General features: G+C 34.8%; 1 protein-coding gene across 1 annotated transcript; it reads left to right on the forward strand.

Annotated features, from left to right (window-relative positions):
* Nucleotides 1-3,592: 3,592 nt before the first annotated feature.
* On the forward strand, nt 3,593-3,868 carry MYCTH_2062716 (uncharacterized protein; the record flags this gene model as incomplete). Its single annotated transcript, XM_003662968.1, has 1 exon — nt 3,593-3,868. A coding segment is annotated over one exon (276 nt), but the record flags the coding sequence as incomplete, so codon positions are not given.
* Nucleotides 3,869-69,110: the final 65,242 nt, after the last annotated feature.

Here is a 69,110-nt window from a genome sequence, read left to right on the forward strand (position 1 = left end):
TCTTCTCTTTTAAGTCTTCCTATAATTAGTAAGATCGAATATAAACTTAGTCTACCGCTTTTACTCCTTTAAAGTATACCTAATAAAGCTATTCCTAAACCTTTAGATAGGGAATACCCTATAATAATAGTATTCTAACCCCTAAAGTCAGAATTCCTAAAACAATAAGACAAATCTACACTAGACTACTAAAGAGTAGTAATATATAGGTAGATATACTCTCACTAGTAAGCGCTAGTACCAAGGTAACTAGGGCTAGAATAGCTATAAAGCTTTCCTCTAGTATCTATATAACTCTAAAATCTCGTTTCTAAATCTTAAACAGTTCTAGTATTATAGATCTACATTTTAGAGTTTCTATCCCTCTAGATAGACGTCAAACTCCTTTAAACTTATCATCCCGCAATTCCTACCATCTCTACTAGTAGTATTATTACATTAGGGCAAGAGTAGTTCCCTAGCCTACCGCTAGATATACCGATCTCTTAGCACCTACATTTGCCCTTCTCGCTTTCCTAACAGTTTTACTATACATACCTCTATATATATGCCTTCGTTCCTCTATTACAAACGTTACTATCCTACTATACTCGAAGTCTAGTAGTCTAGTTTAGACTTAGAGCTAAGCTCTTCCCCGATTAAGCCCCTAAAAACATAAGCTAGTGCTAACCCTCTAGGGTACCACTTAGTACCTCTAGAACTAAACCTCTGTCTAGTTAAATAGGGGAGGAGCTTCGGCTTAAATCGTCTAGGGCATCCGAGTATTCGTGGTTATAGTAGGCAAGCCCGACTATCTGGACAGCAACGACAATAGAGGCAAAGATAGCAATAGTAATGTCCCTCTAGATAGACGTAGAAGAGTCTACTTATATAGAAAAAGATATCCCTAACTTATAAAAGAAAGAAAAACTACATTCTGTCACTTTAATCTATTAGAGTAAACGAGTGTTAAAAGTCATCTATTGTCCTTATCTATCTATCTAGTGCCCCTAGATAGGTAACCCCTATTTATGCCTATTATATATAATAAGCTCTATAGAACCGGAAAAACAAAACTATACCCTGTACCTCTCTAGTTATATTAAGAACTTCTAACCCTAGTCTAGTAATAACCTTAATACTTTATAAGCTCTATCCTAAGCTATAGGAAACGGATATATTTAACTAATACCTCCTTTAGGTCATTGAAAAATAGGAGACACTCTCTAAAGAGCTTAAAGCTAAAAGAAGGGTATAGAAAGCTACTATATTTAATGTTAAGGATACCCCTAACGGACTAAGCGGTAGCGGTAGTAATAGTAATAGTGCTTTTAAAGATTAAGCTAACTAGTTATATACCGAGCTAAGATAGGGTAATTAAGGCCAATGGTACTAGTCTAATTACTATAGGTGGAGAGAGGAATAGAAACGTAGGTATCTTCTATAAGAAGAGTAATACTAAAGCTATAACTAGGAGCCTTGCCTAAAAGACTATAATAACTAAGGCAGGGGCAACTATCTCTAGGGCACTAGAGCCTAGGAGAAGGGCAGATATAGTAAGTAGAATCCTTACTTCCGATGATTCTATTACTATAGCTAGAAGCGTATTAACAAAGATAGTACCTACTATTATTATAACACTATAGTAGTATCTAGTAAGGATAAGAAAGCCGAAGCTAAATATAAAGAGCTTAAAGCTACTAGCTATTTCCCAATTAGTAACTATAAATCCGAGACTAACAAAGATAGTAGTAACGGAGAGGCGTACTTCCTTAATACTATTAAAGGAGACTATATCTAGGAAGATAGTAATATCTATAGGCTCTATAGATAGTTATTCGTAAGCCGAGGAGCGCTATACTGCTACCTATATTAGGATTACAGAAAGAAACTACGCCTACCTAAATTGCCGAAGGAGGACCTTCCTTAGGTAGAGCGGAACTTCGTAGAAGGAATAGCTATATCAGCAGAATTGACCAAGGAACCATAATAGCAGGAAACCGTACTTCTCTCCTTTGAGCCCGGCCGAGTGGTAGAAGCTAACCTAAATATAGAAATACCCTTCTACCGGCCAAGGAAAATGTCTTACCTATATATTTTAGTTCGAGCCAACCTAGGAGACTAGATTATAGACATCTATTTCGATATAGACAGTTTAACTAACCTAGTTAACCAGGTATAGATTGCCTAATAGGTAAAGAATTCCTAATAGATTAAGGGCAAACCCTATACCTTTAAGGGAGTTAATTTAAAGACTAGGATTAGCAAATAGGTCAAATTTAACTTCTATATCCTAGGGGAGGTTAGGAATACGCCTATTAACAGACACGTCTACGTTACAGCCGATGTCATTAATAAACTTGCTCTAAAGATACTCCTAGGCACTAACTTTATAACGGCTTATAAAGTCAAGATTAACTTCGTCAAGGGTATCTATACCTTTAGATCACTAGTAAATATAAAGGTTTGTAAGGACGTTATAAAGAAGAACCTTAAGCCTATCTCTTAGAAGGTTACTACTATCTGGTATACTATCGTTCTTATATATTTTACCTAGATAGTCAAGACTTACTTTATCCTACTACCTAATACTACCTTAGAGGACAAGTGCTTCTACTTTACCACTAGCCAAGATAGAGTCTAGGATGCTATAGTTAATCGGCGTACACCTTAGGTAGCTATCGTTAGAAATAATACCGATATCCCTATAGTTATCCGGAAAGGAGACAAGATTAGCCACCTCTTAAAATACTATAGGAAGGATACTACCGCCTAAGTCAATATAAGCAATATAGAAAATATATAGTCTAAGGTCTAGGATAGAATTACTAAGTAGGAGCTAAAGGAAAAGCTAGAGGAGGCCTAGTATATATATTACTAAGAAGGTACCAATAGTAACTAAGAACTCCTACTACCGAATGGGGTTAACTTTTATACCCTATCCTACGGTATTAAGAAACCTAACGACATCCTGGCCATTAAAAGCAAGGATAGCATTAGCATTACTAACGTAAATCCCAAGTTCGTACTTAAGGTAAAGGAACTTCTAGACAGGTATAATCTTTACTATAATAGGGGGATTATACTAATGCTAGAAAGCTAGAAGATATAGATTAACCTAATTGACGGTTGGCAAAAGTAAGTCTATATAGTTAGACTATACCTAATGGGGCTTAAAGACCGTAAGGCTTTATATAAGCATTATAACTAGCTCTAGGCATCTGGTAGATTCACTTTCATGGATAAACTAACCCCTATTACGTACCTAGCATTCATTATATAGAGAAAGGTTACTAAAAAGCTAGGAGTAGAGGTTAAGAAGAGCCGAAGTATAGTCAACCTATGACCATTAAACGTAATTACGGTTCTAGATGTTTACCCTTTGCCTAACTAGGATAACATTATAGCCGCTATAGTTAGTAATAAGTTCTTTACGGCCCTAGATACCTTAGGATTCTTCTACTAGTTGCTAGTTACTAAGGAATATAGTGACTATATAGTAGTTATAAACTACTACGGTCCAGAAAAATCTAACGTAGTGCTTATAGGTTTTAAAAACGTACCTATATTTACGTAACGCTATATAGATAGACTTTTCTTTAAACACTACCATTTCGTCAAGGTATATATCGATAATATTATTATCTTTAGTAAAATAAAGGAAGAACATCTCGAACACCTACGTACCGTTTATAAAATTCTTAATAAGGCCTGTATCTATATTAGTGTAGCTAAATCCTTTACAGGTTACCTAGCTATAAGACTCCTTAGGTATATGGTAAATAATAAGGGCATCGCTAAAACCGACGACCATATTACTACCTTTAAGAAGCTAAAGTTTCCAGACACTCTTAATAGCCTAGAGCACTACCTTAGGATAGCCAGATAGCTTAGGAAAGGCATCCTATAGTTTGACGCTAAGGTATAGCCACTCTAGGCCTAGAAGACGGCACTAATAGCAGCTGCCTGGAAGGAAGGAAAATTGAACCCTAGGAAAGCCAAACATACCTAGAAAGCGGTTATATCTACCGTCAAATTCACCCTGACCAAGGAGGAACTCGAATCTTTCTAACTACTATAGGAGCACTTATATAACTAGGAGTTTCTCTATTACTACTACCTAAAAAAGCTACTATTCCTAAAGTTAGATACCTACTATAATGGCTATAGCGTTATTACCTTCTAATTTAAAGGTAACTAAGATGGAGAGAAAATTCCTAGTAAAGATATTCCTATAAGTAAGGTATAGCCTATCCCGTTTATATTACAAGTAACTACTAATATAGAAAAACGCTATAGATCTACTAAGGCAGAGATTACTATACTTGTCTGGGTAATTAGAAAGCTTAGGAAGATAGTCTAATTAAATAGGCATCTGGTTAATGTCCTTACTAATTATACCCCTATAAAAGGGATTATAAAGTATACATCCCTAATTATAATAGATCTAGCTAAGGCCAACCTTAAGCTAGCTAACGCTACTAATTACCTATCTAGATTTAACCTTAACATCTTCTATATCCTAGGAACCTTAAATGTTATACCTAACGTACTATTAAGACTACCTATATAGAAATAGGAAGATCCAAAGGTTAAGGATAGTCTAGCTAACGAACTTAGAGATATCTAGAGTAAGCACTAGGACAAAGATATCCTTATAGTAGATACGATTATTATAGAACTAGTGCTTAGTGATGAGTTTAGGGCTAGGATCATTACTAGCTATCCTAAGGACCGTAAGTATAGACCTATCTATTATATACTCTGTGAAAGCAAGAAGGACTTGGTTAGAAATGATCAGAATGGGGTCAGGAAATATAAATAGCTAAAACTACCTATAGGACCATTCGAATTAACGAACGGGCTACTTTTCTATATCGACTCTAATGGCACTAGGAGACTCTGCCTATTGGAAAGCTATATTAACCTAATCCTTTAGATCATTTATAATGATATATACTATTTCGGTAAAAATAAGATAATAAATAAGCTTATAGCTATTTATTTCCGTAAGAAGGCTTAGAAAGTCTCAAAGTTCGTATGGCGCTATAAGGTATATTAGGCAAACTTGACTAACCGGAACCTACTACTAGGGGAACTCTAGCTAATTCGGACCTAGCCGACACTATATTATATAGTAGCTATAGACTTTATTACCGACTTACCACCGGTACCGACCGTTAGGACCCTCTGGTAACTCGAAGGCTATATACTAGTAGATATACTCTATATTATAATATATAAGTTTAGCAAGAAGAAGCTACTTATAGCAGGCCGCCGGATATATACGGCTAAGGAATAGGTAACCGTTCTTCTAAAGACCTAGATATTTACTAACTAGGGTATACCTGTCTAGATTATTAGCGATTATAACCCTAAGTTTACCTCCGACCTGTAGAAGGAAATATTCTTACTGCTAGGAACTAAGTTATTATTTTCTATAGCTTACTACCCGTAGACCGACGGCTAGTCCGAACAGACGAACCAAATAGTAGAAATTACGCTTAGAATGAACTTTACAGCCAATTCTGACCGCTTATAGGTCGAGATCCTCCCTGCCTTGTAACATTACCTTAATAATATACTAGTTACTAGCATTAGAAGGTCACCGAATGAGCTAGTATACAGGTTTAAGCCATACTTAGTCCTAAATATCCTTAGTAAAAAGACTACTAAATCCGGTAAATAGGAAGCTTTGGAAATCCTATATAAGTAATACTAGGCCGAAGCTAGTGAAATGATTGACTAAGCTATAGCGTTAGCCAAGTTATAGTATAACTAGAGATATATACCTATTAAATTTGAGGTTAGAGATACTATTTGGTTATACCTATATAAAGGCTACTACCTACCTAGCAAACCTAATAGGAAGTAGTTAGCCTGAAGGGTAGGACCATTTAAAATCAAATAGAAGGTAGGAAAACTAGTATACAAGTTAGATTTTCCTAAATCCTGGAAAGTCTACCTAGTCGTATCCGTTGCCTAGTTCTACCACGTTAAACAAGGTCCTAACCTATTTAGAAGGACCGCTCTTCTACTATAGCCAATTCTAGTTAATAGCAAGGAATACTAGAAGATTAAGAAGATCGTCGACTATCAGGCATATAGAAAGAAGCGCCCGAAGGTAGAATACCTTATCCGTTAGCTTAGATTTGACACAAAGGACGACTAATAGCTTCCAAAAAGCGAACTTAAAGCTATTACTAGCGAACTAATCTAGGAATACGAGAATCGCCGTCAGATTCAACCGCTACCTAGAAGAAAACGAGGCCGGCCACCAAAGTAGAAGACTTTGGCCTAAGCCTAAAGCGTCATTTCTAGCTAGGAAGAGGCTAAATAGCGCCTAGGGGTATATACATTTAATAGGATATTCTAGAATCTAGTTTAACATTAGAAAGCCTATTACTACTCCCTTTAAACCTATCCTTTACCTACTATATTCGCTTTAATTCTACCACTTATTATAGATAGGGCTTTAACTACTACTTTGAACTATATACCTGGCTTGGCTAACCTATTAAATAGCTACTTATTCAATTAATAGGGCTAAATAGCCTACCTATTCTAGTTAATAGGGCTAAACACCCCTCTTATTCAGGCACTTTTCATCCTATTTTTAAAGCCCTGCCCTAAATTATAAGAACCCTAGTTTTCCTACTATTTCCTACCTCTTTAAACCTCTTCTACTTCTTCTATAACTTCTTTAATAACCACCTTCTTTTCCAACCACTAGACCCTTTAACCTAGCCTTTTCTATTAACCCCTACTATATAGCCATCTCCTATAGCCTACATATCGCCATTTCCATTAAAAGAAGGCTTTAAAGTTTATTTTCCTGCTTTCTTTTGCTCGTTCCATCACGTATATAAGAAACTACTAAGTTTTAGCGATTTTGGCTAAGTTTTGTTAACCTAGAACTACCTAACAATAGCTATAATAGCTAAGTCAAGAAGCAGGGCTAGGAAAAGCGATAAATAGGCTACTAAAGGCGCTAAAGGCCCTATGGCTATAAGCCCGGCCTAAGGAAATAAGCCTAAAGCTAGCTAGCAAGATATGCCTATACCGTAATCGGTAGTAGTAGAGTTAACTAATATAGCCACCATTACATTTATACCTATTGATTAGCAAAGGGCACTATTGGCTATAGGCACTAGGGTAGCTAGCTAGGTATAGCCTATACCGACACCTATATAGGGCGTATATTCGGGCCCTATAAGCGAGAATAATAGCCCGGATAATAGAGTTATCTAGGAGGTCCTTAACCGTATAGATACCTTCCTCGAGAGCGGTACAAGCTTTGCTATTACTATAGGTAACAAGGAAGAAGTTCGGAATGACCTAGCAATAGGTAGCCTAGTCCAAGTACGCTATAAGGATACGACCTTACACTTCGATTCCAAAGGCAAAGACCTTACCATGCCCTAGAATAACCTATAGTATATACCTCCTCTAGCCGTTACTAACGATTAAACTAGCATATATAACACTTTTAGCCCTCTATACCTATAATTACCGGATAACGCTATCATCAAATGGTATTACGATAGTAATATGGGTGCTATAGCCTAAGTTCTAGGCAATATTATTAATATAGTCTATACTAGTATCAGCAAGTATAATATAATTTGCCTCCTAACTATATATATCAGGGCGGCCTGCCACTAGGCTAATTACTAAGGGAGGTAGCACCATTATAAAGGCCTTTCTAAGCAGGTTCGTACTAATCGTAGGGAGGCAGAAGGAGTCAATTGCTCTAGGGCCGGCAGGCTGCCCTATCCGTATCTCTCTCGAATCGTAGTTATAAAACTAATCCTTAGGGAGGAAAACCTCCCTTTCGGATCCGTAGGCTAATAGATACACCTTATACTACGGATTAGTCATCCCCTTCTCCTAGCCATGCCCTAATCATACCTGTTATAGTAAGGTTATACCTATTAGTGCCTAGGTATAGGCCCTCTGGCCGCTATAGCCCAGCCGTAGGCGTAGGTCGGCTTGCATTTGTAATAACTTACTCTCCCTCTTAGCAGGCCTATCTATAGGTCTATAGGCTCTATCGGAATAGCTTTATCCTAGGTGTCTATTTAGGGGTAGTAGATTGCTATTATTTCGGCGCTTTGTTATCATAGCTTTGTTTATAATTATATATAGAATAGGTAGGTACTAAGTACCTTTGTTTTTGTATATATATCGCCATTATTATAATCACTATTCGAATGTTTTCATCTAAAGATTTGCTTTATTATAAATATATCTAATAGTTACCGTGGTATTAGGAAGGTCTCTACTATAGCGATAGAAATAATATTTAACTTTCTTAGAGGGCCGCCCTTTGCTTTCGATTCTCTTTTAATCTTTAACCTTATTATCCTTATATCGTTCGCTCTTTGGCCGCCTATAATTCAATTTTTTAATTTCCAAATCTTCATTTTTACATCTATAGCGATATTATAGAGATTTAATAGCTTAGTATAGCTAACTTACTACTATATATATAGTGCTTATATAGCGTTATTAAAGAAATCAAGGCGAATGACGAGGTCCCCTTCGACATTTAGTATATATATCTTACTACTAGCTTGTTTAAGTGTTTTTAGTGCTATTAGGGCCATTAGACGAGCTACGTCCTAGTAAGTATATATTTTAATAGCGATTCCTTAGGTATTAATGATTATTTAGGCTACTAGTATTATAACCGGTAATATAGTTAACCTTATAATTATGATTTAGTCTGCCTATAAGGTTGTTTTGGCCTTAAAGCTAGATATAGCCGACTCTAAGGATTTGCTTACACTTAGTAAGCGCTATTGCTATTATATTATTACGCTTATAAACGATATAGCTATTACTTTCAAGGTAGTTAAGAAGTACTACCGGTCTAATATAGGCTTTATTAATAATAATAAGAAGAAGATTACTTCTATAGGTACCTATTCATTTTCGCTTATAATTTGGTATAGATACTAATACGTTTATAGAAGTAATAGCTTATATATAGCAAGTTTATAACCGATCATAAGTAGGTAATTACGGCTACTAACCTATAGCCTAAGTTTAACACTAGTATAGTACATTTTGTCATATTTCGGTCTAGCCGATTATTTACTAATATAATATGGGTACTATATAATCTTATAATCTAGCGGCATTTATTACTACCTTGTCTAGAGCCCGTTAATAAGGGTTATATTACTTAGTAAATAGCTAAGTATAAGTTTACTACTAAACTAGATACGCTTATAATAGGGGCCCTAGATAGTAAAGGCAAGGCGGCCTAATTCTTAGGCAAATACGTAACAGACTTAGAATTTATCTCTTATAGTAGCTTTTAATAGGGTTTTTAGGGTAGTAAAATTTTATCTTATTTTCATTTTTTTTAATTATATGGAATAGATACTCCTTTAGCCCTAAATCGGTATTATAGATTTGCTCTACTAGTTTATAATACCTATAATACAAATGTTTTTTTTTTACTAATTTTAGTATCTCTAGTAAGGCCTTCTTTACTATAGTTTTAATATAATGTCGATTCAAAATATAGCTCTTTACAATATAGCTTAGGGCCCTTCCTAGGGCGCCCTTCTCTAGGCCTTTTCTATAGTGTTTCGATCGCCGTCTTAGGGCATATTACTATAGTAATACGCCGCCCTACCCTACGTACTTTTCCTTAGGATACGTATCCGGGCGTTTTTCACAGGCGCCCTCTTCCTAGCCTCTTCTCATACTCTTCTATACCGTGTCGTTAGCGCTCTATAGTTATAGTACGCTTCCTAAACTTATATACTTCACCTTATATATTGGCGATGTCTTCTTTGTCCATCTACTAGTTAAATTTAGAGGGCTATCCTTTCTATTTTACTAGGAACTACTAAGTCCTGTTGTTAGCTTACTCTACTAAAACTTCCTTAACCTCCTATTCTTTATTATCCTTAAGCTCTAGCATTGGCATTTGTTTTACCTTATTTTGACTATATAGGTACTATAGTTTAAGTAGGGAAATAGGGAAGATATTATATAACTAGGTATACCATATAGGTAATGCTAGCTAATATACTAGTAAACCGACTAGGTTAAGTACTTAAAAAAGACCAATAAATTTAGAGGTTAATTTTTTAGGTATCTTTAACTTAAGATTCTAGGTTAAGAGTAGGATAAAGTCGCCCCTCCTAAATACTCTTTCCTAATACTTTTAGTTATAATGAATTTTATAATTTTAGATAGCTTCCTTCTAATACCTTTCTAGTTATTTTTATAATACTTATAATTTTTCGATTTGTTCTACTATATTAGGGTAGTACCTCCCCTTTAGCGAATTACCCCTGATTTATAATGAAATTATAGGGTTATAGCCTATTAATGCTCGAAAAGGGGGTAGTCCGGTAGTTATATTAATAGTATTATTATATATAAACTCTGCTTTTAGGAGATTTTATACCTAAATTATAGGGTTTGCTATAGTAAAATAGTAAAGGTATTATATAAGTATTTAGTTACTCTATTTAGTTTAGTCATTAGTTTAAGGGTGAAATGCTATAGAAAGCCTCTTATTAATGTAGTTTAGATAGAAAAGATCTACCTAGAATTATAAAGTAAATATAGAGCTATAATTACTTATATAGCCCTTTAGTATATTATATTTAAGTTTAATTTCCTCATAAACTAGCTTAGTAAGCTACTAACTTATAATATCTGAATTAATAGTAAAGAACCGATTTATCTTGGTATATTAGTCCATAACTATAAGTACTATATTCTTCTCTTCTACTTAGAAATTTATTATAGGAAAACCTATAATTATATCTATACTAATCTCTCACTAGGGTTAGTTAGGGATCGGTAGGGATTCTAAGCTATTATAACCTTAATACTCTCTTAGCTTATTTGTTTAGTAAACGTAGTAGGTTTAGTACTAATACCTAATATCTCTTACTAGGCCTTATTAGTTAAACTTTCTTTAAATAAGTTTACTAGTTCTTTTAAGGCTAAAGTACCTAGCTTTAGCATTATTATAATATAACTAGAGGATTTCTTACCTTATAGTTTCTTCTATAGGAACGTAAAGCGCTCTCTTATAGAGTAGCTTACCGCTATATCCTAAGGACTATAGTTCGGCTTCGCTAGTACTTTACTAGCCCTTTATTATACCCTTTTCTAGGCCTTGCCTTACTTTTTAAGTTAAAGGGTCTAATCTTTGGAGCTCTAAAATATAATCTCTAAGTATTTATAATAGCTAGATAGTAAAAGCTAATTCTAGTCTTACTACCTCTTTAGCCTATCTTTATAATATAATTGGCTTCCTTTTAAGGTAGGTTTGCTCTATATCGTATAATCCTTTTAGATTGACTTTTAATAACTAGATTCTAATCTAGCAATGAAAAGATTATAAAACTCTCTATACTTCTTATATCTTCTTATAGTTTGCTATCTTATTTCGGATTATAGGTAACTATTCTTAGTTACTAAATAGATTATCTTCCTTATAATCTAATCTTTTTAAAGGGCTATCTATAGGATTTTACTTCCCTAGTTAGTACTTAATAATAAAATCAAAGCCTAATGGATATATATACTATCTAGCTTAGTGACTATTAAGTTAAGTCTATTTTATAAATCCTTATAAATTATTATAGTCTAAATAGACTATAATTTCGTAAGGATTTCCATCAAATAGTATCGCTAATACTTAAAGCCTTCTATAATTACTATCATTTCCTTATTAGAGGTGCTATAATAGTAGGCTAGTCCTAAGAACTTAGCCGACTAAAATGTAATAGGATGTTTTTAAGAGTCCTCTACTTACTATAATAAGATAGCCCTTATCGTAAACGTAGAAGCGTCTATTTCAATAGTTATCGGCTTTTTAGGATCGAAATACTAGAGAACTAGCGCTAATTTAAAGTAGTTTTTAATTTCTTAAAATGCTCTTTATTCTTTAAGGTTAAACTAGACTCTTCCTGGTTTTCTCCCTTTTTCTAGCCCCTTTAGTAAACTTATTAGGGGATAGGCGATCTATGAAAAATTACGAATAAATTTCTAATAAAAATTAACAAATCTAAGAAACACCTAAATATTATAATAAGTCTAAGGTTCCGGCTATTTCTCTACCGTTTCGATTTATACTAAGTTTATCGTAATTCTTTACCGATTTACTATAAATCTAAGGAAGTTAACTTAGTCCTTATGAAATAAATATTTACTAGGTTTATAATATAGCTATATATTCTATAGTCGTTTGAGACCTTTTAGATATATTTTATATATATTTCATAATTAGGTAAAAAAATTAAGATACTATCTAAATAAACTATATAAAATTTATCAAGTAGTTTATCTAATGCTTAATAGATATAATTTTAGAAAGTAGCTAATATATTTATCAGGCTAAATAGTATAACTAAATACTTAAATGATCTATAATAAGTTTAAAAGGCGATTTTCTATTTATCCTCTTCTTATACTTAAATCTAGTAAAGAGTATCCTTAATATTAAGCTTAGTAAAAAATTAAGTACTAGAAGTATAGTCAAGAATCTCCGAAATAAGGGATAATAGATAATAATTCTTCTAGATAATCTTATTAAGCCCTTAATAATTAATATAAAGACAAAGGCTTTTATCCTTTTTAGGTATAAATAGGACTAGACTAGCTACCGAACTCTCGGAAGGTTAAATCCTCCCCTTAGCAAGGTTTTTATCTAAGTATTCCTATAATATACTAAGTTTATACCAGGATAGGGGGTAAATTAGTCTAACTAGAGGCGCTGTTCCTAGTTATAAATCGATTTTATAGTTAGTTATTTTAAATAAAGGAAGGATACTTAAGTTTAATATATCTATCATATTAGTAAAATCTCGTAGCTTAGGGGGAATTTCCTTTAGGTTTCCTAAGGGTTTCGGTTCTTCTTTATCTAGGAATAGGTCTATAGGAATATCTAAAATAGTAGTTAATGTAAAGACTTAGGCTCCCCTTTAGTAGTTCTTTTCTATTCTTTTAAGGTATTAAAGTCAGGTTATCTCGGTTTCTAGTAGAAACTACTAGCGATTCTCTATTAGAAATAATAAGATAGTAAGATTACTAAGTATAGGCATTCCTAATAAGACTAGCAAGGTTTCAATATTATAGCTAATAGTAATATAGAAGTAATTATATTAACGTATAGTTCTATACTTATTAGTTAATATAATTAGTACTTAATATACCTTATAGAACGCTATAATTATTTTATTAAACTATTAAATTATAGGTAAAATATAAGTAAGTCGCTTTAGTTAGTATTTTTAAATAAGGTTAAAGTCCATAATATTTATTTCTATATAAGAATCTAGGTTTGCTATTATCAAAACGCTTTTATATATATTTATTATAATAGCTATATATATATATTCTCTCTTTAAGTTATCCCTTATAGCTATTCCTATAATATTAAGGTCTACTATAAGCGACTCCCGTTTCCCTAGTAAAAACGGCCTAAGCCCTAGTGACTAGGGTATTAGCCCTATTAGTAAGAGGTACTTTATACTATTTCTAGGTAATTTCTTATGAAATATCCTTCCTTCTTATATCAGAAATAAAAGCTACTACTCTATATCTTAGAAGTAGGGGTTAATATAAGGTTAGAGGCACCTTATAAGGCTAATAGTAGCTTTATTATAGGTCCGGTTTAATAATAAGATAATGATATATAGAAATGTAATATATTAGGTATATATTATAGTTAATCCTAAGTTAGTAGCGAAAAGGGGGTAATTTAACTACGATTTAGTCACTAGAAGCTATACTAGATCTATAACGCTAACTATACTATTCCTTCTCGTGTCTTTAGATAGTAGGTATAGTAATAGTTAATATATTAAATAAGGAAAGGCGATAGCTTAGTATAGAAGCTTAGAACTTGGCTTTTCTTATCCTAGTAGGGAAATTAAGCTTTAAGGGATTTAAGGTAATAGTAAAGATCCTATAAAGATTAGCTGTTTTACTAGTAAGCCAAATTTAAGGCCTTAGCTACTTAAGATACCTAGTCTATAAGGTTAATTATATAGACATTTATCTACTCTTTAAATAAAGTCTAGTTACCTTCTAGCTAATTATATTCTTTAGGTAATATATTCTAATAATGGCTATACTAGTAGTTCTAAGGTTATTTATCTATATAATCAAGTATAAATAGAATATAGTTCTATAATATTTTAAACCATTTAAGGTCTCCCTAAAAAGTATATTATAAATCTTAGAGCTACTCTTACTACTACTAGTAGGTTATTATATTAGTAAATTAAATTAGATTAGTAACCTTAATAGCCTTAGAATAGTATCCTAAATCATTAGAATTAGAGGATTCAATAGGTAATTAAGGTCATTTTAAGGCCTTTATATAGTCTAATAATCCTAGCTTCTCTAGTAAGAACTTTTCCTAGTCTTATAATTACTATAGCCTTTCTAGCTCCTTGACCCGGCCTTCTAGATTCTAGACAAGTTCTTTATAGTTAGGGCCTTATACTAAGAGCTCTAGATCGGAAGGTATTAAGATATAAAGAGGGGGTTCGGAATAGGTTTACGGCTAATACTAAGCTAAAAGAGTCTCGCTTTAGCTCGAGGGTTCTTCTAATCCTATAGGCGTTAAGCGACTAAATGATAGTACTATCTCGATTAACAAAGGGTAAGAAGGATTAGAAAACTATTAAGGTAGCCTACTACTAGGCTAGTTACTAAGGGAGGTAGTACTATTATAAAGGCCTTTCTAAGCAGGTTTATACTAATTGTAAGGGGGTAGAAGGAGTTAATTGCTCTAGGGCCGGTGGGCTACCTTATCTGTATCTCTCTCGAATCGTAGTTGTAAAACTGATTCTTAGGGAGGAAAACCTCCCTTTCGGATCTATAGGCTAATAGATATATCTTATATTACGGATCGGTTATCCCCTTTTCCTGGCTGTGCCCTGATCGTGCCTATTATAGTAGGGTTATACCTATTAGTGCCTAGGTATAGGCCCTCTGGCCGCCGTGGCCTGGCTATAGGCGTAGGTCAGCTTACGCTTATAATAATATACTACTTTGTTAACAGCTACTAGTCCTAGGGAGAGTAGATAACTATAGCTAACTATAAGACCTTCTATAGTATAGATAAGGATAATGCTATTAAGATCCCTTGCTTAGAGGCTAGATTTGCCCTTATTAGAGTTAATAGTAAGATAAAGGCTATACTCTTTAGCATTATCGCTAGCACTATAGTTATAGTTAACCTATATAAGGCTACTAAGGCTAAGATCTACTATATTATACTAGCGTTATTCTTTACTAGGCACTATAAGACCTTAAACCTATAGAGAGGATTCTAGCCTTGTACTATTAATAGTAATATAGTATACGAAACGGAAGGCAGCTATATAGTCATGTATAGCTAACGTGTTGGTATAACTAGATAGGTACTAATTGACCTATATAAGGTACATAAATACAAAGAACTAGCTACTAATAGCCCTAATAAGCTAATAGACTAGGATAATAGGCTAACCCTATTATCGTTAATTAAGTTCGCTATTACTAAGGTATAGGATATAGTAAATAAAAAGAGGCCGCTAACGCCCCTAACTATATACTAGGTAGTTCTAACGCTTAAGCCTACTAACCGCCTATCCTACGAATTAGATATAGCTTAATTAAAGTAGGACTACTAGGACTCTGGCTCTACCGACGCTACTACCTAGGATATAACTATATACTTATATAAGCCTATTAGCCTACCTATAACCATATAATAAGGCACTAAGCACTATAATAATAAAGGTATATTAGTTATTACTAAAACTACGGCCATTATTACTACTGCTCTAATATTCTAGGCCTTGCTATAGCCAGATCTAACACTCTACCTGCCTAAGCCTATACCTTAGCCTATTACACTAACTAGGTATACTTAGCGTAGGGCACCTACTAGTAGGTTTGTCTATAGAAGTAAGAGGGACCCTAATGACAATAAAGAGGCCGAATTACAAGCCAGATTTAACAATGCCTATATCATCTTCGATAGCCTTAAAGAGGTAGAAAACACCCTTATAGGCATAGAGTTCGACCCCTTTACTAGTACTAGGGTCATCAAGTCCTGTCACAGAAATATACATGCAGATGCCGCCTAAGCCACTGGTACAAATGGGCCAATCAAGTCAAAGGAACGAAAGGACTAATTACAGCATAGGAAGCATAGTGATCACTACGCTCACCAGTGATCAGGGTGATCACCACCATACGATCACTCACAATCACCATAATCAGGAATGATCACTAGGATTATATATATATATAGATAGTTACTCGTTATAGTAGACTCTAAGAGTTCACCAGTGGTAACAATTACAATCACAGTACTTATACCAAGCATTGCTAATTATTATAAGAGACAACTCTAAGTGTTGTTATAAACCCTTTGGCTTTACCAAATCCCTTAGACGACCTGTACGCTTGTCCCGCTTTACCTACCTCCGTCTAGACCCTTTTAGAAGAAGTCTAAGTTAGGTTTATTACACGTTATTACCACTCCCTTTGTTCTATTATAGTTCAGAATAGAGGTAACTTCGACCTCGACATTGACATGGCTACTAACATCACGGCCGAATAGCTGCTTACTTAGCTTAGTCAATTCTAACAGCGGATCTAGGAGTTAGACTAGAGAGACAAGGCTACTTAAGCTCGAATTAAGGAACTTAAGAACTGTAAAAAGTACTTGTAGAAGTTGGTTAACGAGGCTTACGCCAAAATTAAGGCGCTCGAGACCGCTAAAGCAAGCTGTATTAAGATCGAACCACCTAGTAAATACGGAAGAACTAAGGAGGATCTTATAGGATTCCTAACAAACCTCTGATCCTACTTCTGGCTTAATGACGATAAGTTTCCAGATAATAAAGCCAAAGTCCTCTATATAGCTATAAGACTAGAGGGCAAGGCACTTAGATGGTTTGAGCCTATATAGAACGACTATCTCACTAAGGAAGACGAAGACGACCAAGACGTGTTTATATAGGTAGTCTTCTGATCTTATGACCGTTTCGAAGAAGAGCTTTAGAAGGTTTTTGGCGATAAGGACGAAAAGATTCATATACAAGAAAAACTTACTAATCTCTGATAGACTAAGTCGGTAGCCTCCTATACTATATAGTTTAGATAGGACATGCTTAAGTCTTAGCTTAACGATAAGGCGTTAATATAATTATTCTATAATGGCTTAAAGGAAAAGGTTAAGGACGAGCTATATAAGTATAATTAGCCTAAGACCCTAGATAAATATATTATACAGGCTATTAGAATCAATGATTAACTCTATATACAGGAGTAGTAGAAACGAGGTCAAATGAACAGAACCATAGTTAAGGCTAACGACAAGAAAAAGCGAGTATACGTTAGTACCTTATACAGGACATATCCCAGAGCTATAGATATAGATACAGCATAGAAGCAGGACCGGAAGAAGACGACTAAAGACAAGTCTAATGTTACCTACTATAACTACAGAAAGAAAGGACACTATAAATAAGAATACCAGAGCCTAAAGAAAGAATGGAAACTAACCCCTAGAAAGGAAATTACGACTATCGACAAAACTACTAAGGACGTTATCGAAGTAACAGCCATAAGCTACGAAGACAAGGGCAGTAACACAGACAGTCTCGGACATAACGGCGACAGTAAAGACAAACAAGCACTGTACTCTAAACTAGTCACTATAGACCTAGAGATAGGTCTTGCCGAATGGGATATGGCAGGAGAATATATACCACTAGTTTCGATTCTCCTAGTCTTAAGGCAGTGGGGTTTTATAGTTATATAGAGGCAGGATAGATCGTAGACAACCGACACCTAAGGAATCGAAAGACCTAGACCTAATGTTCTATTCCTCTAGGAACAAATCGAATAGTATTGTAACGAAGTTTTTTGGCTTAACATGGAACTATACAAATAGGATGGACGTTTGATTTGACTTGCCTACTAGAGCAATAGAATAAGGAACGAAATAAGGGAACTCCGATATATTATAGAAACCATTAAAGGAGAACAGCCTACGATATACGATAGGCCTGATAGCTATGCTAAGTATCTTGATAGCTAATAACTTAGTAACGATATATAGAACCTAGAATACTAGTTTATATAAGCAAACCGTAGAAAAGACGAGCGTATATAGGAAAGCTACTAGAAGAAATACTCTTATATCAGCACTAGAGTATCTACAGTCTACGTATAATAGGAAGGATTCGGAAAAGAATTCCAATACCTCCTAGGCAACACTATACGACTATACCCTCGATACAAGGCATATATATAAGTGCCCTAGTTCTAGTGTATAGTATACAAATGCCGATACCACTTCCGTAACAAATTCGAAAACAATCACTAGCCGACCCGACAAGGAAATGAGGACAGAAGCTTATACCCTGTGAAATAGGTCTATAATGTAGGAAACAGAGCGGCCAAATTACTCTAGAAGATCAAAGCCTGCGATCTAGAAAGCATTACAATAGTTTTAAAACAAGCCTAGCCTAGGTACTACAGAATAGGATAAGACACGTAGGACTCGTGCTAGAGTAACGATTACCTCTATCACACGGATGAAAAGAAATCGCAAATTCGGGAGCTTTAGACGAAGCTATAGTACGTATAACGGAAAGCAGAACAGACCTAATAGTAGGAAGCCGTAAGCACTTAATGGCTTATAGAAATGAGCACGATTAATGAAGCTGCTATTAGCCGAACAACTAAAGAGGTTAGTACTGACCTAGGAAACGGGTTAGGGCCCTTTAAGAGGCCTAGAAACCATTAACGCCCGCGTAGTAGCGAGTAGTAGCACAGTATAGGAAGGACTAGCGCAAGAGACTACTATATCGAGACCTCCCGGCAGAAATATAGGAAATCGCCATAATCTTTAGACGATAGTAGCAAGATAAGTAATTATAGATAACAGTATAGTAGAAACAGCACGAAATGCTCGTACTAGTAGATAGTAGAGCAGAGATAAATCTGATTTCGCCGACACTTGTAAATCAGCTATAGATACCCTAGAGAATGAAGCGGAAGCATGGCATAGTCAAAGGGCTATTTCCGATGTAATAGGTATATAGGGAGACTAAACCGATCGACATCACTATGGTAGGGAAGACTATAGTAGTCGTATTTAGTATCGTAGACATAGGTAACGATAAAGATATAATATTAGGGTTACTATAGTATAAAGATTACAACCTAGATATTAGCTAGAAGAATGGTAGCTACCTATAACCCTAAATAGAGTCATATTTGACTAGTAAGATAGGGAGCATACAAAGATCACAAGTAGACAATGCTTAAGGAAAGGCATATCCTATAGATCTACTACAAGAGACAGACAGTAGTAGGCAGACTACTACAGACTCTAGAAGAGGCAGCATAACGATATCGATATCGCGATAGGAGGAACGAGCTAAATCGCTGATAGCTATTCTCTCCGTTAACGAATGCGGAGCACTGTAATAGGAGTAGTAGGTTAAGATAGGAGAAATCGCTAGCATCGCTATGGACGGAACCAAGTTCATATACTACTAGAAAACCGAGAGACGAGACAAGACTAGGGAAGTACCGAAGGAATACAAAGGACACCTAGCATTCGAACCGAAACATCTAGAAAGACTACTAGAACACGGCCTATAGGATTATAAGATCAAGCTTAAGGAAGGAGTATGACTAAAGTTCTTTAAGATTTACTATACAAGCTAGATATAGAACGAAGAACTTAAGTAATATTTAGAGGAGAACCTTTAAAGAGGATATATCTACCTGTTGACATCGCTAATGGACTACCTAATCCTATTTATACCTAAGAAAGATAGAAAGCTATAGTTATATGTCGACTATTAGTAACTTAACAAATAGACCATAAAAAACCGATACCTATTACCGCTAATCTCACGGCTCCGAGATTAGTTAGTAAGAGCCTAATATTTTACATATCTTGACTTGCCATCAGCCTATAACTATATACGGATTAAAGAAGGTAATAAGTAGAAAACGGCCTTTAGGACACCCTATAGCTACTATAAGTACCTTGTTATGCCATTCGGACTTACAAACGCGCTAGCAACGTTCTAAGCCCTGATTAATCAAGCTATCCGACCCTTTCTCGACAAATTTACGGTATATTATCTTGACGACATACTTATCTTCTCTAAAACGATTAATAAACACCAGAAGTACATAAAAGCAATGCTAGACACACTACATATATACAAGCTATTAGTTAACAAGGAAAAGAGCGAATTCCATGTTAGGAAAACGGTGTTTCTAGGATACGAGATATCCCTAGGACAAATCCGGATAAAACCTTCAAAGGTTAAAGCTATCGAGAATTGGCCACGACCAACGTTAGTCATAGAAGTACAAAGCTTCATCGGATTTACAAACTTCTACCGGATGTTCATTAGGAACTTTGGAGCGATCATACGACCTTTATACGAACTTACCAGGAAGAACGCTAAATTCCAATAGGAAGAGTGACACGAGCAAGCATTTATATAGATCTATAACGCCATTACTAAAGATCTAGTACTAGTACTACTAGACCCTAAGAAGCCATTCGAGGTAGAAACGGACACTTCAGACTACGCTATCGGAGGACAATTAGGATAACTAGACGGACAAGGAAAGCTATATCCTATAGCCTTCTTTTCAAAGAAGCTCGATAGACTACGTCTTAATTATCTAATCTATAACAAGGAACTACTTACGATTGTCGAAGCTTTTAAGGAATAGCAACTATACCTTAGTAGTACGATTGAACCGGTATAAGTATATATAGATTACAAGAATTTGCGATACTTTATAATGACAAAGGAGCTTAATAGACAATAAATACGATAGGCAGAATTCCTTATAGAATTTAACTTTGAGATCTGCTACAAGAAGGGCAAAGAGAACGTATAAGCAGATATCTTAAGCTGATAAACGGACTATATAGAAGGACAAACGGAAATAATACTACTGTTATTTAAGGAACGAATAGACAGAATACTATATTACGAAACGTAGACACCTGTAGAAGATAATCTACTTGACTCGTTCCTAGAATACTATATAATCTTTCGAGAAGAAAGGATTAACAAGACATAGTATCAAGTAGCACCCGGACTACTAGTACCTAATGGAGTGGAAGAAAGAGATAGAAAACTCTAATACCAAGGCAAAGCGTATATCCACGACAAAGATCAATAGCTACGGATAATTCGAGAACTCTACAAGTCGAAACTCGGAGGATATAAAGGAGTTACGAAGACTATTACACAAGTTAAGAAACACTATAACTTTCTATAGTTAATGGTACGAGTTAAGGAAGTTATATAGAACTACGACATCTGCAATCGAAGCAAAACGGCACGACATAAGCTATATAGGCTACTTTAGCCACTACTAATAGCTGACAAACTATAGAGTTTAGTTATAATAGACTTTATTATAAAGCTACTAGAATCTAAGGACATAGCTATAGGAGTAACCTATAATAGTATTCTTACTATAGTAGATCGCCTGACTAAGTGGGTATACTTCTTTCCCTATAAGGAGTCCTAGATAGCAGAATAGTTGGCAGACGTAATCTATCGGCAAGTTGCATCAGTGCATACTTGGCCGCAAGAATAGATCACCAACAGAGATACCAAGTTCGTATCGAAGTTCTGGCAAGCGTTAATGCAACGATTAGGCGTCAATAGCAAGCTGTCAACGGCATACTACCTATAGACCGACGGACAAATGGAGCGACTAAACCAAGTTATCAAGTAGTATCTCCGTTCTTACGTTAACTACTAGTAAGATAACTAGGTCATGCTATTGCCAATAGTATAACTCGCTTATAACACGATGCTAACGGAAACGACTAAAGTTATACCATTCTTCGTAAACTACGGATATAAAGCAGACCTTAGGTAAGGACTAGAGGTTATAGTGCCGAGAGCAGTAGTCAAAGTAGAACAAATGTATATACTATATAAAAAGCTTAAAAAGGAACTCGAGTTTGTCAAGACCAGAATAAAGAACTACTATAACAAATATAGGCTCGAGGGACCTTGCCTAGAGAGGGGAGACAAAGTCTACCTAATCGTATAGAACTTACGAACCAAACGACCAAGCACGAAGCTAGACTTTAAGAAGGTCGGACCCTTTGTTATTAAAGAACGAATTTCGATATCTAACTACCGACTATCGTTACCGTCATCTATACGATTACAGACAGATGTTTTTCATATTTCACTTCTCAAACTAGCACCAAAAAACGCTAAGGTTATCACATATATCGAAGCAGAAGACGAGGAAGAAGAATAGGATATCAAAGAAATTCTAGATTTACGTATTATCGATAGGAAACTATAGTACCTGGTTAAGTGGCTCGATTTCAGACTAGAAGATAACTTATAGGAACTAGTCAAGAATTTAAACTGCCCTAAGAAACTAGAACAGTTCTATTAGTAGAACCTAGATCAGCCAAAGGCAAATCTAGGACAGAACCGAAAATAGCGCCCTAGTTAATAACGTCGACGCTACCGTTAAGCTATATAATGGCCCCCGATTCCTACTATTCTACCGCCTCTAATTCGTCTAGATTTAACAAACCCCGTGTAACTATATCTGCCCCCTTCTCTACTAGGAACTCTCGTTATTTATAGACCTAAGTCAGACAGGCCAATGCCTCGGAAGCTTTATGTTAATATTCTCGTAACAAGGCTTCGGCCTCTTTCTCTTTAGCCTTTAAACGACATTGCTCGCGTATAATACGATCTACTACGTTATAATTAGAGATATGCTCTTACAAGGAAACAGGAACTTACAAGAAGAAACTAGAACGCCGGAACTATCGTAAGCATGACCCCGACACACGTAAGCCTCGTAGCGACGAGATTTTTCAATCATCTTACACACTCGGTTATACTCTGTGTAATAAGAATATACTATCACTACAAACCCGTAATTGGAAATAAACTAAGTTAAACGCTTACGACAAATAGATGCTAGGGATCTATATATATTAGACGGTATAACTAATAGTACGAAGGGTAATAAGAGGCTAAGGAGAAAAACACGTACAAGGAACACAAGGGATGTTAGCGCTATTTGTGACGGCCTAAAGAGGGCTTTCAGGTTAAAAGCCTTAGAGGGAGGGCATCGTGTCACGGAAATATACATGTAGATACCGCTTAAGCCACTGGCACAAATAGGCTAATCAAGTCAAAGGAACAAAAGGACCAATTACAGCATAGGAAGCATAGTGATTACTACGCTTACCAGTGATCAGGGTGATCACTACCATGCGATCACTCACGATCACCGTGATCAGGAATGATCACTAGGATTATATATATATGTAGATAGTCACTCGTTATAGTGGACTCTGAGAGTTTACCAGTGGTAACAATCACAATCACAGTACTTATACCAAGCATTGCTAATTACTATAAGAGATAACTCTAAGTGTTGTTGTAAACCCTTTGGCTTTACCGAATCCCTTAGACGACCTGTACGCTTGTCCCGCTTTACCTACCTCCGTCTAGACCCTTTTAGAAGAAGTCTAAGTTGGGTTCGTCACAAGTCTGGCCCATTATACCTATCTATAAGTACGTTAATTAGGCCTATTAAGGATTACCTTGCTTGTACCTACTAGGAGTGTTATAGCAATAAGGATATACTTATCTGTACCTATTATTAAATCTACCGCTACTATAAAAAGGCTAATAGTGACTCTTTTAGGGCTAACCTGGCTATATATAGCCTTAAGAAGAAACTAGAGACTATATATAGGACATACTATATTACTAGCATAGTACTTACTAGTATACCTAAGCCTAAAGAGCTATTAATAGCTTATATCTATATACCTAAGGGAGATAGTAACGCTTTAGTCAATAGCTACCTATTTAAGCTTAGCTACCTATATTATAACCTGCCTGGCTGCTAGGTTATATAGCCTACGCCTATATAAGTTATCACTACCTAGGGTATAGCTAAAGATAATAAGGCTGACAAGGACTTTGCTAAGCGCCGGTAACTAGCTACCAAGGCCGACCTTCTTAGGCTAGCTTAGACTATAGTTTAAAGGCAGGATAAGGCTACTAATAGCATTACCAAGGCCTTTAACTAGATCAAGGAAGAGCTTAAGTAGCTATAGGAGACTTTAATAGCTATAAATGATAGCTATATAGCTACCCTTAACTAGAAGAAAGGTATAGATAAGAAGCTATAGTAGCTTAAAGGTATAGTTACCTAACTTAGTAAGTATACTATATTAACTATTATATTATAAAAGGCTCCTAGAATATAACTACCTATAGCTTAGCTACCACTAACTACTATAAGGGCTAGCGCTCCTCCTAGCTTAATCGCCTACCTAGTTATATACCTATTACCTATAACTACTAGCTAGAAACAACTATATATGACAAACCCAACTTAGACTTCTTCTAAAAGGGTTCAGACGAAGGTAGATTAAGTGGGACAAGTAGGCAGGTCGTCTAAGGGATTCGGTGAAGCCAAAAGGTTTATAACAACACTAGAGTTATCTCTCACAGTAATTAGCAATGCTTAGTATAAGTACTGTAATTATAAGGGTTGCTATCACTGGTAAACTCTTAGAGTCTACCGTAACGAGTGACTATCTATATATATATATAATCCTAGTAATCATTCCTAATTATAGTAATCGTAAGTGATTGTATAGTAGTGATTACCTTGATTACTAGTAAGCGTAGTAATTACTATGCTTCCTATATTATAATTGGTCCTTTCGTTCCTTTGACTTGATTAGCCTATTCGTGCTAGTAGCTTAGGCAGCATCTATATATATATTTCTGTAATACGATGCCCTCCCTCCGAGGCTTTCGACCCGAAAGCCCTCTTTAGGTCGTCTTAAATAGCGCTAACATCCCTTACGTTCCTTGTACGTGTTTTTCTCCTTAGCCCCTTATTACCCTTTGTACTGTCAATTATACCGTCTGACGCGCGTAGATCCCTAATATCTATTTGTCGTAAGCGTTTAGCTTAGTTTATTTCCGATTATAGGTTTGTAATGATAGCGTGTTCTCATTATATAGAGTATAACCAAGTGTGTAAAATGATTAAAAAATCTCGTCGTTACAAGGCTTACATACGTTAGGGTCGTACTTACGATGGTTCTAGCGTTCTAGTTTCTTCTTATAAGTTCCCGTTTCCTTATAAGAACACGTCTCTAATCGTAATGTAGTAGATTATATTATACACAAGTAACGTCGTTTAAAGGCTAAAGAGAAAGAGGCCGAAGCCTTGTTATAAGAATATTAATATAAAGCTTCTAAGGCGTTAGCCTATCTAACTTAGGTCTATAAATAACGAGAGTTCCTAGTAGAGAAGGGGGCAGATATAGTTATATAGGGTTTATCGAATCTAGACGAATTAGAGGCAGTAGAATAGTAAGAATTAGGGGCTGTTATATAACTTAATAGTGACGTTAATATTATTAACTAGGGCGCTATTTTCGGTTCTGTCTTAGGTTTGCCTTTAGCTAATCTAGGTTCTGCTAATAGAACTGTTTTAGTTTCTTAGGGCAGTTCAAATTCTTAATAGGTTCCCATAAGTTGTCTTCTAGTCCGAAATTAAGCTATTTGACTAGGTACTATAGTTCTCTATTGATAGTATAAGAATCTAGAATTTCTTCGACGTCCTATTCTTCTTCCTTATCTTCTACTTTAATATATATAATAATCTTAGCGTTTTTCGGTGCTAGTTCGAGAAGCGAAATATAAAAAACATCTGTCTATAGTCGTATAGATAATGGTAACAATAGTCGGTAGTTAGATGTCGAAATTCGTTCTTTGATAACGAAGGGTCTAACCTTCTTAAAGTCTAGCTTTGTGCTTAGTCGTTTAGTTTATAAGTTTCGTACGATTAGGTAGACTTTATCTCTCCTCTCTAGGCAAGGTCTTTTGAGCCTGTATTTGTCGTAGTAGTTCTTTATTCTAGTCTTGATAAACTTGAGTTCCTTTTTGAGCTTTTTATATAGTATGTACATTTGTTCCGCTTTGACTGCTGCTCTTGGCACTATAACCTTTAGTCCTTGCCTAAGGTCTGCTTTATATCTATAGTTCGCGAAGGATAGTATGACTTTAGTTATTTCTATTAGCGTTATATTATAAGCGAGTTATACTATTAGTAATAGTATAACCTAGTTATCTTACTAGTAGTTAACGTAAGAACGGAGATACTACTCGATAACCTAGTTTAGTCGCTCCATTTATCTATTAGTCTATAGGTAATATGCTATTAATATCTTGCTATTAATGTCTAATCGTTATATTAACGCTTGCTAGAACTTCGATGCGAACTTAGTATCTCTGTCGGTAATCTATTCTTACGGCTAAGTATATACTAATGTAACTTGCTAGTAGATTATATCTACTAACTATTCCGCTATCTAGGACTCCTTATAGGGAAAGAAGTATGCCTACTTAGTTAGGTAATCTACTATAGTAAGAATATTATCGTAGATTACTTCTATAGCTATATCCTTAGATTCTAGTAGCTTTATAATGAAGTCTATTGTGACTAAACTCTATAGTTTGTTAGCTATTAGCAGTAGCTAAAGTAGCCTATACGGCTTATATTGTACCGTTTTGCTTCGGTTATAGATGTCGTAGTTTTATATAACTTCCTTAACTCGTACCGTTAACTATAGAAAGTTATAATGTTTCCTAACTTGTGTAATAGTCTTCGTAACTCCTTTGTGTCCTCCGAGTCTCGACTCGTAGAGTTCTCAAATCATTCGTAGCTATTGATCCCTATCGTAGATATATACTTTGCCTCGGTACTAGAGTTTCTTATCTCTTTCTTCTACTTCGTTAGGTACTAGTGGTCCGGGTGCTGCTTAATATTATACCTCGTTAATCCTTTCTTCCCGAAAGATTATATAACACTCTAGGAACAAATCAAGTAGATTATCTTCTATAGGTGTCTATGTTTTATAATATAGCGTTCCGTCTATTTATTCCTTGAATAATAGTAGTATTGTTTCTGTTTATCCTTTTATATAATCTGTTTGTTAGCTTAAGATATCTGCTTGTATATTCTCTTTACCCTTCTTATAGCAGATCTCGAAGTTAAATTCTATAAGGAATTCTACCTATCATATTTGTTATCTATTAAGCTCCTTTATTATTATAAAGTATCGTAAGTTCTTATAATCTATATATACTTATATTAGTTTAATTATACTGCTAAGGTATAGTTGCTATTCCTTAAAAGCTTTGATAATTGTAAGTAGTTCCTTGTCGTAGATCGGATAATTGAGACATAGTCTATCGAGCTTCTTTGAAAAGAAGGCTATAAGATATAGCTTTCCTTGTCCGTCTCGTTATCCTAATTATCCTCTAATAGCATAGTCTAAAGCGTCTGTTTCTACCTTAAATAGCTTCTTAGGATCTAGTAATACTAGTACTAGATCTTTAGTAATAGTATTATAGATCTATATAAATACTTACTTATGCTACTCTTTCTATTAGAATTTAGCGTTCTTCCTAGTAAGTTCGTATAAAGGTCGTACGATTGCTCTAAAGTTCCTAATGAACATTTAGTAGAAGTTTATAAATCTAATAAAGCTTTATACTTCTATAACTAACGTTAATTATAGCTAATTATTGATAGCTTTAACCTTTAAAGGTTCTATCCGAATTTGTTCTAGGGATATCTCGTATCCTAAAAACACTATTTTCCTAATATAGAATTCGCTCTTTTCCTTGTTAACTAATAGTTTATATATATATAGCGCGTCTAATATTACTTTTACATACTTCTAGTGTTTGTCTATTGTCTTAGAGAAGATAAGTATATTGTCGAGATAATATACCGTAAATTTATCGAGAAAGGGTCAGATTACTTGATCAATTAGGGCTTAGAACGTTGCCAGCACATTTATAAGTCCGAATGGTATGACAAGGTACTTGTAGTAGCTATAGGGTATCCTAAAGGCCGTTTTCTACTTATCGCTTTCTTTGATCTATATATAGTTATAGGCCGATGGCAAGTCAAGACGCGTGAAATATTAGGCTCCTGCTAACTAATCTTGGAGCCGTGAGATTAGCGGTAACAGGTATCGGTTTTTCACGGTCTATTCGTTAAGTTACCAATAGTTAACATATAACTATAGCTTTCTGTCTTTCTTAGGTATAAATAGGATTAGGTAGCCTACTAGTAATATCGATAGGTAGATATATCCTCTTTAAAGGTTTTCCTCTAAATATCGCTTAAGTTCTTTATTCTAAGTCTAGCTTATATAATAGATCTTAAAGAACTTTAGTTATATTTCTTCCTTAAGCTTAATCTTGTAATCCTATAGGCTATATTCTAGTAGTCCTTCTAGATGCTTTGGTTCGAATGCTAGGTGTCCTTTGTATTCTTTCGGTACTCCCTTAGTCTTGTCTCGTCTCTCGGTTTTCTAATAGTATACGAACTTGGTTCTGTCTATAGCGATGCTAGCAATTTCTCCTATCTTAACCTACTACTCCTATTACAGTGCTCTATATTTATCAACGGAGAGAATAGCCATCGGCGGTTTAGCTCGTTCTTCCTATCGTGATATCGATATTATTATACTGCCTTTTTTAGAGTCTGTAGTAGTCTATCTACTACTATCTATCTCTTATAGTAGATCCGTAGGATATACCTTCCCCTAAGCATCGTCTGCTCGCGATCCTTATACGCTCCCTATCTTGCTAGTCAAATATAACTCCGTTTAGGGTTATAGGTAGCTACTATTCTTCTAGCTAATATCTAGGTCGTAATCTTTTTACTATAGTAACCTTAATATTATATCTTTATCATTACCTATGTCTATAATACTAAATATAACCATTATAGTCTTTCCTACTATAGTGATATTAATCGGTTTAGTCTCCTTATATACCTATTATATCGGAAATGGCCCTTTGACTATATTATACTTTCGCTTCATTTTCTAGGGTATCTATAGCTAATTTATGAGCGTTAGCGAAATCAGGTTTATCTCTGCTTTACTATCTATTAGTATAAGTATTTCGTGCTGTTTCTATTATGCTATTATCTATAGTCGCTTGTCTTGCCGCTATCGTCTAAAGATTATAGCGATTTCCTATGTTTCTGCTAAGAGGTCTTAATATAGTGGTCTCTTATGCTAGTTCCTCTTATACTACGCTATTACTTGCTGCTATATAGGTGTTAATGGTTTCTAGGCCCCTTAAAGGGCCCTGACCTGTTTCCTAGGTTAGTGCTAACCTCTTTAGTTGTTCGGCTAATAGCAGCTTCGTCGATCATGCTTATTTCTATAAGCTATTAAGTACTTATGGCTTCCTACTATTAGGTCTGTTCTGCTTTCTATTATATATACTATAGCTTTATCTAAAGCTCCCGAATTCGCGATTTCTTTTCGTCTATATAATAGAGGTAATTGTTACTCTAGTATAAGTCCTATATGTCTTGTCCTATTCTGTAGTGCCTAGGCTAGGCTTGTCTTAGAACTATCGTAATGCCTTCTAGATCGCGGGCTTTGATCTTCTAGAGTAATTCGGCCGCTCTGTTTCCTATATTGTAGACCTATTCTATAGGGCGTAAGCTTTTGTCCTTATTTCCTTGTCAGGTCGGCTAGTGATTGTTTTTAAATTTGTCGTAGAAGTAGTATCAGCATTCGTGTGCTATATACTAAAACTAAGGCACTTGTATATGTGCCTTGTATTAAGGGTATAGTTACGTGGCGTTGCCTAGGAGGTATTAGAATTCTTTCCTAAATCCTTCCTATTATATGTAGACTATAGGTACCCTAATGCTAAGATAGGAATGTTTCTTTTAGTAGCTTTCCTATATACGTTCGTCTTTTCTACGGTTTGTGTATATAAACTAGTATTCTAGGTTCTATATATTATTACTAAGTTACTAGTCGTTAAGGTGCTTGGTGTAGTTATTAGGCCTATTATATATTATAGGCTGTCCTCCTTTAATAGTTTCTATAATACATCAGAGTTCCCTTGTCTTGTCCCTTATCTTATCGCTCTACTAAACGAGTCAAATTAAGCGTCTATCCCGTTTATGTAGTTCCATGTTAAGCCGGAAAACTTCATTATAGTACTATTCGATTTGTTTCTAGAGGAATAGAACATTAGGTCTAGGTCTTTCGATTCCTTAGGTGTCGGTTGTCTACAATCTATCCTACCTCTGTGTAACCGTGAAACCCTACTGCCTCAAGGCTAGGAAAATCGAAATTAGCGGTATATATTCTCCTACCGTATCCCATTTAGCAAGACCTGTCCCTAGGTCTATAGTGACTAGTTTAGAATACGATATTTATTTGTCTTTACTATTACCATCGTATCTAGGACTATCTATATTACTGCCCTTATCTTTATAGCTTGTAGCTGCTACTTTAATAACGTCCTTAGTAGTTTCGTCGATAGCTATAATTTCCTTTCTAGGGACTATCTTCTACTCTTTCTTCGGGCTTTGATATTCTTGCTTATAGTGCCCTTTCTTTCTATAATTATAGTAGATAATATTAGACTTATCTTTGGTTATCTTCTTCTAGTCTTACTTCTACGTTATATCTATATTTATAGCTCTAGGGTACGTCCTATACGAGGTACTAACATACGCTTGCTTTTTCTTATTATTAGCCTTAACTATAGTTCTGTTTATTTGACCTCGTTTCCATTGCTCTCGTATATAAAGTCGATTATTAATTCTAATAGCTTATATAATATATTTATCTAGAGTCTTAGGCTAATTATACTTATATAGCTTATCTTTAACTTTTTCCTTTAAGCTATTATAGAATAGTTATATTAACGCTTTATTATTAAGCTAAGACTTAAGTATATCCTGTCTAAACTATATAGTATAAGAGGCTACTAACTTAGTCTATTAGAGATTAGCAAGTCTTTCTCATATATAAATCTTCTCATCTTTGTCGCTAAAAACCTTTTAAAGCTCTTCTTCGAAACGGTTATAAGATCGAAAAACTACTTACGTAAACGTGTCTTAGTTATCTTCGTCTTCCTTAGTAAGATAGTCGTTCTATATAGGCTCGAACTATCCAAGTGCCTTACCCTCTAGTCTTATAGCTATATAGAGGACTTTAGCTTTGTCGTCCGGAAACTTATTATCATTAAGCTAGAAGTAGGATCAGAGGTTCGTTAGGAATCCTATAAGATCTTCCTTAGTTCCTCTATATTTACTAGGTAGTTTAATCTTAATACGGCTCGCTTTGGCGCCCTCGAGTGCCTTAATTTTGGTATAGGCCTTGTTGACTAGTTTCTACAAGTGCTTTTCGCTATTCTTAAGTTCCTTGATTCGAGCTTAAGCAGCCTTGTCTCTCTAGTCTAATTCCTAGATTTGCTAATGGAATTGACTAAGCTAGGTAAGCAGCTGTTCGGCTATAACGTCGGTAGCTATATTAATATCGAGGTCGAAGTTACCTCCGTTTTGAACTATGATAGTAGATTCTTAATAGGTTCCTATAAGTTATCTTCTAGTCTAAAATCAAGCTATTTAACTAGGTACTATAGTTCTCTATTAATAATATGTAAATCTAGAATTTCTTTAATATTCTATTCTTCTTCTTTATCTTTTACTTTAATATATATATTAACCTTAGCGTTTTTTAATATTAGTTTAAGAAGCGAAATATAAAAAACATCTATCTGTAGTCATATAGGTAACAGTAACGATAGTTAGTAGTTAGATATCGAAATTCGTTCTTTGATAACAAAGGGTCTGACCTTCTTAAAGTCTAGCTTTGTGCTTCGTCGTTTAGTTTATAAGTTTTATACGATTAGGTAGACTTTATCTCCCCTCTCTAGGCAAGGTCCCTTAAGCCTATATTTGTCGTAATAGTTCTTTATTCTAGTCTTGACAAACTCGAGTTCCTTTTTAAGCTTTTTATATAGTATATATATTTGTTTTACTTCAACTGCTGCTCTTGGTACTATAACCTCTAGTCCTTGCCTAAGGTCTGCTTTATATCTATAGTTCGCGAAGAACGGTATAACTTTGGTTGTTTCTATTAGCGTTATATTATAAGCGAGTTATACTATTAGTAATAGTATAACCTAGTTATCTTGTTAGTAGTTAATGTAAGAGCGGAGGTATTGCTTAATAACTTGGTTTAGTCGCTCTGTTTGTCTATTAGTCTATAGGTAATATGCTATTAATAGCTTATTATTAACGCCTAATCGTTATATTGACGCTTACTAGAACTTTAATATAAACTTAGTATCTCTATCGGTAATCTATTCTTACGGCTAAGTATATATTAATATAACTTGCTAATAGATTATATCTACTAACTATTTAGCTATCTAGGACTCCTTATAAGGAAAGAAGTATACCTATTTAGTTGAGTAATCTACTATAGTAAGAATACTATCGTAAGTTACTCCTATAGCTATATCCTTAGATTTTAGCAGCTTCGTAATAAAGTCTATCGTAACTAAGCTCTATAGTTCGTCAGCTATTAGCAGTGGCTAGAGTAGCCTATACGGCTTATATCGTGCTATTTTGCTTCGATTATGGATGTTGCGGTTCTATATAACTTCCTTAACTTATACCGTTAACTATAGAAAGTCGTAGTGTTTCTTGACTTATACAATAGTCTTTATAACTCCTTTATATCCTCCGAGTTTCGACTTATAAAGCTCTCGAATCATTTATAGCTATTAATCCCTGTCGTAGATATATACTTTGCCTTAGTACCAAAGTTTCCTATCTCTTTCTTCTACTCTATTAGGTACTAGTAGTCTAGGTACTGCTTAATATTATACCTTATTAATTCTTTCTTCTTAAAAGATTATATAATATTCTAGGAACGAGTCAAGTAGATTATCTTCTACGGGTGTCTGCGTTTCGTAATATAACGTTCCGTCTATTTCTTCTTTAAACAATAGTAGTGTTGTTTCCGTTTGTCCTTCCGTATGATCCGTTCATCGGCTTAAGATGTCCGCTTGTACGTTCTCTTTACCCTTCTTATAGTAGATCTCGAAGTTAAATTCCGTGAGAAATTCTACCTATTGTATTTGTCGTCTATTAAGCTCCTTCGTCGTCGTAAAGTATCGTAAGTTCTTATAATCTATATATACTTATACTAATTTAATTATACTACTAAGATATAGTTACTATTCCTTGAAAGCTTTAACAATCGTAAGTAGTTCCTTGTTATAAATTAGATAATTAAGATATAGTCTATTAAGCTTCTTTAAAAAGAAGGCTATAGGATATAGCTTTCCTTATTTATCTTATTGTCCTAATTGTCCTCTAATAGTGTAGTTTAAAGGATCCGTTTCTACCTTAAATGGCTTCTTAGGGTCTAGTAATACTAGTACTAGGTCTTTAGTAATAGCGTTACAGATCTATATAAATGCTTACTTATATTACTCTTCCTATTAGAATTTAGCGTTCTTCTTAGTAAGTTTATATAAAGGTCATACGATTACTCTAAAGTTCCTAATAAACATTCGGTAGAAGTTTATAAATCCGATAAAGCTTCGTACTTCCGTAACTAACGTCGGTCGTGGCCAATTCTCGATAGCTTTAACCTTTAAAGGTTCTATCTAAATTTGTCCTAGGGATATCTTATATCCTAAAAATACCGTTTTCCTAACGTAGAATTCGCTCTTTTCCTTGTTAATTAATAGTTTATATACGTGTAACGCGTCTAGTACTGCTTTTATATACTTCTAGTGTTCGGCTATCGTCTTGGAGAAGATAAGTATATCGTCGAGATAATATACTATAAATTTGTCGAGGAAGGGTCGGATAGCTTGATTAATTAGGGCTTAGAACGTTACTAGCGCGTTTATAAGTCCAAATAACATAACAAGGTACTCGTAGTAGCTATAGGGTATCCTAAAGGCCGTTTTCTACTTGTTGCTTTCTTTAATCTATATATAGTTATAGGCTAATAGCAAGTCAAGACACGTAAAATATTAGGCTCCTATTAACTAATCTTAGAGCTATAAGATTAGCAGTAATAGGTATTGGTTTTTCACGGTCTATTTGTTAAGTTACCAATAGTCGATATATAACTATAGCTTTCTATCTTTCTTAGGTATAAATAGAATTAGGTAGCCTATTAGCGATATCGATAGGTAGATATATTCTCCTCGAAGGTTTTCCTTTAAATATCGCTTAAGTTCTTCGTTCTATATCTAGCTTATATAATAAATCTTAAAGAACTTTAGTCATACTCCTTCCTTAAGCTTAATCTCGTAATCCTATAGGCCGTGTTCTAGTAGTCCTTCTAGATGCTTTGGTTCGAATGTTAGGTATTCTTTATATTTTTTTAGTACTTCCCTAGTCTTGTCTCGTCTCTCAGTTTTCTAATAGTATATAAACTTGGTTCCGTTTATAACGATACTAGCGATTTCTCCTATCTTAACCTACTGCTCTAATTGTAATGCTCCGTATTTGTTAACGGAGAGAACAGCTATCGGTGGTTTAGCTCGTTCCTCTTGTCGTAATATTAATATCGTTATACTGCCTCTTCTAGAGTCTATAGTAGTCTGTCTACCACTGTCTGTCTCTTATAGTAGATCTATAGGATATGCCTTCTCCTAAGTATTATCTACTTACAATCCTTGTATACTCCTTATCTTATTAGTCGAATATAACTCTATTTAGGGTCGTAGGTAGCTACTATTCTTCTAGCTAATATCTAGGTTATAATCTTTATACTATAATAACCCTAATATTATATCTTTATCGTTACCTATATCTATAATACTAAATATAACTACTATAGTCTTCCTTATTATAGTAATATCGATCGGTTTAGTCTCCCTATATACCTATTACGTTAGAAATAGCCCTTTAACTATGCTATACTTTTGCTTTATTCTCTAGGGTATCCGTAGTTAATTCATAAGCGTCGGCGAAATTAGGTTTATCTCTACTCTACTATCTACTAGTACAAGCATTTTATGCTATTTCTATTATGCTATTATCTATAGTTACTTATCTTGCCGCCGTCGTCTAAAGATTACGGCGATTTCCTATATTTCTACTAGGAGGTCTCGATATAGTGGTCTCTTATGCTAGTTCCTTCTGTACTACGCTACCACTTGCCGCTACACGGGCGTTAATGATTTCTAGGCCCCTTGAAGAGCCCTAACCCGTTTCCTAGGTCAGTACTAACCTCTTTAGTTATTTAGCTAATAGTAGCTTTATTAATTGTGCTTATTTCTATAAGCTATTAAGTGCTTACGGCTTTCCATTATTAAGTCCGTTCTGCTTTTTGTTATATATGCTATAGCTTTATCTAGAGCTCCTAAATTCGCGATTTCTTTTCGTCTGTATAATAAAGGTAATCGTTACTCTAGTACAAGTCCTATATGTCTCGTCTTATTTTATAGTGCCTAGGCTAGGCTCGTCTTAGAACTATTATAATGCCTTCTAAATCGCAGGCTTCGATTTTCTAAAGCAATTCGGCTGCTCCATTTTCTATATTATAGACCTATTCTATAGGGCATAAGCTTCTGTCTTTATTTCCTTGTCAGGTCGGCTAGTAATTGTTTTCGAATTTGTTATGGAAGTAATATCGGCATTTGTATACTATATACTAGAACTAGAGCACTTGCGTATATGCCTTATATCAAGAGTATAGTTATATAGCGTTGCCTAGGAGGTATTAGAACTCTTTCCTAAATCCTTCCTATTATATATAGACCGTAGGTACCTTAACGCTAAGGTAGGAGTGTTTCTTCTAGTAGCTTTCCTATATACGCTCGTCTTTTCCGCGGTTCGCGTGCGTAAACTAGTATTCTAGGTTTCACACGTCATTACTAAGTTACTAGTTATTAAGGTACTTAGCGTAGCTATTAGGCCTATTATATATCATAGGCTATTCTCCTTTAATAGTTTCTATAATATGTTAGAGTTCTCTTATCTTGTCCCTTATCTTATTACTCTACTAGACAAGTCGAATCAAGCGTCTATCCTATTCGTATAATTCTATATTAAGTTAGAAAACTTTATTATAATACTATTCGATTTGTTCCTGAAGGAATAAAACATTAGGTCTAGGTCTTTCGATTCCTTAGGTATTAGTTGTCTACGATCTATCCTACCTCTATATAACTATAAAACCCTACTACCTTAAGGCTAGGAGAATCGAAATTAACGGTATATATTCTCCTACTATATCCTATTTAGTAAGACCTGTCTCTAGGTCTATAGTGACTAGTTCAGAGTATAGTGCTTATTTGTCTTTACCATTACCGTTATATCCGAGATTATCTATATTACTACCCCTATCTTCGTAGCTCGTAGCCGCTACTTCGATAACGTCCTTAGTAGTTTCGTTAATAGCTATAATTTCCTTTCTAGGGATTGTCTTTTACTCCTTCTTCGGGCTTTGATATTCTCGCTTATAGTGCCCTTTCTTTCTATAGTTATAGTAGGTAATATTAGACTTGTCTTTGATCGTCTTCTTCTAGTCCTACTTCCATACTATATCCATATTTATAGCTCTAAGGTATATCCTATATAAGGTACTAATATATACTTGCTTTTTCTTGTCATTAGCCTTAACTATAGTTCTATTTATTTGACCTCGTTTCTATTACTCTTATATATAGAGTTAATTATCGATTCTAATAGCCTATATAATATATTTATCCAGAGTCTTAGGCCGATTATACTTATATAGCTCATCTTTAACCTTTTCCTTTAAGCCATTATAGAATAGTTATATTAATGTCTTATCGTTAAGCTAAGACTTAAGTATGTCCTACCTAAACTATATAGTATAGGAGGTTACTAACTTAGTCTATTAGAGATTAGCAAGTCTTTCTTATATATGAATCTTCTCGTCTTTGTCGCTAAAAACCTTCTAAAGCTCTTCTTTAAAACAGTCATAAGATTAAAAGACTACCTATATAAACGCGTCTCAGTCGTCTTCGTCTTCCTTAGTAAGATAGTTTTTCTATATAGGCTTAAACTATCTAAGTGCCTTACCCTTTAGTCTTGTAGCTATATAAAGGACTTTAGCTTTGTCGTCTAGAAACTTGTTATTATTAAGCTAGAAGTAAGATCGGAGGTTTGTTAGGAATCCTACAAGATCCTCCTTAGTTCTTCTATATTTGCTAGGTAGTTTAATCTTAATATAGCTCGCTTTAGCGCCCTCGAGTATCTTAATTTTGGCATAGGCCTTGTTAACTAGTTTCTATAAGTGCTTTTTGCCGTTCTCGAGTTCCTTAATTTGAGCTTAAGCAGCCTTGTCTCTCTAGTCTAATTCCTAGATTTGCTAATAGAGTTAACCAAGCTAGGTAAGCAGCTATTCGGCCATAATGTTAGTAGCTATGTCGATATTAAGGTCGAAGTTACCTCTATTCTAAACTATAATTATTATAGAAATATATATATAGATATTACCTAAGCTATTAATATAAATAGGCTAATTAAGCCAAAGGAATGATAGACTAATTAGGATAGGATTATACTTAGTAAGAAATAATCCTAGCAAAGGATTACTAGCTTATAATATAAGCTAGGTAAGCTAGTATAGAGGATTACTATAACTACTAGTAATCCTAAGATTATATATATATATAGATAGTCACTTGTTATAGTGGACTCTAAGAGCTTACTAGTAATAGTAACCCTTATAATCATGGTATTTATACTAAGTATTGCTGATTACTATGAGAAATAACTCTAGTGTTATTATAAACCCATTAGCTTTACTAAATCCCTTAGATGACCTGCCTACTTGTCCTACTTAATCTACCTTCGTCTAAACCCTTTTAGAAGAAGTCTAAGTTAGGTTCGTCATATATTGCTATCATTCCCTTTGTTCTATCATAATTTAAAACAGAGGTAACTTCGACCTTAATATTAATATAGCTACTAACATTATAGCCAAATAGCTACTTACCTAGCTTAGTTAACTCTATTAGCAAATCTAAGAGTTAGACTAGAGAGATAAGGCTATTTAAGCCCAAATCAAGGAACTTAAGAACGGCAAAAAGCACTTGTAGAAATTAGTTAACAAGGCCTACGCCAAAATCAAGACACTCGAGGGCGCCAAAGCGAGCCGTATTAAGATCGAACTACCTAGCAAATATAGAGGAACTAAGGAAGATCTCGTAGGATTCCTAACGAACCTCTAATCTTACTTCCGGCTTAATGACGATAAGTTTCCGGACGACAAAGCCAAAGTCCTCTATATAGCTACGAGATTAGAGGGTAAGGTACTTAGATAGTTCGAGCCTATATAGAATGACTATCTTACTAAGGAAGACGAAGACGACCGAGACGCGTTTACGTAAGCAGTTTTTCAATCTTATAACCGTTTCGAAGAAGAGCTTTAGAAGGTTTTTAGCGACAAAGATAAGAAGATTTATACGTAAGAAAGACTTGCTAATCTCTAATAGACTAAGTTAGTAGCCTTTTATATTATATAGTTTAGATAAGATATACTTAAGTCTTAGCTTAACGATAAGGTATTGATATAATTATTCTATAATAGCTTAAAAGAAAAGGTTAAAGACAAGTTATATAAGTATAATCGGCCTAAGACTCTAGATAAATATATTATATAGGCTATTAGAATTAATAATCGACTCTATATATAAGAGTAGTAGAAATAAGGTTAAATAAATGGAACTACGGTTAAGGCTAATAATAAGAAAAAGCGAATATATATTAATACTTTATATAGGATATACCCCGGAGCTATAGATATAGATATAGCGTAGAAGTAGGACTAGAAGAAGATAACTAAAGACAAATCTAATGTCACCTACTATAACTACGGAAAGAAAGGGCACTATAAGCGAGAATGTTAAAGCCTAAAGAAAGAGTAGAAGATAGTCCCTAGAAAGGAAATTATAGCTATCGACGAAACTACTAAGGACGTTATTGAAGTAGCGGCTATAGGCTATAAAGATAAGGGTAGTAACACAGATAGCCTCGGACACGACGGTAACGGTAAAGATAAATAAGTCCCGTACTCCGAACTAATTACTATAGACCTAGAGATAGGTCTTGTTAAATAGAATATGGTAGGAGAATATATATTACTAATTTTGATTCTCCCAGCCTTAAGGCAATAAGGTTTCATAGTCATACAAAAGGCAAGATAGATCGTAGATAACCGATACCTAAAGAATCGAAAGACCTAGACCTAATGTTCTATTCCTCTAGGAACGAATTAAATAGTACCATAATGAAGTTTTTCGGCTTAATATAGAACTATATAAACGGGATAGACGCTTGATTCGACTTGTCTAGTAGAACGATAAGATAAGGGACGAGACAAGGGAACTCTAACGTATTATAGAAACCATTAAAGGAAGACAGCCTATAATATATAATGGGCCCGATAGCTACGCTAAGCACCTTAACGACTAGTAACTTAGTAGCGACGTACGGAACCTAGAATACTAGTTTATACACGCGAACTACGGAAAAGACAAACGTACGTAAGAAAGCTACTAGAAGAAATATTCCTATCTTAGCATTAGGGTACCTATAGTCTATGTATAATAGGAAGGATTTGAGAAAGAATTCTAATACCTCCTAGGCGATGCTACGCGACTATACCCTCGATACAAGGTATATATATAAGTACCTTGGTTCTAGTATATAGTATATAAATACTAATACCACTTCTACGACAAATTCGAAAACAATTACTAGCTAACCTGACAAGGAAATGAGGACGGAAGCTCATACCCTATGAAATAGGTCTATAATGTAGGAAATAGAGCGGCCGAATTGCTCTAGAAGATCGAAGCCTATAATCTAGAAGGCATTACGATAGTTCTAAGACAAGCCTAGCCTAGGTACTATAGAATAGGACGAGATATATAGGACTTATGCTAGAGTAACGATTGCCTCTATCACACGGACAAAAAGAAATCGCGAATTTAGGAGCTTTAGATAAAGCTATAGTATATACGATGGAAAGTAGAATAGACCTAATGGTAGGAAGCCGTAAGCACTTAATGGCTTACGGAAATGAGTACGATTGACGAAGCCGCTATTAGCTAAATAACTAAAGAGGTTAGCACTAACCTAGGAAATAGGTTAGGGCCCTTTAAGGGGCTTAGGAACTATTAACGCCTATATAGTAGCAAGTGGTAGCATAGTATGGGAGGAACTAGCGTAAGAGACTACTATATCGAGACCTCCTAGTAGAAATATAGGAAATCGCTGTAATCTTTAAACGACAGCGGTAAGATAAGTAACTATAGATAATAGTATAATGGAAATAGCATGAAATGCTTATACTAGTGGATAGTAGAGTAGAGATAAACCTGATTTCGCCGATGCTTATAAATTAGCTATAGATACCCTAGAAAATGAAGCAAAAGTATAGTATAGTTAAAGGGTTATTTCTAACGTAATAAGTATATAAGGAGACCGAACCGATCAATATTACTATAGTAGGAAAGACTATAGTAATTGTATTTAGCATTATAGATATAAGTAATAATAAAGATATAATATTAGGGTTACTATAATATAAAGATTATAACCCGGATATTAGCTAGAAGAATAATAGCTACCTATAACCCTAAACAGAGTCATATTTAACTAGCAAGATAGGGAGTATATAAGGATCACAAGTAGACAATGCTTAGGGGAAGGCATATCCTATAGATCTACTATAAGAGACAAATAATAGCAGACAGACTACTATAGACTCCAGAAGAGGCAATATAACGACATCGATATCGCGATAGGAAGAACAAGCTAAACTGCTAATAGCTATTCTCTCCGTTAACAAATACGGAGTACTGTAATAGGAGTAGTAGGTTAAGACAGGAGAAATCGCTAGCATCGCTATGGACAGAACCAAGTTTATATATTATTAGAAAACCGAGAGACGAGACAAGACTAGGGGAGTACTAAAAGAATACGAAGGACACCTAGCATTCGAACTAAAGCATCTGGAAGGACTACTAGAACACGGCCTATAGGATTACGAGATTAAGCTTAAGGAAGGAGTATAATTGAAGTTCTTTAAGATCTATTATATAAGCTAGACTTAGAACGAAGAACTTAAGCGATATTTAGAGGAGAACCTTTAAAGAGAATATATCTGCCTATTGACATTGCTAGTAGGCTACCTAATCCTGTTTATGCCTAAGAAAGACAAAAAGCTATAGTTATATATTAACTATTAGTAACTTAACAAATAGACTATGAAAAACCGATACCTATTACCGCTAATCTTATAGCTCTAAGATTAATTAGTAAGAGCCTAATATTTTATATATCTTGACTTGCTATCAGCCTATAACTATATATAGATCAAAGAAGGCGACGAGTAAAAAACGGCCTTTAGGATACCCTATAGCTACTATAAGTACCTTATCATACTATTTAGACTTATAAACACGCTAGTGACGTTCTAAGCCCTAATTGATCAAGTAATCTAACCCTTTCTTAATGAATTTATAGTATGTTATCTTGACGATATACTTATCTTCTTTAAGATAATGGACAAATACTAGAAGTATATAAAAGTAGTGCTGGACGCGCTATACATATATAAACTATTAGTTAACAAGGAAAAGAGCGAATTTTATATCAGAAAAACAGTATTTTTAGGATACGAGATATCCCTAGGATAAATTCGGATAGAACCTTTAAAGGTTAAAGCTATTAAGAATTAGCTACGACTAACGTTAGTTATAGAAGTACGAAGCTTTATTAGATTTGCAAACTTCTACTAGATGTTTATTAGGAACTTTAGAGCGATCGTACGACCTTTATACGAACTTACTAGGAAGAACGCTAAATTCTAATAGAAAGAATAATATAAGCAAGCATTTATATAGATCTATAACGCTATTATTAAAGATTTAATACTAGTACTACTAGACCCTAAGAAGCCATTTAAGGTAGAAACAGACGCTTTAGACTACGCTATCGGAGGATAATTAGAATAACGAGACGGACAAGGAAAGCTATATCTTATAGCCTTCTTTTTAAAGAAGCTCGATAGACTACGTCTTAATTATCCGATCTACGATAAGGAACTACTTACGATTGTCGAAGCTTTTAAGGAATAGCGGCTATACCTTAATAGCACAATTAAACTAGTATAAGTGTATACGGATTATAAGAATTTACGATACTTTATAATGATAAAGGAGCTTAATAGACAGTAAATACGATAGGTAGAATTCTTCGTAGAATTCAACTTCGAGATCTACTACAAGAAAGGTAAAGAGAACGTATAAGCAGACATCTTAAGCCGACAAACAGATTATACGGAAGGACGAACAGAAATAACACTACCGTTATTCAAGGAACAGATAGACGGAACGCTACATTACAAAACGTAGACACCTATAGAAGATAATCTACTTAACTCGTTCCTAGAGTGTTACGTAATCTTTTAGGAAGAAAGGATTAACAAGGCATAATATTAAGTAGTACCTAGACTACTAGTACCTAACGGAGTGGAAGAAAAAGATAGGAAACTCTAGTACTAAGGCAAAGTATATATCTATAACAGGGATCAATAGCTACAAATGATTCGAGAACTCTATAAGTCGAGACTCGGAGGATATAAAGGAGTTATAAAGATTGTCGTATAAGTTAGGAAACACTATAACTTTCTATAGTTAATGGTACGAGTTAAGGAAGTCATACGAAACTACGACATCTATAATCGAAGTAAGATAGTACGATATAAGCTATATAGGCTACTTTAGCCACTACTAATAGCTAACGAACTATAGAGTTCGGTTATAATGGACTTTATTACAAAGCTACTAGAATCTAAGGATATAGCTATAAGAGTGACCTATAATAGTATTCCTACTATAGTAGATTGCCTAACTAAGTAGATATACTTCTTTCCCTATAAGGAGTCCTAGATAGCGGAACAGTTAGCAAACGTAATCTATTAGCAAGTTATATTAGTATATGCTTGGCTATAAGAATAGATTACTAACAGAGATACCAAGTTTGTATTAAAGTTCTAGCAAGCGTTAATATAATAATTAGGTATTAATAGTAAGCTATTAATAGCATATTACCTATAGACTAATAGATAAACGGAGTAACTAAACCAAGTTATCAAGCAATATCTCTATTCTTACGTTAACTACTAGTAAAATGACTAGGTCATGCTATTGCTAATAGTATAACTCGCTTATAATATAACGCTAACAGAAACGACCAAAGTTATACCGTTCTTTACAAACTATAGATATAAAGCAGACCTTAGGTAAAGATTAGAGGTTACAGTGCCGAGAGCAGTAGTCAAAGCGGAACAAATACACGTATTATATAAAAAGCTTAAAAAGGAACTTAAGTTTATCAAGACTAGAATAAAGAACTATTACAATAAATATAGGCTCAAGGGACCTTGCCTAGAGAGGGGAGACAAAGTCTACCTAATTGTACAAAACTTATAAACTAAATGACTAAGTATAAAGCTAGACTTTAAGAAGGTTAGACCCTTTATTATCAAAGAACGAATTTCGACATCTAACTACTAACTATCGTTACCGTTATCTATATAACTACAGATAGATATTTTTTATATTTCACTTCTCAAACTAGTACTAAAGAACGCCAAGGTTGCTATATATATCGAAGTAAAGGATAAAGAGGAAGAATAGGACGTTAAAGAAATTCTAGATTTATATATCATTAATAGAGAACTATAGTACCTAGTTAAATAGTTTGATTTTAGACTAGAAGATAACTTATAGAAACTAGTTAAGAACTTAAACTACCCTAAGAAACTAGAATAGTTCTACCAGTAGAACCTAGATTGACTATAGGCACTAGCTTAGACAAAACGGCCAAGTCGGCCTCTAATAAATCTAAGCCTAAAGAAGACTAGTCAAATAGGACATTAGCACCCTAAGACTATACATCACTAATAACACGTACCTCGGAATCCTATACCTTCTATTCTTCTGCTTCGATTTCCTCTAGAGACTATATACCTCGACGGAACAGCTTAGAACCCTGCTCCTTTAAGAAACGTTTCTGGTAACGAAGACGAGCTAATCGGCCGATAGCCGTCTAAAGTTAAGTCTAAAGAACAAAAAGGGTCTCTTTAGTATCGGCCTCTTCTTATTCTATACGTTTTTGTTCGGACATAATCTTTGTTACTATAAAAGGTCAGCTACAAATATTAAGGCAACAAACCAGGTTACAAATAAGTAGACGCTACGTCAGAACTATTATAAGAATAACCCTAACGTACGTACTCGCTATAGCAAGAAGAGCCTGACGCTATACGATAAGCCAAGTTCTGCTTAAAACACTATAAACATGGTATGACGTCTATACTAGAAGAATTAATAAAAGAAGCAAGCGTAGCACGCTATTAGGATTTTAAAGATCGGCGCTTAGAGATACGATTTGCTATCTTGTTAGCTACTAGCAGTATAGAAAAAGGGAAAAATTACGAGGTATACGTAGAAAAGGATGTTAGCGCTATTTGAAATGACCTAAAGAGGGCTTTTAGGTCGAAAGCCTTAGAGGGAGGGCATCGTGTCACGGAAATATATATATAGATACTGCCTAAGCTACTGACACAAACAGGCTAATCAAGCCAAAGGAATGATGGACTAATTAGGATAAGATCACACTTAGCAAGAAATGATCCTAGCAGAGGATCACTAGCTTACGACATAAGCTAGGTAAGCTAGTATAGAGGATTACTACGACTGCTAGTAATCCTAGGATTATATATACATATAGATAGTCACTCGTTACAGTGGACTCTAAGAGCTTACTAGTAATAGCAACCCTTATAATCATAGTACTTATACCAAGCATTGCTAATTACTATAAGAGATAACTCTAGTGTTGTTATAAACCCTTTGGCTTTACCAAATCCCTTAGACGACCTGCCTACTTGTCCCGCTTAATCTACCTTCGTCTGAACCCTTTTAGAAGAAGTCTAAGTTAGGTTTGTTACAATAATAGGACAAAGGGAGTGGTAATAACGTGTGACAAACCTAACTTAGACTTCTTCTAAAAGGGTTTAGACAAAGATAGATTAAGCAGGATAAGTAGGCAGGTTGTCTAAGGGATTTGGTAAAGCCAAAGGGTTTATAATAGTACTAGAGTTGTCTCTTATAGTAATTAGCAATACTTGGTATGAGTACTGTGATTGTAATTGTTATTACTAGTGAACTCCTAGAGTCTACTATAACGAGTGACTATTTATATATATATATACTTTTGTTGGTTGCTTATGGTCCCCTTCTATCCTGTCCTTGGATCGCCTTTGGTAGCTAGTTATCCTCTGCTATCTTTCCCTTTTTGGCAATTGTTCGCCTGTAGTAGCCTGCGCTCCCTAGCGATCCCGTATTAGCCTTGCTTCGTGCCCTTCTTAATTAGTAGCTCATTTAGCCTGCTGCACCCCACCGGGTCGTAGTATATAGTTGGCTCGTGACACTACTATTTCCGGCCCCTGTTAAAGTAGATGAGTTTATACTTTTCTAGGGCAAAAGCTATACCCTAGGTCTTTACCTACTATAGGCAGGCCTTTTAAGCCCTCTATAGCTAACCGTTATAGGCCTTCTCGGCCTTCCTAAAGGCTAGAAGGTTAATGTCATTGGCAAAGCCTATTAAATTGACCGCGGGGTAAGCCTAGCGAATGGCTTGGTAAAGAGAGGCTATATAGAGGATAAATAGTATAGGGGAGAGGGGTAACCCCTAAGGGACCCTAGCCCTTACTACTATATCCTCTATTTCCTAGCTATCGAAGTAAAGGATAGCTACCCTATCCTATAGCCACTCTCTAACCTAGACTACTAACCACTTCGGGAAGCCCTAGCTCTATAAGGTAGCTAATAGCTAGGTATAGTTAATAGTATCGAAAGCCCTTAAGATATCGAGCTATAGGAGGGAGGTAGCTACCTTATACCTCTAAGCCTTTTAAACCTAGGCTATAATAAGCTAAATAGCTAGTTCGGTAGACCTATATTCCTAATTACCTATTTATTTAGCTAGGAAAAGCCTATAGGCCTCTATAATAACTATTACCTTCTAGGTAACTATAGCCTCTAGTATCTTGCCTACTATTAGTAGGGGTACTATAGGCCTATAGCCGCCTAGGGTAAAGTAGGCCTATAAGGGTTTACTAGGCTTATAGAAGACTACTATCTTAGCTCTTTTAAACCAGGCCAGGAAATAGCTAAGCTATAGGCTCTCTAAGGCTAGTTTAGCTAGTATCTGGTAAAGCGGCCGCCTATAGGCCTTTAATAGGCCTATAGGGAGGAGGTCCTCCCCTAGGGCTTTCTAAGGGGCCGCCCTAGCTAGTACTACCTTGACTTTACCTACCATAACCTCCTAGCTTATTTTAAACTTTGGCTCCTAGTGGTCGTTTAGATCTAGGTTATCGATATCCGATAGGTCTACTTCTAGGTTCGGAAAGAACTTATTAGCTAGTGCTCTAGCCTTCTGTTAGTAGGTTATAAGCCCTCCTTCGAAGGCTAGGAGCTTTAGAGGGTCGACCGGTAGGTAGCTTTATAGCCTTGCCTACCTCTCTAGCCTCTATAGTAGGTCTGGCCGATTGGTTACCTCCTATAACGTAGCTCTCCAGCTCTTGGTCTTCGCGGCCGTAATGGTCCTAGCCTAGTCCCGTAGAGCCTGCCGAAGTGCCTCCTATATATAGGGGTTTAGGGTACCCCTATAGGCCCTCTCTGCCTCCTTAGCCCTCTTCTAGGCCTCCCGAACCTCCTTCGTCCACTATCAGGCTCGTTTACCGCCTATACTAGCCTTCTTTGCCAGGGCCGAGACTATAACTATCTCCTTAAGGGCCTCTATAAGCCTATCGAAGGCCTGTAGAAGCTTCTCTAGGCCCTAGAAGACAGGCCTAGCTAGGGCTAAGGCTTACCTACCAAGCTATAGTAGGAGGTAGGCCGCCTTGGCCCGCGCTACCTCCTCGTCTAGGCTCTTCTAGTCCTACCCTTTGCTAGCTAGTATAGGTCTATTAGTCCCCTAGAGGGAGACGTTTAGGGCCTATAGGTAGTAATCGGATTTCCTGTGTTCTACGATATCTTTATAGGTCGCTTCTAGCCTAGCCGAGGCCTAGAATAGGTCTATTATAGAAGGCTAGCCACGTTAGTCCCCTTAGGGGGCCCTAGTAACCTAGCTATATAGTGTATATAGGTCAAGGTCTTACTAGTCTATAAGGCTAAGGAGGTCCCTAGCCCCTAGGCTAAGCCTGTTAAACAGGTCTTAGACTAGGTAGTAGAGGTTAAAGTTACCTATAAGAACTAGGGGGTAGGTTAGCCAAGGTAGGGCTAGTAGGTCCTATAGGAGGGCCTGCTCCCCCTTATTATTATAGACTAACTAGAGCTTAAACCCCTTCTTACCTAGGGCTGGAAAGGTTACCCTATACTAGTTTTCCTCTACTAAATAGTCCTACTAGCTAACTAGGAAGTGCTTAGCCACTAGAATAGCTATTTTACCTTTAGGCTTGTAAACTAGGTAGTATTTCGAAGCGTAGGGGCAATATATTAACCCTATAAACCGGTTAATCTATAGCTCCTAGATAGCTAGTAGGTTATATTTAGCCTCCTCTAGTAGGACCTTGAGGGCCTATTTATTACCTTAGGTATTCTATTAAAGAATCTTAATTTACATTCGAGGTAGCTAGAGCAGAGGCCAAGGGTATAGTAGTAGGCTCTATAGCTATTACCCCCTTAGCTAGTTACGAAAAGGAGGGGGTTCCAGGCTATAGAAAGGAGATATAGGTCTGTCGGACGTTAAATAAGACGTTCCTAGCCGCCTATTAGGCCAAGGTAGGCCTTCTATAGGGCCGTTTAGCCCTAGTTTAATAGTGGTCGTCATCTTCCGGCTAGTTACTAAACTCGAAGGCTACCTTCTAGTGTAGTTACTCTAGTAGTTAAAAAGTTTAGAGTCTATATTAATAGGCCTCTCTAGCCTTTTCCTAGGCCTTGACTTTCTTCGGGCAGCCCTTATACTAGGCTATATAAGGGCCCCTACAGGCTATATACCTACAAGAGAGTTAGTTAGAGTGAGTAGGGCACTAGGCCTCCCTAGTCTTCCCTCCCTTACTATAGGCCCTTATACTATAATGGCTATAATAGGCTAGCCGCTAGTAATACCGTTAGATATAGCCAAAGCTCTAGCACCTATAGCACTACCTTAGCTCTAGAGCATCCTAGTAAGGCTCGTAGTCTAATACCTAGGTATCCTAGACTATACCTTCGTTATGGGCTTTCTAGGCTTCTTCGAGGTCCTATAAGCCTAGGAGTACTGTAGCCTACTTCCTCTACAGGCTCTTTGGCAGCCGGAACTTGACCGTTTTAATTAAGTATAGGCCTATAGCCCCCTTAAAGTCCTATTCGCTAACCCTCTATAGCTCCTCCTTCTAGACTCCCTTAGCTAGGACTATATAGGCCCTACCAACCTTCCTAGCCTCCTCTCTAAAGGCTATGGCCACCTATCGCTTATTAGCCAAATACCAATCCTTAATAGTCTTGTCCTTAAAGACTACTACTATATCCCTGCTTAGGAGCTTCCTAGCCACGACGGCTCCCTAGCGGTTAGAAGTCCTATTAACTACTTAGACTATTTCGGCTAGGGTTCAGGCTTTAAGGTCCTCCTATAGGCTCGCGTTCTGTATCGTAACCTCTTACAAGGCCTATAATAGCACTATCTTAGCCGACGGTAGGCCTCCTTAAGGGCTTATTACCCCCTATTACAACCCTATAGCTACCTACACCTAGGTAGGGCAGGGGGTAGCCTTAAGGGCTTCTTTAAGCCCCTTTTTGACTTCTTTAGCCACAAGTTCCTATAGGTTTGGAACCGGGCCTATAATAGTAGTTATAAAGCCCTATAAGAGCCTATTAGTAAGGTCCTATACCTTGCCCTATTTAGAGCTTAGTATAAGGTCAACTAGTTATATAATGAAACCCCTTAGCTCTTTAATATCCAGGGTAAGGTAGACCTATAATAGGCCCCTCTTTAAGTAGTTCAAAGCTATAGGCCTCTCTACTTAGTGGCTTGGCGTTAGGCCTTAAATTGACGTTACGTTTAGGGGCGCTAGGTAGTCTATACGGTGAAAATTTAATAGGCACACGAGGTACAGTCAGATTACGGTCAGGTCCGGTTCTTATACCTACAATGCCTATTACACACCTGTAACGGCTCGTATGTAGTTAAAAGTGGTGCCGTTAGATAGCGTTTTTCAAGAGCTTTCTATCACAGATAAGCACATAGACGGCCTAGCAGGCTGCAGCCAGGACACGGGACATTCCAACAGCCAATCACTTGACGGACCAATCAGAAGATTATCACCGCCAAGACTAAAGTCTTCACTAGTGATAATAACATGTCACCATCGACAATACAGAATTATAGAGTAAAAGGAGAAATGGTACTAGTGATAACTATTAAAGAGGGATAGACAATTATATATATATAGCTAGCTAGTCACTTGTTAGGTAGACTCTAAGAGTTTACTAGTAGTAATAATTACAATTACAGTACTTATACTAAGTATTGCTAATTACTATAAGAGACAACTCTAGTGTTATTATAAACCCTTTAGCTTTACTAAATCCCTTAGACGACCTACCTACTTATCCTACTTAATCTACCTTTGTCTAAACCCTTTTAGAAGAAGTCTAAGTTAGGTTTGTCATATATTATTACTACTCCCTTTGTTCTATTATAGTTTAGAACGGAGGTAACTTCGACCTTAATATTGATATAGCTACTAACGTTATAGCCGAATAGCTGCTTACCTAGCTTAGTTAACTCTATTAGCGAATCTAGGAGTTAGACTAGAGAGATAAGGCTACTTAAGCTCGAATCAAGGAACTTAAAAACGGCGAAAAGTACTTATAGAAATTAGTTAACGAGGCCTACGCTGAAATTAAGGCACTTGAGAGCACTAAAGCAAGCCATATTAAGATCGAACTACCTAGCAAATATAGAAGAACTAAGGAGGACCTTGTAGGATTCCTGACAAACCTCTAATCTTACTTCTAGCTTAATAATGATAAGTTTCTAGACGATAAAGCTAAAGTCCTCTATATAGCTATAAGACTAGAGGGTAAGGCACTTAGATAGTTTAAGCCTATATAGAACGACTATCTTACTAAGGAAGACGAAGACGACTAAGATATATTTATATAGATAGTCTTTTAATCTTACGACCGTTTTAAAGAAGAGCTTTAGAAGGTTTTTAGCGATAAAGATAAGAAGATTTATATATAAGAAAGACTTACTAATCTCCGATAGACTAAGTTAATAGCCTCTTATACTATATAGTTTAGATAGGATATACTTAAGTCTTAGCTTAACGATAAAACGTTAATATAACTATTCTATAACGGCTTAAAGGAAAAGATTAAAGATAAGCTATATAAGTATAATCGGCCTAAGACTCTAGATAAATATATCGTATAGGCCATTAAAATTAATAATTAACTCTATATATAGGAGTAGTAAAAACAAGGTCGAATAAATAGAACTATAGTTAAGGCTAATAATAAGAAAAAGCGAGTATATATTAATACCTCGTATAAGATATACCCTAGAGCTATAAATATAGATATAGTATAGAAGTAAGACTAGAAGAAGACGACTAAAGATAAGTTCAATGTTACCTATTATAACTATAGAAAGAAAGGGCACTATAAGCGAGAATGTCAAAGCCCGAAGAAAGAGTAGAAGACGGTCCCTAGAAAGGAAATTACGGCTATCGACAAAACCACTAAGGACGTTATTAAAGTAGCGGCTACAAGCTACGAAGACAGGGGCAGTGACATAGATAGTCTCGGATATAATAGCAGTAGTAAAGACGAACAAGCACCGTACTCCGAACTAGTCACTATAGACCTAGAGATAGGTCTTGCCGAATAGGACACGGTAGAAGAGTATACACCGCCAATTTCAATTCTCCTAGCCTTAAGATAGTAGGGTTTTATAGTTATATAGAGGTAAGATAGATTATAGACAACCAATACCTAAGGAATCGAAAGACCTAGACCTAATGTTCTATTCCTTTAGGAATAAATCGAATGGTATCGTAATGAAGTTTTCTAGCTTAATATGGAACTACGTAAATAGGATAGACGCTTGATTCGACTTGTCTAGTAGAGCGATAAGATAAAGGACAAGATAAAGGAACTTTAATATATTATAGAAATTATTAAAGGAAGATAGCCTATAATATATAATAGGCCTGATAGCTATACTAAGTACCTTAATGACTAGTAACTTAGTAACGATATATAGAACCCAGAATACTAGTTCGTATATATAAACCATAGAAAAGACAAGCGTATATAGGAAAGCTACTAGAAGAAATACTCCTATTATGGTATTAGAGTACCTATAATCTATATATAATAGGAAGGATTTTGGAAAGAATTCTAATACCTCCTAGGTAACACTATATGACTATATCCTCGACATAAACCATATATACAAGTGCCCTAGTTCTAGTATATAGTATATAGATACCAATACCACTTCTACGACAAATTTAAAAACAATCACTAGCCGACCTAATAAGGAAATAAGGATAGAAGCTTACGCCCTATAGAATAGATCTATAATATAGGAAACAAAGCAGCCGAATTGCTCTAGAAGATCGAAGCCTACGATCTAGAAGGCATTACGATAGTTCTAAGACGAGCCTAGCCTAGGCACTATAGAATAGGACGAGACATATAGGACTCGTGCTAGAGTAATGATTGCCTCTATCACACGGACGAAAAGAAATCGCGAATTTAGGAGCTTTAGATAAAGCTATAGCATATATAACGAGAAGTAGAATGGACTTAATAGTAGAAAGCTATAAGCACTTAATGGCTTATAGAAATAAGTACGATTGACGAAGCTACTATTAGCTAAATAACTAAAGAGGTTAGCATTGACCTAGGAAACGGGTTAAGGCCCTTCGAAGAGCCTGGAAACTATCAACGCCTATATAGCGGCGAGTAGTAGCGTAATATAGGAGGAACTAGCATAAGAGACTACTATATCGAGACCTCCTAGTAGAAATATAGAAAATCGCCGTAATCTTTGGACGACGGTAGCAAGATAAGCGACTATAGATAACAATATAATAGAAATAGCATAAAATGCTTATACTAATAGATAATAGAGCAGAGATAAACCTAATTTCACCGACATTTATAAATTAGCTATGGATACCCTAGAGAATAAAGCAGAAGTATAGTATAGTCAAAGGGCCATTTCTAATGTAATAGGTATATAAGGAGACTAAACCGATCGATATCACTATAATAGGAAAGACTATAATAGTTATATTTAGTATTATAGATATAGGTAACGATAAAGATATAATATTAGGGTTACTATAGTATAAAGACTATAACCTAGACATTAGCTAGAAAAATAATAGCTACCTATAACCCCAAACGGAGTTATATTCGACTAGCGAGATGGGGAGTATATAAGGATCACGAGTAAACGATGCTTAGGGGAAGGCATATCCTATAGATCTACCGCAAGAGACAGATAATAGTAGGCAAACTACTATAGACTCTAGAAAAAGCAATATAACAATACTAACGTTATAATAGGAAGAACGAGCTAAACCGCCGATAGCTATTCTCTCCATTGACAAATACGGAGCACTATAAGTAGAGTAGTAGGCTAAGATAGGAGAAATCGCTAGCATTACTATAGACGGAACCAAGTTTATATACTATTAGAAAACTAAGAGACGAGACAAGACTAGGGAAGTACTGAAGGAATATAAAGGATATCTAGCATTCGAACCGAAGTATCTAGAAGGATTACTAGAACACGGCCTATAGGATTACAAGATTAAGCTTAAAGAAGGAGTACGACTAAAGTTCTTTAAGATTTACTATACAAGCTAGATATAGAACGAAGAACTTAAACGATATTTAGAGGAGAACCTTTAAAGAGGATATATCTGCCTATTAACATTGCTAGTAGGCTACTTAGTTCTATTTATGCCTAAGAAAGATGGAAAGCTATAGTTATATATCGACTATCGGTAACTTAATAAATAGACCATAAAAAACCGATACCTATTACTACTAATCTTATAGCTCTAAGATTAGTTAGCAGGAGCCTAATATTTTACGCGTCTTAACTTACTATCGGCCTATAACTATATATAGATCAAAGAAAGCGACGAGTAGAAAACGGCCTTTAGGATACCTTATAGCTATTACAAGTACCTTATTATATTATTCGGACTTATAAACGCGCTAATAATGTTCTAAGCTCTAATTGATCAAGCTATCTAACCCTTTCTCGACAAATTTATAGTATATTATCTTAACGATATATTTATCTTCTCTAAGACAATAGATAAACACCAGAAGTACGTAAAAGTAATATTAGACACGCTATATATATATAAACTATTAGTTAATAAAGAAAAGAGCGAATTCTACGTTAGGAAAACGGTATTTTTAGAATACGAAATATCCCTAGGACAAATTCGGATGGAACCTTCAAAGGTTAAAGCTATTAAGAATTGGCTACGACTAACGTCAGTTACAAAAGTACAAAGCTTTATCGGATTTATAAACTTCTACCGAATGTTTATTAGGAACTTTAGAGCGATTATACAACCTTTATACAAACTTATAAAGAAGAATGCTAAATTCTAATGGAAAGAACAGTATAAGCAAGTATTTATATAGATCTATAACGCTATTACCGAAGATCTAGTACTAGTATTACCAAATCCTAAGAAGCTATTCGAGGTAGAAACGGACGCTTTAGACTACGCCATTAGAAGACAATTGGGACAATGAGACAAATAAGGAAAGCTATATCCTATAGCCTTCTTTTTAAAGAAGCTTGATAGACTATGTCTTAATTATCCGATCTATAATAAGGAACTACTTACAATTATTAAAGCTTTTAGGGAATAGTAACTATACCTTAGTAATACGATTAAACCGGTATAAGTATATATAGACTATAAGAATTTATAATACTTTACGACAATAAAGGAGCTTAATAGACGACGAATACGATAGGTAGAATTCCTCGTGGAATTCAACTTTAAGATCTGTTATAAGAAGGGCAAAGAGAACATATAAGCAGACATTTTAAGCCGACGAACGGATCATACGGAAGGACAAATAGAAATAATACCACTGTTATTTAAGGAACAAACAGATAAAACGCTATATCATAAAACGTAGACACCTGTAGAAGATGATCTACTTAACTCGTTCCTAGAATGTTATATAATTTTTCGAGAAGAAAGGATTAACGAGACATAGTATTAAGTAGTACCTAGACTAGTAGTACCTAATAGAGTAGAAGAAAAAGATAGGAAACTCTAGTACTAAGGCAAAGTATATATCTACGACAGGGATTAATAGCTATAAATGATTCGAGAACTCTACGAGTCGAAACTTAGAGGATATAAAGGAGTTACAAAGACTATTATACAAGTTAGAAAATACTACGACTTTCTATAGTTAATGGTATAAATTAAGGAAGTTATACGAAACTATAACATTTATAATTAAAATAAAATAGTATAATATAAGCTATATAGGCTACTTTAGCCATTGCTAATAGTTAATAAACTATAGAGTTTAGTTATGATAGACTTTATTACAAAGCTACTAGAATCTAAGGATATAGCTATAGGAGTAATCTACGATAATATTCTTACTATAGTAGATCGCCTGACTAATAGATATACTTCTTTCCCTATAAGGAGTCCTAGATAGCTAAACAGCTAGTAGACGTAATCTATTAGTAAGTTATATTAGTATATGCTTGGCCATAAGAATAGATTACCGATAGAGACACCAAGTTCGTATCGAAGTTCTAGTAAGCGTTAATATAACGATTAGGCATTAATAGCAAGCTATTAATAGCATACTACCTATAGACTAACAGATAAATAGAATAACTAAACTAAGTTATTAAATAGTACCTTTACTCTTATATTAACTACTAGCAAGACGACTAGGTCATACTATTGCTAATAGCATAACTCGCTTATAATATAATGCTAATAGAAACGACCAAAGTCACACCGTTCTTTGTAAACTACGGATATAAAGCAGACCTTAGGCAAGGACTAGAGGTCATAGTGCCAAGAGCAGTAGTCAAGGTAAAACAAATATATACACTATATAAAAAGCTTAAAAAGGAACTCGAGTTTATTAAGACTAGAATAAAGAACTACTATAATAAATATAGGCTCGAAGGACCTTGCCTAGAGAAGGGAGATAAAGTTTATCTAATTATATAAAACTTACAAACTAAACGACCAAGCATAAAGCTAGACTTTAAGAAGGTTAGACCCTTTGTTATTAAAGAACGAATTTCGACATCTAACTACCGACTATCGTTACCGTTATCTATATAACTATAGACGGATATTTTTTATATTTTACTTCTTAAACCAGTATTAAAGAACACTAAGGTTACTATGTATATCGAAGCAGAAGACGAAGAGGAAGAATAGAACGTCGAAGAAATTCTAGATTTACGTACTATTAATAGGGAACTATAGTATCTAATTAAATAGCTTGATTTTAGACTAGAAAACAACTTATAGGAACCTATTAAGAACCTAAATTACCCTAAGAAATTAGAATAGTTCTACCAATAGAACCTAGATTAACTAAAGGAAAACCTAGGACAGAACTAAAGACGATGCCCTAGTCGATAGCATTAACGGTATCATTAATCTCTAACGAAGGTATAGTAGGCGCCTCTTGCCGCTCTTGCCGCTTAACCGCCTCTAACTTGTCTAAGGTCGACAGACTACGCGCTACTATATTAGCACCTTTCTCTACCAAAAACTCCTTCTGCTGATAAAGACGCCGGAGCCGTGTAAGCTTTTCGGATAACTCGTACTAGGCTTCTTCTAGACGGCATTAAGATTTATCTAGCTTAAGTTCGGTATAACGTTTAGTATCCTTGATACGACGCTGCTCCTGGAGAATGCGATCTACTAGAACGAACATTAGGAATTACACTTAAAAAAAAAAAAAAAAAAGGGACATAAGCTTATAGGAAGAAAGCAAGATACTAGAGCTATTATAAGAATGACCTTAACAAATATAGGCCTTGTAACGCTTTATATATGTGATCATTTTATAGATAAGGCCTTATAACGCGTACTAAGAGCAAGGCATAATGATAAAACTATTCTTAGTGATATTCTAAGCAAGGGAAGCATAGCAACGTATAGAAAGCGACTTCTATTTCTCTATTAGCATTTTGTCAATATAGCGACCATAACGTAGAAATAGGAAGAATATAGTATTTATAAGCGAAGGGTGTTAGCACTATTTAAAATGGCCTAAGAGGGCTTTTAGGTCGAAAGCCTTAAAGGAGGGGCATCATATCACAGATAAGCATATAGACGGCCTAGCAGGCTATAGCTAGGACACGGGACATTCCGACAGCCAATCACTTAATAGACTAATTAGAAGATTATCACCGCCAAGACTAAGGTCTTTACTAGTGATAATAACATATCACTATCGATAACGTAGAATCACGGAGTAAAAGGAGAAATAGTACTAGTAATAACTATTAAAGAGGGATAGACAATTATATATATATAGCTAGCTAGTCACTTGTTAGGTAGACTCTAAAAGTTTACTAGTAGTAATAATTATAATTATAGTACTTATACTAAGCATTGCTAATTACTATAAGAGATAACTCTAGTGTTGTTATGAACCCTTTGGCTTTATCGAATCCTTTAGACGACCTGCCTACTTGTCCTGCTCAATCTACCTTCGTCTGAACCCTTTTAGAAGAAGTCTGAGTTGGGTTCGTCACACTTTCTAGCGATGGTAGTTTCGTATATTTTGGTAGGGTATTCGTAAAGATGTAAGAGAAGCCCTTAGGTTTTCTTTTCTTCATCCTAGGTAGTGATAATAATGTCCCTCTAGATAGATGTAGAAGAGTCTACTTATATAGAAAAAGATATCCTTAACTTATAAAAGAAAGAAGAACTATATCTTGCTACTCTAATCTATTAGAGTAAATGAGTGTTAAAAGCTCTCTTTGCTACTATATATATAGTGCTTATATAGTGCTATTAAGGACGTTAAGGCGAATGACAAGGTTCCCCTTGATGTTTAGTATACGTTTCCTACTACTAGCTTGTTTAAGTGTTTTCGATACTACTAGGGCTATTAGATAAGCTGCTTCCTAGTAAGTATATATTTTGGTAACAATTCCCTAGATATTAATAATTGTTTAGGCTACTAGTACTATAATTAGTAATATAGTCGACCTTATAATCATTATTTAATCTGCCTATAAGGTCGTTTTAGCCCTAAAGCTAGATGTAGCTAACTTTAAGGACTTATTTATACTTAGTAAGCGCTATTACTATTATATTACTATGCTTATAAATAATATAGCTATTACTTTTAAGGTAGTTAAGAAATATTACTAGTCTAATATAGATCTTATTAATAATAGTAGTAAGAAGATTACTTCTATAGGAACCTATTTATTTTCGCTTATAATTTAGCGTAGATACTAATATATTTATAAGAGTAATAACTGGCATATAGTAGGTTTATAACTAATTATAAGTATATAATTATAGTTACTAACCTACGTCCTAAGTTTAACACTAATATAGTATATTTAGTCGTGTTTCGGTCTACCTAATTATTTACTAATATGGTATAGGTACTATATAATCTTATAATCTAGTAGCATTTGCTACTACCTTACCTAAAGCCTATTAACAAAGGTCATATCACTTAGTAGATAGCTAAGTATAAGTTTATCACTAAACTAGGTACACTTATAATAGGAGCCCTAGGTAATAAAGGCAAGGCAGCCTGATTTTTAGGCAAATATATAGTGGACTTAGAGTTTATCTCTTATAATAGCTTTTAACAAGGTTTTCAAGGTAGTAAAATTTTATCTTATTTTCATTTTCTTTTAATTATATAAAGTAAATACTCTTTCGGTCTTAAATAAATATTATAGATTTGCTTTACTAGTTTATAGTACTATAATATAAATGTTGTTTTTTACTAATTTTAGTATCTCTAGTAAGGCCTTCTTTACTATAGTTTTAGCATGATATCAATTTAAAATATAGTTGTCTATAATATAGCTTAAGGCCCCTCCTAGGGTACCTTTCTCTAGGCCTTTTCTATAGTATTTCGATCGTAGTCTCGGGGCGTATTACTATAATAACGTACTACCCTACCTAGCGTACTTTTCCTTAGGATATATATCCGGGCGTTTTCTATAGGTACCCTCTTCTTAGCCTCTTCTTATACTTTTCTACACCGTGTTATAGGCGCTCCGTAGTCGTAACACGCTTCCTAAACTTACGTACTTTACCCCATATATTAGCGATGTCTTCTTTATCTACTTACTAGTTAAATTTAGAGGGCTATCCCCTTTACTTTACTAGGAACTAATAGGTCCTACTATCGGCTTACTTTACTAAAACTTCCTTAACCTCCTATTCTTTATCATCCTCGAGCTCTAGTATTAGCATTTGTTCTGCCTTGTTTTAGTTATATAGGTGCTATAGTTTGAGTAGGGAAATAGGGAAGATATTATATAACTAAGTGTACTATATAGGTAATATTAGCTAATATATTAGTAAACTAACTAGGTTAAGTACCTGAAATAGGCTAATAAATTTAGGGGTTAATTTTTTAGATATATTTAACTTAAGATTCTAGGTCGAGAGTAGGATAAAGTCGTCCTTTCTAAATACCCTTTCTTAATACTTTTAGTTATGATAAATTTTGTAATTTTAGATGGCTTCTTTCTAATGCCTTTCTAGTTATTTTCGTAATACTTATAATTTTTTGATTCGTTCTATTATATTAAGGTAATACCTTCCTTTAGGTAAATTGTCTCCGATTTATAATGAAATTATAAGGTTATAGCCTATTAATACTTAAAAAGGGGGTAACCTAGTAGTTATATTAATAGCATTATTATATATAAACTTTACTTCTGAAAGGATTTATACCTAAATTATAAGGTTTACTATAGTAAAATAATGAAGGTATTATATAAGTGTTTAGTTACTTTACTTAATTTAGCTATTAGTTTGGGGGTAAAATGCTATAGAAAGCCTTCTATTAATATAGTTTAGGTAATAGAGATCTGCCTAAAATTGTAAAGTAAATATAGAGCTACGATCACTTATATAGCCTTCTAATATATTATATTTAAGTTTAATCTCCTTATAAGTTAGCTTAGCAAGCTATTAACTCATAATGTCTAAGTTAATAGTAAAGAATCGGTTTATCTTAGTATAATAGTCTATAATTATAAGTATTATATTCTTCTCTTCTACTTAGAAGTTTACTATGGGAAAACCTATAATTATATCTATACTAATCTCTTACTAAGGTCGGTTAGGGTTCAGTGGAGATTCTAAGCCATTATAACCTTAATACTATCTTAGCTTATTCGTTTAGTAAATATAGTAGGTTTAATACTAATGCCTAACGTCTCTCGCTAGGCCTTGCTAGTTAAACTTTCTTTAAATAAGTTCACTGGTTCTTTTAGGGCTAAAGTGCCTAGCTCTAGCATTATTATAATATAACTAGAGGATTTCTTACCTTATAGTTTCTTCTATAGGGATATAAAGCGCTCTCTTATAGAGTAGCTTACCGCTATATCCTAAAGACTATAGTTCGGCTTTGCTAGTACTTTGCTAGCTTTTTATTATACCTTTTTCTAGGCCTTCCCTTACTCTTTAAGTTAAAGGGTCTAATCTTTGGAGCTCTAAAATATATTCTCTAAATATTTATAATGGCTAGATAGCAGAAGCTGATTCTAGTCTTACCGCCTCTTTAGCCTATCTTTATAATAGAATCGGCTTTCTTTCAAGGTATACTTATTCTATATTATATAATCTCTTTAGATTGACTTTTAACGACTAGACTCTGATTTAGCATTAAAAAGATTACGAAACTCTCTATACTTCTTATACCTTTTTATAGTTTACTATCTTCTTTTAAATTATAGGTAACTATTTTTAGTTCCTAAGAGGATTATCTTCTTTATAATCTAGTCTTCTTAAAAGGCTATCCATAAGGTTTCGCTTCCCTAGCTAGTACTTAATAGTAAAATCGAAGCCTAAGAGATATATATATTATCTAGCTTAGTAATTATTAAGTTAGGTTTATCTTATAAATTCTTATAAATTATCATAATCTAAATAGACTATAATTTTACAAAGATTTTCTATTAAATAGTATTACTAGTACTTAAAACTTTCTATAATTACTATCATTTCCTTATTAGAGGTATTATAATAGTAGGCTAGTCCTAAGAACTTAGCTAATTAGAATGTAATAAGATGTTTTTAAGAGTCCTCTACTTACTATAATAAGACGGCCCCTATTATAAATATAAAAGCGTTTGTTTCGATAGTTATCAGCTTTTTAGAATTAAAATGCCAGAGAACCAGTGCCGATTTAAAATGGTTTTTAATTTCTTAAAATGCTTTTTATTCTTTAAGGTTAAATTAGACTCCTCTTAGTTTCTTTCTCTTTTCTAGCCCCTTTAGTAGACTTATTAGGGGGTAGGCGATCTATAAAAAATTACGAATGAATTTCCGATAAAAATCAATAAATCTAAGAAATACCTAAATGTCGTAATAGGTCCAAGGTTCTAGCTATTTCTCTATTATTTCAATTTATACTAGGTCTATTATAATTCCTCACTAATTTACTATAAATCTAAGGAAGTTAACTTAGTCCTTATAAAATAAATATTTACTAGGTTTATAATATAGCTATATATTTTATAGTTATTTAAAGACCTTCTAGATATATTTCATATATATTTTATAGTTAGGTAAAAAAATTAAGATATTATCTAAATAAACTATATAAAATTCGTTAAATAATCTACCTAATGCTTAATAAATATAATTTTAAAAAGTAGCTAATATATTTATTAGGCTAAATAGTATAACTAAGTATTTAAATAATCTATAGCAAGTTTAAAAGGCGGTTTTCTACTTATCCCCTTCTTATATTTAAATCTAATAGTAAGTATCTTTAATATTAAGCTTAGTAAAGAATTAAGCGCCGGAAGTACAGTTAAGAATCTCCGAAATAAGGAGTAATAGATAGCGATTCTTCCAGGTAATTATATTAAGTCCTTAATAATTAATATAAAGACAAAGGCTTCTGTTCTTTTTAGGTATAAATAGAACTAGGCTAGCTACCAAACTCCTAGAAGGTCAAATCCTCCCCTTAGTAAGGTTTTTATCTAAGTATTCCTATAATATACGAAGTTTATACTAGGATAGGGGGTAAATTAGTCTAACTAGAGGAGTCGCCCCTAGTTATAGATCGATCTTATAGTTAATTACTTTAAACGAAGGAAGGATGCTCGAATTTATTATATCTATTATATTAGCGAAGTCTTATAGCTTAGGGGGAACTTCTTCTGAGTTTCCTAAGGGTTTCGGTTCTTCCTTGTTAGGGAATAGATCTATAGGGATATCTAAAATAATAATTAATATAGAGACCCTAGCTCCCCTTTGGCAGTCCTTTTCTATTCTTTTAGAGTACTAGAGTTAGGCTATCTTAGTCTCTAATAGAAACTACCAGCGATTCTCTATTAGGAATAATGAGATAGTAAGATCGCTAAGTATAGGTATTCTTAATAAGACTAGCAAGGTTTTGACATTATAGCTAACGGTAATATAGGGGTAATTATATTAACGTATAGTTCTATATTTATCGGTTAGTATAATCGGTACTTAATATATCTTATAAGATGCTATAACCGTTTTGTTAAACTATTAAATTATAAGTAGAATATAAGTAAGTCATTTTAATTAATATTTCTAAATAAGGTTAAAGTCTATAATATTTACTTCTATATAAGAATCTAGGTTTACTATCGTTAAAATGCCTTTATATATATTTATTATGATAGCTATATATATATACTCCCTTTTTAGGTTATTCCTTATAGCTATTCCTATAGTATTAGGGTTTACTATAAGTGATTCCCATTTCCCTAGCGAAAACGGCTTAAGCCCTAGTAACTAAGGTATTAGCCCTATTAGTAAGAGGTAACTTATACTATTTCTAGGTAATCTCTTATAAAATATCCTTCCTTCTTACATTGGAAATATAAGCTATTACTTCATATCTTAGGAATAGGGGTTAATATAAGGTTAGAGGCACCTTATAAGGCCGATAGTAGCTTCGTTATAGGTCTAGTTTAATAGTAAGATAATAATATATAGAAATGTAATATATTAGGCATATAATGTAATTAATCTCGAGTTAGTAGTAAAAAGGGGGTAGTCTAACTACAATTTAGTCGCTAGAAGCTATATTAGATCTATAATACTAATTATACCATTCCTTCTTACATCTCTAGGTAGTAGGTATAGTAATAGTTAATATATTAAATAAGGAAAGGCGATAGCTTAGTATAAAAGCTTAGAGCTCGGCTTTTCTCGTCCTAATAGGGAAACTAAGCTTTAAGAGATTTAAGATAATAGTAAAGATCTTATAGGGATTAGCTATTTTGCTAGTAAGCCGAATTTAAGGCCTTAGCTACTTAAGATACCTAGTCTATAAGGTTAATTATATAGGCGTTTATCTACTTTTTAAATAGAGTCTAGTTACCTTCTAGCTAATTACACTCTTTAGGTAATACGTTCTGATAATAGCTATATTAGCGGTTCTAAGGTTACTTATCTATATAATTAAGTATAAATAGAATATAGTTTTATAATATTTTAAACTACTTAAGGTCTCCCTAAAAAGTATATTATAAATCTTAGAGCTACTCTTACTATTACTAGTAGGTTATTATATTAGTAAATTAAATTAGATTAGTAACCTTAATAGCCTTAGAATAGTTTTCTAAATTATTAGAATTAGAGGATTTAGTAAGTAATTAAGGTCGTTTTAAGGCCTTTATATAGTCTAATAGTCCTAGCTTCTCTAATGAAAACTTTTCCTAGTCTTATAGTTACTATAGCCTTTTTAGCTCCTTAACCTAGCCTTCTAGATTCTAGATAAGTTCTTTATAATTAGGGCCTTATATCGAGGGCTCTAAATTAGAGGGTATTAAAATATAAAGAAGGGGTTTAGAATAGGTTTATAGCTAATACTAGGCTAAAAGAGTCTCGCCTTAGCTCAAGGGTTCTTCCTCTAATTCCATGAGCGTTAAATAACTAAATAATAGTACTATCTCAATTAATAAAGGGTTAGAAGGATCAGAAAACTATTAAGGTAGCCTACTACTAGGCTAGTTACCAAGGGAGGTAGCACTATTACAAAGGCCTTTCTAAGCAGGTTTATATTAATCACGGGGGGTAGAAGGAGTTAATTACTCTAGGGCTGGCAGGCTGCCCTATCTATATCTCTCTCGAATTATAGTTTTAAAAAACTGATCCTTAGGGAGGAAAACCTCCCTTTTGGATCCGTAGGCTAATCGATATACCTTATACTACAGATCGGTTATCCCCTTTTCCCGGCCATGCCCCGATTGTGCCTGTTATAGCAGGGTTATACCTATTAGTGCCTAGGTACGGGCCCTCCGGCTGCTATGGCCTGGCCGTAGGCACGGGTCGGCATGCGTTTATAACAAATGATTATAAGGACTATTATAATAGACAAAGACTATAGAGGTTGGCTTCAAAAGATATTATAGCCCTGTGCCAAGGCTTGGCATATTACAACGTGCGAAATGTACTAATGATCCTATTTATATTATAATTTCTATAGTTTAGTGATCTCCCTTATATATCTAGGGTTTATTCCTACCTAACCTTTTACCTAAGTCTACCAAGTCTTCTAGATCTAGTAGTTATAATACTTTCAGAGCGTTTTAGTAAGCTTTCTTTTGTCGATTTAATAGATCTAACTAACTAGTTATTAGCCTTTGTAGTGCCTTCTATATAATGGCGCCAACCGAGTCTATCCCGACCAAGTCTATCCCGACCGAGTCTTTAATGCCTACCAAATCAAGCCGTAAATATACGACTCCTGCCTAACAGGTACAAGCTCTAATTCTCCATTCAAAGGGAGCTAAGATATCGGAAATCGAGGCTATAACTAGGATAAAAGAGAGGACATTCTATATAATATTAAAAAGAGCAAAAGAATAAAGATATATTATCACGAGCCAACCATATACCGTGACCCAGTAGGGCACAGGAGGCTAAATGAGCCACCAATTAAGAAGGGCACGAAGCAAGGCTAACATAGGATCGCTAGGGAGCACGGGCTACTATAGGCAAACGATTGCTAAAAGGGAAAGATAGCAGAGGATAGCTAGCTACTAAAGGCGATCTAAGGACAGGATAGAAAGGGACTATAAGCGATCAGCAGAAATATATATATATATAAATAGCCACTCATTATAGTAGACTCTAGGAGTTTACTAGTAATAGTAACCTAACCTATAATTACAGTACTTATACCAAGCATTACTAACTATTGTAAGAGATAACTCTAGTATTATTATAAACCCTTTAGCTTTACTAAATCCCTTAGACGACCTATACGCTTGTCTTATTTAATTTACCTCTATCTAAACCCTTTTAGAAGAAGTCTAAGTTAGGTTCGTTATACGTTACTATTACTCCCTTTGTTCTATTATAGCTTAGAACAGAGGTAATTTCAACCTTGATATCGATATAGCTACTAACGTTACGGCCGAATAGCTACTTGCCTAGCTCGGTCAACTCTAGCAGCGGATCTAGAAGTTAGACTAGAGAGACAAGGTTGCTTAAGCTCGGATTAAGGAACTCGAAAATAGCGAAAAGCACTTGTAGAAGCTGGTCAATAAGGCCTATACTAAAATCAAAGCACTCGAGGGCGCTAAAGCAAGCTATATTAAGATCGAACTACCTGGCAAATATAGAGGAACTAAGGAGGATCTCGTAGGATTCCTAATAAACCTCTAATCTTATTTCTGGCTTAATGACGACAAGTTTCTAGACGATAAAGCCAAAGTCCTCTATATAGCTATAAGACTAGAGGGCAAGGTACTTAGATAGTTTGAGCCTATATAGAATGACTATCTTATTAAGGAAGACGAAGACGACCAAGACGTATTTATATAGGTAGTCTTTCGATCCTACGACCGGTTTAAAGAAGAGCTTTAGAAGGTTTTTAACGATAAAGATAAAAAGATTTATATATAAGAAAGACTTGCTAATCTCTGATAAACTAAATTAGTAACCTCTTACGCTATATAGTTTAGATAGGATATACTTAAGTCTTAGCTTAACGATAAGATATTAATATAACTATTCTATAACGGCTTAAAGGAAAAGGTTAAAGACAAACTATATAAGTATAACTAGCCTAAAACTCTAGACGAATATATTATATAGGCTATTAGAATTAATGATCGACTTTATATATAAGAGTAGTAGAAACGAGGTTAGATAAACGGAACTATAGTTAAGGCTAATAATAAGAAAAAACAAGTATACGTTAGCATATTGTATAGAATATATCCTAGAGCTATAGATATAGATGTAGCATAGAAGTAAGATAAGAAAAAGACAGCTAAAGACAAGTCTAACGTTACCTACTATAACTATAGAAAGAAAGGACATTATAAATAAGAATATTAAAGCTTAAAGAAGGACTAGAAACCAGTCCCTAGAAAGGAAATTACAGCTATTAACGAAATTGCTAAGGATGTTATCAAAGTAACGGCTACAAGCTACAAGAATAGAGATAGTAATACAGATAGTCTTAGACGCGATGGCGATAGTAAAGACAAACAAGCACTATACTCCAAATTAGTTACTATAGACCTAGAAATAGGTCTTGCCGAATAGGATATAGTAGGAGAATATACACCACCAATTTCGATTCTTTTAGCCTTAAGGCAGTAGGGTTTTATAGTTACCTAGAGGTAGGATAGATTATAGACGACTAATACCTAAGGAATCGAAAGACCTAGACCTAATGTTCCATTCCTCTAGGAACGAATCGAATAGTACTATAACGAAGTTTTCCGGCTTAACACAGAACTACGTAAATAGGATAGACGCTTGATTTGACTTACCTAGTAGAGCGATAAAATGAGGGACAAGATAAGGGAACTCCGATGTATTATAGAAACTATTAAAGGGGAATAGCCTATAATATACGATAGGCCTAATAACTATACCAAGTATTTTGACGATTAGTAACTTAGCTATGACGTACGGAACCTAGAGTACTAGTTTATATATACAAACTGTAGAAAAGACAAACGTATGTAGGAAAACTATTAGAAGAAATACTCTTACCTTAGCATTAGGGTACCTACAGTCTACGTATAGTAGGAAGGATTTGGAAAAGAATTCTAATACCTTCTAGGCAACGCTATATAACTGTACCTATAATATAAGGCACATGTACAAGTGCCCTAGTTCTAGTATATATTATACAAATGCCGATACCACTTTCACGACAAATTTGAAAACAATTACTAGCTGACCTGACAAGGAAATGAGGACGGAAGCCTCCGCCCTATGGAATAGGTCTATAATGTAGGAAACAGAGCAGCCGAATTACTCTAGAAAATCGAAGCCTACGATCTAGAAGGCATTATAGTAGTACTAAAACAAGCCTAGCCTAGGTACTATAGAATAGGACGAGATATATAGGACTCGTGCTAAAGTAATGACTGCCTCTACTACGTAGACAAAAAGAAATCGCGGATCTAGGAGCTTTAGATAAAGCTATAGTATATATAATGGAAAGTAGAACAGACTTAATGGTAGGAAGCTACTAGCACTTAATGGCTTATAGAAATAAGCACGATTGATGAAGCTACTATTAGCTAGATAACTAAAGAGGTTAGCACTAACCTAGGAAACGGGTTAGGGCCCTTCGAGGGGCCCGAAAACTATTAACGCCTATATAGCGGTAAGTAGTAGCATAGTATAGGAGGAACTAGTATAAGAGACTACTATATTAAGACCTCCTAGTAGAAATATAGGAAATCGCTATAATCTTTGGACGATAGTAGCAAGATAAGCGATTATAGATAATAGCACAATGGAAACAGCATAAAATGCTTGTACTAGTAGATAGTAGAGTAGAGATAAACCTAATTTTACTAACACTTATAAATTAGCTATAGATACCCTAGAGAATGAAGTAGAAGTATAGCATAGTCAAAGGGCTATTTCTAATATAATAGGTATATAGGGAGACCGAACCGATCGATATCACTATAGCAGGGAAAACCATAGTAGTTATATTTAGCATCGTAGATATAGGCAACGACAAAGACATAATATTAGGATTACTATAGTATAAAGATTATGACCTAGATATTAGCTAGAAGAATAGTAGCTACCTGTGACCTCGAACGGAGTTATATTTAACTAGCAAGATAGGGAGCACACAAGGATCGCGAGCAGACGATGCTTAGGGGAAGGCATGTCTTACAGATCTACTATAAGAGACGGATAATGGTAGGCAGACTACTATAGACTCTAGAAGAAGTAGTATAACGACACTAACGTTACAATAGGAGGAACGAGCTAAACCGCTAATAGCTGTTCTCTTTATTAACGAATGTAGAGCACTATAACTAGAGTAGTAGGTTAAGACAGGAGAAATCGCTAGCATTACTATAGTCGGAACCAAGTTTGTATACTATTAGAAAGCTAAGAGACAAGATAAGACTAGGGAAGTACCGAAGGAATATAAAGGATACCTAGCATTCGAACCGAAGTATCTAGAAGGATTACTAGAATATAGCCTATAGGATTACGAGATCAAGCTTAAGGAAGGAGTATGATTAAAGTTCTTTAAGATTTACTATATGAGCTAGATATAGAATAAAGAACTTAAGCAATATTTAGAAGAGAATCTTTAAAGAGGATATATCTGCCTGTCGACATCGCTAGCAGGCTACCTAATCCTATTTATACCTAAGAAAGATAGAAAGCTATAGTTATATATTAACTATTAGTAACTTAATAAATAGATTGTAAAAAACCGATACCTATTACCACTAATCTTATAGCTCTAAGATTAGTTAGTAGGAGCCTAATATTTTACATATCTTGACTTGCTATCGGCCTATAACTATATATAGATTAAAGAAGGCGACAAGTAGAAAACGGCCTTTAAGATACCCTATAGCTACTACAAGTACCTTATCATGCTATTTAGACTTACAAACGTGCCGGCAACATTCTAAGCCCTAATTGATCAAGCTATCCGATCCTTTCTCGACAAATTTGTAGTATATTATCTCGATAATATACTTATCTTCTCTAAAACAATAGACAAACACCAGAAGTACGTAAGAGTAGTACTAGATATATTATATACGTATAAGCTATTAGTTAATAAGGAAAAGAGCGAATTCCATGTTAGGAAGACGGTATTTTTAGAATACAAGATATCTCTAGGACAAATCTAAATAGAACCTTTAAAGGTTAAAGCTATTAAGGATTAGCTATAACTGATGTCAGTTATAGAAGTACAAAGTTTTATCAGGTTTACGAACTTCTACCAAATGTTTATTAGGAACTTTAGAGCGATTATATAACCTTTGTACGAACTTACTAAGAAGAACGCTAAATTCTAATAGGAAGAGCAATATAAGTAAGCATTTATATAGATCTATAACGCCATTACTAAAGATCTAGTACTAGTGCTACCAGACCCTAAGAAGCTATTTAAGGTAGAAACGGACGCTTTAGACTACGCTATCGGAGGATAGTTAGGACAACGAGACAAACAAGGGAAGCTATATCCCATAGCCTTCTTTTTAAAGAAGCTCGATGGATTATATCTTAATTATCTAATCCATAACAAGGAACTACTTACGATTATCTGTGACGAACCCAACTCAGACTTCTTCTGAAAGGGTCCAGACGGAGGTGGGTGAAGCAGGACAAGCAGGCAGGTCGTCTGAGGGATTCGGTGAAGCCAAAGGGTTCACAACAACACTTAGAGTTGTCTCTCACAGTAATCAGCAATGCTTGGTATGAGTACTGTGATTGTGATTGTTACCACTGGTGAACTCCCAGAGTCCACCATAACGAGTGACTAGCTAGCTATATATACACAATTGTCTGTCCTTCTTCAATAGTTATCACCAGTACCACTCCTCCTTTCACTTCGTGATTCTGCGTTGTCGACGGTGACATGTTATTATCACCAGTG

The sequence above is a fragment of the Thermothelomyces thermophilus genome, chromosome 3, assembly GCF_000226095.1.
Source record: "Thermothelomyces thermophilus ATCC 42464 chromosome 3, complete sequence".
In the NCBI taxonomy this organism is placed as follows: domain Eukaryota; kingdom Fungi; phylum Ascomycota; class Sordariomycetes; order Sordariales; family Chaetomiaceae; genus Thermothelomyces; species Thermothelomyces thermophilus.